This window comes from Dermacentor silvarum, chromosome 5 (genome assembly GCF_013339745.2).
Source record: "Dermacentor silvarum isolate Dsil-2018 chromosome 5, BIME_Dsil_1.4, whole genome shotgun sequence".
Taxonomy (NCBI): domain Eukaryota; kingdom Metazoa; phylum Arthropoda; class Arachnida; order Ixodida; family Ixodidae; genus Dermacentor; species Dermacentor silvarum.
Genome location: NC_051158.1, coordinates 95,105,501 through 95,177,589, shown reverse-complemented (window position 1 = coordinate 95,177,589; position 72,089 = coordinate 95,105,501). Strand labels below are relative to the sequence as shown.

The window sequence follows — 72,089 nt, the reverse complement described above, 5'->3', positions numbered from 1 at the left end:
CGCAAAGTGTCGAGAGAGCTACGGGAAGCATTTTGCATGGTTGCTGCTAATGCTGAAGCCTGCGTGAGCAAGCCATCTGTGTCACTACCTCATCAAGTTAGTCACCTTTTCGGTTGTAATTCATTTTGACTTATCATTTCTCCCGATTTTTTTTTTGCGCGTGCAACTTCCAGTTCATGATAGCGGCTAAAGGTATAAATCCTTCTAATTCATTCAACTTGGTTGGCAGTTTGCGCTTCCCTTGTCGCATTCCTTTTTTTTTCCACTAACTTCGTGTGTCGCAGTGCCTGTCACAGCACAATGAACGATGAAGCTACTAACCAGGGCCTTTTTAAGCTTTGTTCCTTACTCGCTACTTCATTCCTTGGAAGAGATTTTGAAGGTTCAAACGAGGCAGGCAAATAAAAAAAACACTAAAAAATACTATTGCGTCTGATTTTGTTGCATGCTAGTTACCGATAGGTGGGCTGCACAGATTCACCCAAATGTCTGCATATATGCTGCATCTTGTGACCACATTCGAGACAGGCTTTTTGCACACATGCTGCATCCTGTGGCTACACAGACTGAGCAGACTTTCTGCAGAATGGGTGTACCAATTGCCCGCTGGGAGGTGACAGAGGGTGACAGAAAGTCTGTCACTTGTCTTCACGTTTTCTGCATCACGGGTGACTCAAGGTCTGTAAGATTTCTGCAGAAAGACTGCAACTTTTTTTGTAAGGGGCTGCTAGCGAATCTTCCGTGGGTGGTGGGCGTCGAACTAAGATGCGTTGCTTCCGTAGCTCGACAAAACTTTGGCACAAATTGATAACGTCGGCCACGGTACGCGGATCCTTCGCTAGCAACATTTGATAGGCGTCCTCATCAATGCCTTTCATAATGTATTTTATCTTGTCCTGCTCTACCATAGACAAATTCACCCGCTTACACAGGTCAATGACATCTTCGATGTAGGTTGTGAACGTTTCACCGTGATGTTGTGCGCGCCCACGCAGGCGTTGTTCAGCGTGAAGCTTGCGCACATCGGTGTGCCAGAACAGTTCTGCAAAACTGGTCTTGAAAGCACTCCATGTGGTGAAATCGTGTTCGTGGTTTCGGAACCAGAGATTCGTGACGCCGGTTAATTAAAACAGCACGTTGTGCAACTTGGTGGCGTCATCCCACTTATTGTGCCGGCTCACCGGCTCGTACGAGGACAACCAATCCTCCACGTCACGATCATTGATGCCGCTAAAGATGGCAGGATCACGCTGGCACAACACACCAGAAACGATGACCGCGGGAGGCTGAGGTGCATCTTCCTGGGCGGTGTCGTCAGGCATGGTCGTAGCAGTGGGTAGCGCCCGGCTTCGGACTTCCAGTTTTCGAGGTTACCCAGCACTTCCACCAAATGAAAGGGGGATTTATGGAAGCTCGTTCGAGGGATTGCAAGTCGCTTTGCATGCACAGTCCTAGCTCTTCGCATCAGCAACTCGAGCTCGGGTCTCGCGCGGAAGCGATGGCAGTGCCCAAAGTGCTACATGCATATTACCCACTACAATATATATATATATATATATATATATATATATATATATATATATATATACCTGAAGAGCAAAACAACAGGGGCGGAATTCACTAAACTACGCCGTTCGTACGCAATTTCTTAGACAAAAAGTTTTTCCGCTAAGATAAGGGTGCAACGGAAGTGGCAGTGCATTTAGCTTACGGCGTCGTTTGAGAGCGAGGAGGAAGGAAAGCTAGAATTCAACGACCAGCAGTGAAGGAAGTGCGGTCAACTGATATCATGAACGCACAACATGCAGGTTGTCATGAGTCACTGGCAAGACGTATGATAACGCGAAAAAAGACGAAGACGCTGGCCGAAGAAACAGAGAAGGCACCCACAGGCGAGAAGCACATGAAGCGCGTGAAGCGCGAAAGAAAAACAAGAAATGAAGAAAAAGGGGACGCAGGCGATGATGAGCTGGCATTGCTGACGTGGTCGACAAGCAGTTGCATCTCCAGCTGTGCTCTGGAGACGGGAGGCAGCAGCTTCAGGGACCATGGACCAAACAGGGGACGTTCGCGAGTTGGCCAGCGACAACTCCAGCTCCTGAGGCCCGAGTGCGTCGCCGTGGCTGTGTTCCGCGGCCCCGGTCCAGCCCCACGCTGCCGTAACCAGTTCCTGCCCTTTGCCACGAAGGCAATCGCCAACGCCACGTCAGCGGCACAACGGCCGACTGGCCCAGACCACGTCCTGTGCCACGCGGGTCTCTGCGGAAGACCACAACCTCATCGCTCTCGACGGAGGTCGACGCCCACGCTGCGTCGGAACCACGCAGGCTAACGTCCTTTGCCACGCTGGGCCGGAGTCCAACAGCACGACTGGCGACGGTCAAAACGTTCGTTTATTCATGACTTCGCGTTGGTTAGTCGAGCGGAGGAACAATATGTAGTGGAGGGCTTGTTTGTTTTTATATGTATAGCTAGTTTTTGGAGTGTTTGTGTATGTATAGTGTTTATAGTGCGTCAGGGTAGTTTGCTGTTTCTTTTTCTTCAATATCATTGTTTTTTTCTGTTTGAGATAAATGTTCTTTTACGTATTTGCTTTCTGTCTCTGTTCGTTTCTGGAGCGCTGAAATTCGTGACCTATGTGTAGTCGATGCTATATTCTTCCGGCAAATCACTGCACACCCCTATACGACAGCTTCCTTTTCCGGGCGTCTGCTACAGCGCCGAAAAGCTCAACCGCGCTCGCCCGTTCACAGCACAGCCGTCAAAAGAATAGGTGACCCGTAAAACAGCGAGAGGTTGATCGTACTCCGCAGATTTCTCGATTACCTGATTTATGGCATGGATATTGTCACGTAGTAGTGACGCTGAAGAAAACAGTCGTAAAACTGTGTACGACGAAACTGGTTGTTTATTGGGCGAACCTGTGCCCACAAAAGCAAGGTACACTCAAAGCACAACGATAGCGGCGAACACAGTCGGCGATCGTCGAAAATCTGATCAGCGGCGAAACGCGTCGGCTTTTATACCTGAGTCATCGAAGGTTCCAGATTAATCCCTGATTCCCGCGTGTCTTCCAGAAAGTTCTAGACAATTCGCGTCGCTCATACAATCAGATTACATGGGCGTCGGTGACCACAGACGACGGATAGAAGCATCGATAACGTCCGAGAAGCTTCCAATGCAGGCGCGTCCTGCGCCGAGCGATAACGTTTAACATTTGTAAGCCAATGTTGAAAGCGGCCACCAGTGAAAGATAAACATGTGTACGTGTCAATACCCTCCCCTTAAAAAGCATCGTCCCGATGCTACAAACAAACACGAAAGCGAAAACAAAACCATGCGTAATAAACAAAATAACAAAAAACAACAACAAAATAACAAAGTACCTAAGTTTGTCAGCGGGCGTAGAAAGGCTTAAGACGCACCACGTGGATGACTTCAGGTCGTGCCCGGCGCCGCTGTGATTGCGAAATGCCGTCTGGCACGACCTCATAGTCCAGTGCGCCAATACGTCGGGTGATCTTATATGGCCCGAAATAGCGACGTAGCAGCTTCTCGCTAAGTCCTCGTCGGCGTATCGAAGTCCAGACCCAAACACGGTCACCGGGCTGGTACTCGACGTAGCGTCGTCGAAGGTTGTAGTGTCGGCTGTCGGTCCTCTGCTGGTTCTTGATGCGCAGTCGGGCGAGCTGTCGACCTTCTTCGGCACGCTGCAAATAAGTGGCAACGTCGAGATTTTCTTCGTCAGCGACGTCTGGTAGCATGGCGTCAAGCGTCGTTGCCGGGTTCCTTCCGTAGACCAGGTTGAACGGCGCCATGTGCGTCGTTTCTTGCACGGCCGTGTTGTATGCGAAGGTCACGTACGGGAGGATGGCATCCCACGTCTTGTGTTCGACGTCGACGTACATTGCCAGCATGTCGGCGATGGTCTTATTTAGGCGCTCGGTGAGGCCATTCGTCTGCGGGTGGTAGGCGGTGGTGCGGCGATGGCTTGTCTGGCTGTACCGCAGGATGGCTTGAGTTAGTTCTGCCGTAAAGGCCGTGCCTCTGTCGGTGATGAGGACTTCTGGGGCACCGTGACGCAGGAGGATGTTCTCAACGAAGAATCGGGCTACCTCGGCGGCACTGCCTTTGGGCAAGGCTTTTGTTTCGGCGTAGCGGGTGAGGTAGTCCGTAGCGACGACGATCCATTTATTTCCGGACGTCGACGTCGGAAAAGGCCCCAGTAAGTCCATCCCGATCTGCTGGAACGGTCGGCGAGCTGGCTCGATTGGCTGTAGAAGTCCGGCTGGCCTTGTCGGCGGTGTTTTGCGTCGCTGACAGTCTCGGCATGTCCTTACGTAATGGGCGACGTCGGCAGAGAGGCGAGGCCAGTAGTATTTTTCTTGTATCCTCGCGAGAGTGCGTGAAAAACCGAGATGTCCAGCCGTTGGGTCGTCATGGAGAGCTTGCAGAACCTCTGGACGCAATGCTGAGGGTACCACGAGGAGGTAGTTGGCTCGGAGAGGCGAGAAGTTCTTCTTTAGGAGAATGTCGTTTTGCAAGAAAAACGACGCCAATCCTCGCCTGAACACCTTCGGCACAATGACGGTCTTGCCTTCCAGGTAGTCTACAAGGCTCCTTAGTTCCGGGTCGGCTCGCTGTTGTTCGGCGAATTCGTCGGCACTGATTGGTCCCAAGAAAGTGTCGTCATCCTGGTCGTCCTGTGGCGGCGGTTCGACGGGGGCGCGAGACAAGCAGTCGGCGTCAGAGTGCTTTCGCCCGGACTTGTAAACGACAGTGATGTCGAATTCTTGAAGTCTCAGACTCCATCGTGCGAGGCGACCTGAAGGATCCTTCAAGTTAGCTAGCCAACACAAGGCGTGGTGGTCGCTCACAACTTTAAAGGGCCTGCCATAGAGGTAGGGACGAAACTTTGATGTAGCCCAGATGATGGCGAGGCACTCCTTTTCTGTTGTGGAATAATTTGCTTCCGCCTTCGATAGCGACCGGCTAGCGTAACTTACAACCCTTTCTAGTCCATCAGTCCTCTGCACAAGCACGGCGCCGAGTCCTACGCTGCTTGCGTCGGTGTGGACTTCGGTATCGGCGTTTTCGTCGAAATGCGCAAGTATTGGCGGCGATTGCAGGCGTCGCTTCAGTTCTTCAAATGCTTCGAGTTGCGGCGTCTCCCACTTGAACTCGACGTCGGCCTTCGTGAGATACGTCAGTGGCTCTGCGATCCGTGAAAAATCCTTGACGAAGCGCCTGTAATAGGCGCACAGTCCAAGAAATCTACGCACTGCCTTCTTGTCAGCGGGCAGAGGAAAGTTGGAGATGGCCGCAGTTTTCTGAGGGTCGGGGCGCACTCCAGACTTGTTGATGACGTGGCCCAAAAACAAGAGCTCCTCATACGCGAAGCGGCACTTTTCTGGCTTTAACGTGAGTCCGGAGGTTTTGATTGCTTGAAGAACTGTTTCAAGGCGCCGCAGGTGTTCTTCGAAGCTTGAGGCAAACACAACGACGTCGTCCAAATAGACGAGGCAAGTCTGCCACTTCAAGCCTGCCAGTACTGTATCTATGACGCGTTGGAAAGTCGCAGGTGCCGAGCAAAGACCAAACGGCATGACCTTGAACTCAAACAGTCCGTCTGGTGTTATAAAGGCCGTCTTCTCCCGATCCCTCTCGTCGACTTCGATTTGCCAGTAGCCGGTTTTGAGGTCCATCGACGAGAAATACTTTGCATTGTACAGTCGATCCAAGGCGTCGTCAATCCGTGGGAGGGGGTATACGTCCTTCTTCGTGACCTTGTTGAGGCGACGATAATCGACGCAGAAACGTAGGGTTCCATCCTTCTTCTTCACTAACACCACGGGGGACGCCCACGGACTCTTGGACGGCTGGATGATGTCGTCGCGTAGCATTTCGTCGACTTGTCGCCTTATGGCCTCGCGTTCGCGCGCCGAAACTCGGTACGGGCTCTGACGCAATGGGCGGGAGTTTTCGTCGGTTATGATGCGGTGCTTGGCGACAGGGGTTTGTCGAACTTTTGACGACGACGAGAAGCAATCCTTGTATTGCAGGAGCAGAGCTTTTAGTCGTTCTTTCTTATGCCTGGGAAGGTTCTGATTGACGTCGAAAGTTGGTTCAGGTATTATAGTCGTCGTTGCGGGTGCACTGGAATCCGTGAAGGCGAAAGCACTGCTGGCTTGTACTATTTCGTCGATGTAGGCGACCGTGGTGCCTTTGTTAATGTGCTTGTATTCGGGGCTGAAGTTCGTGAGCATCACCGTTGCTTTCCCTGCACGTAGCTCAGCTATGCCTCTAGCGACGCAAATTTCACGGTCGAGCAGTAAGTGATGATCGCCCTCAATGACGCCCTCCATGTCTGCAGGCACTTCGGTGCCGACGGAAATCCTTACGCTGGAGCGAGGCGGAACGGTGACTTGTTCTTCAAGCACATTCAAGGCATGGTAACTTATGCTTGTATGCGGTGGTATCGCGTTGTGCGTTGAAAGCGTTATCGACTTGGACCTTAAGTCGATGACTGCACCGTGTTGATTTAGAAAGTCCATGCCTAGGATGACATCCCTGGAGCAGTGCTGCAGGATTACGAAGCTCGCCGGGTAAGTGCGGTTGTTTACCGTGACTCGTGCTGTGCAGATTCCAGTCGGCGTTATTAGGTGGCCTCCCGCTGTCCGGATATCGGGTCCTTGCCAGGCTGTTTTCACCTTCTTCAACTTGGCGGCGAACGGGCCACTGAAGACGGAATAGTCGGCTCCAGTGTCGACGAGAGCGGTGACGTTATGGCCATCGATGAGCACGTCTAGATCGGTAGACCGGCGTCTGGCGTTGCGGTTAATTCGTGGCGTCGGATCACGGCTGCGTCGGCTTGCTCTGCTGCTGCTACGTCGCGTCGGAAGGTCTACTTTCGGCGGCGAAGTGTTGTCAAGGCTGTTGCTAGGCGGCGTGCTGATATCTCGTCTTGATGAATCGCGAATCGTCGTCGTCGGCGGCGTCGGAGGATCTTCGGCATTGCGTCGTACAGCAACCGCACCTCCATCGGTTGCTGCGTTTAGTTTCCCGGATAGGGGCTCACGGACCGGCCCCGGGCTGGGCCAGTGTATGGTCGGCGCTGCGGCGACAGGTAACGTCCTGGTGACGGCGAGCGTGAGAGTCGTCGTGGTTGCCACTGGGCTCCGGCGAGGTAGTCGGCGATGTCACGTGGCCGCTCGCCAAGCTGTGGACGCGGCGCGTTGACGGCGAACCCTCGTAGGCCCATCTCGCGGTATGGGCATCGGCGGTAGACATGACCAGCTTCCCCGCAGTGATAGCAGAGCGGGCGGTGGTCGGGGGCGCGCCAAATGTCCGTCTTTCTCGGGTAGCTGCGCTGGGTGACGGGCGGGCGTGCTGGCTGCGGCGGCGGCGGTGGGCGACGGAACTGCGGCGTTACTTGGCCCTGGTGCGAGCGTGAAGGAGGGCCTTGACGACGGGCAACGGCGGCGTAAGTCAGCGCTTCCGGCTGGGGTTGCGGCGATTGCGGCTGCACATCAGGAACTCCAAGTGAGCGCTGAACTTCTTCTTTGACGACGACGGCGATAGATGCCACTTGAGGCTGCGACCTGGGTAAGAGCTTCTGCAGCTCCTCGCGAACGACTGCTCTGATGGTCTCGCGCAGGTCGTCGGCGCCTAGAGCTTGAGCATCGGCGTAGTTGGTCAGGGCACGGCGGTTGTATTGCCTGGCGCGCATTTCAAGCGTCTTCTCGATCGTTGTGGCCTCGGAAAGAAATTCGGCGACAGTCTTGGGCGGGTTGCGCATCAATCCGGTGAATAGTTGCTCTTTGACACCCCGCATCAAGAACCGAACTTTCTTTTCTTCAGACATGTCGGGGTCGGCGTGGCGGAAGAGGCGAGACATCTCCTCCGTGAAGATCGCGATGTTCTCGTTCGGCAATTGCACCCTGGTTTCTAAGAGAACCTCTGCCCTCTCCTTTCGTACGACACTCGTGAAGGTCCTCACGAAGTTTTCACGAAAAAGGTCCCACGTAACCAGGGTGGTCTCTCTGTTCTCAAACCAGGTCCGAGCAGCGTCATCCAACGAAAAATAGACATGGCGTAGCTTGTCGTCGTCGCTCCATTTGTTGAACGTCGCGATCCGCTCGTATGTCTCCAGCCAGGTTTCAGGGTCTTCAGCCGATGATCCACGGAAGGTCGGGGGCTCCCGAGGTTGTTGCAGCAGGATGGGGGACGCTGGGGCTGCCATTGGGGTCGTTGACTTGGCCTTGATCGCTGTGGTCTTCTCGGGAAGAAGTCCGTACTCCGGCAGAAGTCCTTGCTGCCTACGGCTAGCTCGCTGGTCCTTGGTGACGTTGGCGTTGTCCTCCGGTTTCGGGCTTGGATCGCGGCTTTGCGGGGGCGTTCGCTGCATGAACGCACTAGCACCTCCACCAGATGTCACGGAGTAGTGACGCTGAAGAAAACAGTCGTAAAACTGTGTACGACGAAACTGGTTGTTTATTGGGCGAACCTGTGCCCACAAAAGCAAGGTACACTCAAAGCACAACGATAGCGGCGAACACAGTCGGCGATCGTCGAAAATCTGATCAGCGGCGAAACGCGTCGGCTTTTATACCTGAGTCATCGAAGGTTCCAGATTAATCCCTGATTCCCGCGTGTCTTCCAGAAAGTTCTAGACAATTCGCGTCGCTCATACAATCAGATTGTATACATGGGCGTCGGTGACCACAGACGACGGATAGAAGCATCGATAACTTCCGAGAAGCTTCCAATGCAGGCGCGCCCTGCGCCGAGCGATAACGTTTAACATTTGTAAGCCAATGTTGAAAGCGGCCACCAGTGAAAGATAAACATGTGTACGTGTCAATATGATCCATCGTAGAATATCCCTTCCTGAAGCCAGCCTGTTCTCTTGGTTGGCTGAAGTCAATTTTTGTCTGGTTCTATTGGAAATTATCTTGGTGAATATTTTATACAATACTGAAAGCAAGCTAATGGGTCTATAATGGGTAGGCCATGTAATGCGTAGGATGGATAACCGGTGGACCATTAGGGTTACAGAATGGATACCAAGAGAAGGGAAGCGCAGTCGAGGGCGGCAGAAAACCAGATGGGATGATGAAGTTGGGAAATTTGCAGGCGCAAGTTGGAATACGCTAGCGCAAGACAGGGGTAATTGGAGGTCGCAGGGAGAGGCCTTCGTCCTGCAGTGGACATAAAATATAGGCTGCTGCTGATGATGATGAAAATAGCAAGGGATTCTGGGATGTGCCATCTGCTAGTCGTTTCCGGTTCGAGTCAGTGCTACTGCCGCCGCCGCTTTTGATTGAAGTCCATTGATGCGCTTGCAGTCCGTTCTTCTTTCTGGAGTTTTACGTGCCAAAACCAGTTCTGAGCATAAGGCGCGCCGTAGTGGAGGGCTCCGGATTATTTTGACCACCTGCGGTTCTTTACCATGCACTACAATGCAAGCACACGGGCGTTTACGCATTTCGCCTCCATCGAAATGCGGCCTCCGCGGCCGGGATTCAATCCCGCGAGCTCGTGCTCAGAGGTGCAACGCCTCAGCTGACTGAGCCATTTGCGCTTGCAGTGCGGCTTTGTCCCACTCGAAGATTACCCGGTTGCAGGTGCTTATCAAAACTATCATCGGCTGTTCAGCCGTTGACTGCTCAAATTCAAGTGTTAAAGTTGAACGCATGTAACTACTACCTTTCAGCAAGCCTTGCTGAGTCAGCAGTGCACAAGCATCAAAGGAATGGCGGCCACTTCCAAAACTGTAACAAGGCAGAGACCATCCGTGAACAAAAAGAAAAGGAACGTACAGTGCCACTTATCAGGTGGCAATTAGCTGTGTAAGGCGACACGGAATGATTCCCCAAGCCATTTCTTTCTCTTTCAGTACTCGCATGCACATATAGAGGTACAATGAAACGAGGTTTTAAAACTCGAATTTAAGTGGGACACAGCGAGATACATACATAATACTCGTAACCAACTAACCCACCTTAGCTCCTTCAGCACAGATAGAGATAATGCGCAGCCGTAATATAACGGCGATGCGGCCACTGTTGACAAAAAATGTCACAGTTTCGCCCTAAGGGCGAAGCAATGAATGCGATAGCAACACAGCAATGTCATACGAAGTAAGATGAGCGGCCTTGGTAGCAATATGAATTGTAGTAAACATGAGCTGATTAAGTAAGCAGGTGTGCTGCGGCGTAAGTAGACCGACATGAAGAGAGACTCGATGACCACGAGAAGGCGCGTGTGAAACGGTGGTGTTGATGAGAAGCGCTTACCGTGGGCAGCGCGTGCGAAGGGACACACCTGTAGTGCTGCACTGCCGATCTTGGCAGCATTGCATGTGTACCGTGCGTTGGAAAATGTGGCCCGACTATTACTAACTGAATGAACAAGCGTGGTGTGAGCGCGCACAAACAAACATGAATAGATCACACTGAATGACTGCAGCCAACGACTGTCAAAACGCTGGCAGCGAGCGCATACGTCGCGCAGCGGGCGAAGGTACGTGCGGTCTATCGCTTCAACGGAAACTGAGCGGCGAATGCACGGCGCATAAAGGTCAGAGCCGTGTGGAGATAAGAGACGGTGCGGTCGAACGAACGACGAGCGCGGTTGTTGGCAGCGTAGAAGTGCGCCCCCCCCCCCCCCCCCCCGCTCTCTCCGGCGCTGGCTTCCCGCTTCCTTGCTTGCGCGTGGGAGAGATAAGAGACTGTGCGGACGAGCGACGAGCGCGGTTGTTGGCAGAGAAGTGCCCCCCCCCTGCTCCCTCCGGCGCTGGCTTTCCGCTTCCTTGCTTGCGCGTGAGAGATTGAGTGCGTTCGCTCTCCGTGATAGCGCGCGTCCCCGCACGCTTCCGCTGGGGCATACGGCGCGCGGAGAAGATTTTATGTATACGGAACCTGACGGCGACGGCGACGCCGATGGCAGAAATCCGGTTAAAGTGTCCATATAATTGCTATCGCAATAAAAAAGCGAGAACGTCTAACTACGTACCACTTCAAGTGAACCTAGAGTTTCGACCGAGAAATGCCGTTGACAGCGCGCAAAGTTATCGTTTTCAGTGTTGGCTGCGCCGTTATACCGACGATATCGGTTTTTAGCTACGATCACAGAGCAGCATGCACCGCTGTAGCCATCGCCTCAGCACCCGATTTTCTAAGTAATGCTTCTATACGCATGATAAATTGTCGGATAACGATAACTATTTCACCTGTCTGACTGACCCACAGGCAGAGCAGTCAGTGACGGTGCGTCCAAGCAACGGCCAATGTCGTACGTAGACCTAAACCTCGCAGAAACAAAAAAGGCCACCGAAACGAAAACCAGATTTCCTTTATGAATAAAAGCGTATCGTTGCCTTTCTTCGCTCCTCATCGTCGCGCCCAGAGTGAACTGAAACATAGAAATCAGCTGCATGAATGTTACGACATTTAGGGTCGACAAAGCGGCCGGAAAGCTTCGCACGACTGACATTTGAAACCGCGTAGAAAAACACGTGTGCCGGGCGTGCCGTCTATGCCCGGCGGCACGTCGAACCGGAAGCTGTTAGCAGACGGCGCGTTCCACAATTCCCTGCGATTGCTTCTTTTACGGGTCACCTACTGCGGTAAAACCGTTATCCATTCTGCTCAAATTTCTGCCCCATATGGTAGTACTGGAAGAATGGAATGATTGCACGATTTTCTTTTCAACGACAACGGTGAGCTCCCGGTCACGAATTGGTAATGGCGGCCCTATGCACTCCGTTCTATTTTCATTCTAATGTAAATTTCCGTCTTTCTTCAATAGAATCAATAACTATCTTGAGGAGAAGGAAATTTACCCGCACTCCATGCTGGGGTTCCGCTCCCAGCTATCCACACAGGACGCCACGCTGCAAATTAAACAGCAGATCCTTAGACAATAAAACAAGATCGACTAGGGCGATACTAGGATTAGACCTCAAAAAAGCCTTCGACAAAGCAGCGCATGCAGCTATATTAAATCAGATAAGCCAATTAAGCTTAGGATCGAGAGCATATAATTATGTCAAGGACTTCCTAACGGACAGAACGGCATCCCTTGTAATGGGAGAACTCAGATCTGAGGAGAGACACATGGGTAGCGCTGGCACCCCGCAGGGTTCAGTCATATCGCCCATGCTGTTCAATCTAATAATGATAGGACTCCCGCAACGGCTTAACTCTGTACATGGAATACATCACTCCTTGTAACATCGGAGCAGCATTTCGCTCACCCGATACAATCCCCTCCAAGCCGAGGAAGCGGCCATAGCCCTCGCGCTCTCCCAAACACAGGTTGAAGTCATAGTTACCGACTCCCAACAGGCGTGCCGCAACTTCGATAGCGGCAGAATTCATGCCACTACGCTCAAAATAATAAATCAAAAGCCGCCAACCAGATCAGTCATAATCATCTGGGCGCCAGCTCATCACGGCATTCCTGGCAACGAGGTCGCCAACCACGTGGCTCGAGATTTGACCCACCGAGCCTACGCCGAGGAATCTGAACCCGAGCGTATGCACCCTCTAGTCTCATACCAAGACATCACACAACACTACAAGCTAACCCGCAGAACATATGCACCCCCACACAAGTCACTACCTAGAGAGCAGGAGCGATTCCTCCGAGCTCTACAGGTTAACACATTCCCCCACCCAACCAGAAACCACCTCATAGCCCCTACACAATTCTCTCCGCAATGCCGCTTCTGCGCAGAGCCCGGGTCCCTCAGGCACATAGTAGGGGGCTGCAGAGAGGCACCACTCAATCCTCCGAACCCTTACCACACCAACGAGCTTTGGGAGAGAGCCTTGGCCAGCTCCGACCTCGAAGATCAGCAACGGCTGATTGCGAGGGCCCAGGACGCGGCCCGAGCTCAAGGCATTCTGGAATGAGGACGCCTCTCCAAAGCTGCATTTAGACATTAAAGATGTTTATTCTCTCTCTCTCTCCTTGTATGCAGATGATATCACCATCTGGGTGTCTGAAGGTAGCGACGGAGAGATAGAGCAGAGACTACAGGGGGCCGTCGACACGATCGAGGAGTATCTAGAAGGTACTGGCCTCGAGTGCTCGCCGGATAAATCCGAACTCCTCCTCTATCGACGCACGCTCAAAGGCAGACCACCCAAGGGCTACAACCGGAACCGAGCCTACGAAGAAATCCAAATTCGCACCAAATGGCAGGACTATCCCCATAGTGGAACAGATCAGAATCCTATAGGACTCATCGTCGAATCCAAGGGCACTAACGGAGAAACCGTCAAGAGGCTAGTAACTAAAGTCACCAACGCAATAAGGCTAATCAAGAGAGCCACAAACAAACACCAGGGAATCAAAGAAGCTAACGGCGTCAGACATATATTCCTTTGCCATAAGTCACATTATATACGTGGCGACATACCCCAATTGGTATTCAGCCGAAAAAGCTAAGATCAACGCACTCATACGACAGGCGTACAAGCAAGCTCTAGGCCTTCCAGATAGCACCAGCACCGAGCGCAAAACTTCAACTGGCTGTACACAACACGTTAGAGGAGCTGACAGAGGCTCAACAGATTGCTCAGTTGGAGAGACTAGCGGGTTCGCGCACGGGCAGGAGTATCCTCAGCAAATTAGGGATAACCTATCACAATCAACAAGGATGTAAAGTGCCGGTTCCCAGGGTAATCAGGCAAAAGATCCAGGTCCCCATTCTGCCTAAAAATATGTGCCCCGAACTTGATCAGGGAAGGAGGGAAAGCAGAGCTAAAGCTCTACTGAAGGCATACGGTAGAGACAAGGAAGCGTTGTTTGTGGACGCAGCGGAGTACCCGAGTCACGAATCCTACGTCGCAGTAGTAATAAACTCCAACCACGAGTGCATAAGCGCATGCTCGATATGCTCTAATAACAGTGAAATTGCAGAAGTATTAGCTATCGCTCAGGCCTTCAGCATCAGCAGCCTATATTTATGTCCACTGCAGGACGAAGGCCTCTCCCTGCGATCTCCAATTACCCCTGTCTTGCGCTAGCGTATTCCAACTTGCGCCTGCGAATTTCCTAACCTCATCATCCCACCTGACTTTCTGCCGTCCTCGACTGCGCTTCCCTTCTCTTGGTATCCATTCTGTAACCCTAATGGTCCACCGGTTATCCATCCTACGCATTACATGGCCTGCCCAGCTCCATTTCTTCCGCTTAATGTCAACTAGAATATCGTCTACCCCCGTTTGTTCTCTGATCCACACCGCTCTCTTCCTGTCTCTTAACGTTACTCCTAAGATTTTTCGTTCCATTGCTCTTTGTGCGGTCCTTAACTTGTTCTCGAGCTTCTTTGTTAACCTCCAAGTTTCTACCCCGTATGTTAGCACCGGTAGAATGCAATGATTGTACACTTTTCTTTTCAACGACAGTGGTAAGCTCCCAGTCAAGATTTGGCAATGCCTGCCGTATGCAATCCAACCTAATTTTATTCTTCTGTAAATTTCTTTCTCATGATCAGGGTCCCCTGTGAGTAATTGACCTAGATAAACATATTCCTTTACAGATTCCAGAGGCTGACTGGCGATCCTGAATTCTTGTTCCCTTGCCAGGCTATTGAACATTATCTTTGTCTTCTGCATATTCATCTTCAACCCAATTCTTGCACTTTCTCGATGAAGGTCCTCAATCATTTGTTGTAATTCCTCTCCATTGTTGCTCAATAGGACAATGTCATCTGCAAACCGAAGGTTGCTGAGATATTCGCCATCGATCCTCACTCCTAATCCTTCCCAGTCTAAGAGGCCTTAATTTCCCCCAAATGTAGATACGTCATCAGCGACTCGCAGTCAGCCATCAGAAATATGCGCGAGGAAGAATATCGCCCGAGGCCGCTAACAAACTCCACGGGAAAGCACATTTCTTATCATCAGAGGAATTCGAAGACAAATACATCATTTGGTTCCCAGCCCACACCTCCTGTGAGTCCCTCGCTCCCATCCCTAACAAGGAAGCCCACCGCGTAACGCGAAGTCTCATTTTCCGCGCTCGCGAAGAAGCTTCCCCCGAAGGAACGGGAGGGGAGACCTGAAAGGAGAAGGACATAATGGTCAGTTTCTGCGACGTCACCCGCTTCTACCAAAAGTCGAGGTGCATATTCCCACCTCCTAGCTCCAAATTAGACAGATCTCAGGCGGTTGACTGGAGGCGACTTCAAACTAGAACCTTCCCCAACCCGGTGCACCTACATCGCATCTACCCCGAACTATACCCAGATGACTTGTGCAAATTATGTAGGATAGAACACGCCACCCTAGAACACATTCTATGGGATTGCGCACATGTTCAGGATGAATATGCAGTCTCCCCAGAACAGCTTCGGGCGCGGTGGAAAGCGGCGCTGATCAGCTCAGATCTGCAAGATCAACTATGGGCCATCCAGCGAGCTCAAGAGGCGGCCGGGAGACAGGGTCTCTCTACCGCCCCTGGCGCGGCCTAGGCCCAGGCCTCAATCCGCTGGTCTAAATAAAGTTGTTTCACTCACTCACTCACTCCCATGATCAAGGTTCACTATGAGTAATTATCCAATATAATCTTACTCGTTTACATACTCTCTATCTCTGGCCTGACTTCCGATCATGGCTTCTTGTTCGCTTGGCAGGTTATTCAACATTACCTTTGTTAACCTACTCTCACACTTTGTCGCTTAAGGTCCTCAATCAATTGTTGCAATGTGTCCCCAGCGTTGCGGAACAGGACAATGTCATCGGCAAGCTGAAGGTTGTTGACATATTCACCGTCGGTCATCGCCCTCGATCCTCAGCAGTCTAATAGCTTGAATACTTCTTCTAAGCATTCAAGTAATATAACTGGAGAGATTGTGTCTCCTTGCCTGACCATTTTCTCGATAAGTATTTCACCACTTTTCTTGCGGCTAATTGAAACACGTGAAGCCACAACTATCACTGAGGCAGAGTCGAAGGCTAGGAATTTCAGAAACGTGTGCTGTGTGAAGGCAAATATGGAAGTTATACATACATGAAATAATTATTGAGTGGTCAGCCGTATGCTACAAGCACCACGGCCTTTATGTGAAGTTCGTTCAGTCCTTCAGTAGGATTTTTACCATGTGCACTTACACCGCTAATTAAATATAAATGACGTAGCTTTGTTCAAACGCACTGAATTAAGTGAACAAACTGTGCGCCGCCGGGAGAGCGCACAAGGTAGCATAATTCTAGCGACGTCAATGCTGATATTGCCTATTCGACGCATTTTAGTGACCGCGCTTAGCGTCGGGCACCCTCCACATTGTTAACTTCACGATACCGGGCCACTGTGACGGGCTTCATCGTGCCGTCATGCTGACCTGACTACTGAGCACCAGGCGCGGAGTATCGTAAGACTGTTGCCGGCTGGACGAAAATTCTTGCGCTGGATTCAGAAATGCCTACGAAGGGTTTCTTAGGTAAGAGTAAGTGAGAGGAGGAAACTATAGAAAGAACCGCGCACGAAGCGACTGAAAGACGTAAGTGACGTCATTTCGCCCAGGACTGATGTTAGTCTGGGGTTTAGAATAAGCATCGCCGGCCAGTCATAGGAAGACGATGGCTCTCGTCAGGTGGGGCTTTTCTCATTTTTTTGGCGTCTGCTTTTACCGTTGGCTGTCGCCTGTACTGGCTTTGTGTATGCAAAACAAAAACGTAGTGGTGTCTTTATGAGCGTTATGCTGCGCTCGTTCTTACCAAAACGAAGTGTCTCCAGTTATACACCTCTTTGTAGTTATAAAAATAAATGTGTTTGTGTGTGTGTGTGTGTGTATGTGTGTGCGTTTGCTTGCGTTCGCGAGTGTGTGTGTGTGTGTGTTTGGACGCATGCGAGAATTATTCGCTTCGTTCGTGAAATGCATTTTATTTCACATAATCACAATGGTAGTACGTCATTTATACGCCATTTCTTTTCTTATTTAATCGTATTGACGTCCCGCGTCATATCATAGGCAGAATTGCCATCCGTCGTACGCATACGTTGGTTCACACCGTAGGCCAGATAATGAGCAACACCGTGGGCACAGACAATGCGTCGCTTCAGCTTTGTGCTGAATTAAAACTATGAGCTATATAATAGGCACAGCATAGAAGACGACAGCGAATTGTGCAGCAGCAAGAAGTTTTGATAACTAGAAAAGTTTAGGCGTTTTTGCATTGTTTCATCTTACATGGAGAATTACAGCCTCAAACTGTTGGAAAAAATAATCACGCGTAGCCCTATGAGCAAGGGAAAGCTCAAACTATAAAAAAAAATACCATAGAACTCGGCTCGAAACACATCAATGACAAACATGACCGTTGTCAGGGACGGAGAATGCACTTATGTTTGCTAACATCTAATAGAGTGTCATGACGAGTATGAACATTCAGGGCGGCTACTGTGCGCATACAGAAACACAGCCTATCAGAGTTAAGCAGAAGTTCGCCGCACAGCATTAATGTTACTGCATTCCACAGCAGCGCACGCTCAATACAATTATGAACTGAAACAGTTTAATGCACTTTGAGATGACAAATCAGAGTGCGCCACAAAGATATAAGCACGTGCCATCTTCGGCTATCAGTTGTGACCCTGGCCAATCAGCCGCAACAGCGCGTTACAACGCTTACCTGCGTCAGCTCGAGAGGCGCAGCTAGACATAATGATGTTCGTAAGAATGCTATACCCATATCGTAGAAATTTCTTCTTAAGTCGTCATCTGCGACGGCTGTTTATGTTTTGTGAATCGACGTACGCTTACTATTGGCAGAAGTAATGAAGTTAGCACCTATGCTACACTTACATAGATGCATTTTTTTACTACAGCGCTCGTCTTTGCTGCGGCGGGGATCGCAAGCTCGCTGATCTCACAAACAGTTTAGCTTTCTGAATACGCTTTTTTCATACGATTTTTCTTACCCCAAAATTTTATCGTAACTTCGATTAGTGAATTCCGCCTCAGAAGCACTGAAGGCCATAAGCCTACAGTCTGGAAAAAAACAGGAAGACAAGTGAATCACATCTCAGGGAAAGTACGATGAGGGTTAATAAAGACTGTAAATGTTCGAAGAAGTGGTATCAACTTCAAAAAGGCAATTCTGCGTGTTTATGGATGTGCGTGTGCAGTTGTAATTTATGGTAACAGTGGAATATGTAAGATCCAAATATGGTCCCAGAATGTACCGGAGAGATGTAATCGACATCTTTTGGGTGCCGCTTTTTTTTCTCATTTGGGCGAATTCTGGTATTTGTATGCGACATACCTGGGAGATCCTGCATCTCCTCAGCAGGACATCCCAAGGACGTCCAAAAGTCGTCGATTGGTTCGTTCTTCTTTTGCTGGGAAACACCAAAAGTCGCCTGATCTCAAAGACTGCAGCCGTCCGTAAATACTGGTTCTGTATAGTATACCTGATACTCGAAATGAAATTTCCACTGAGCTAAAAATAATTTAACAAAGGAATTGCAGGAAAAAAAATGAAAGGGTCAACGATGCATCATCGTTCACTCTAAATTGAAAAGATTGACTTCTGTGGTGGTTGAAATGAATTGATGCTTAAATCTTGATTAGTTAGCGAGATGTTTGTTGTGATATGTTTATTTATTCAGTATACAGGGTGTCTCACCTAAGTCGAGCCAAATTTTAGTAAATCATCGTGGGTTTACAAAAGCGAAGCCAATATGGTTTTTTTCGCTGCCTTCTTGATAAACTAAAAGTATTTTTTACTATAAGCTTAGACACATTATTAACAATATTTATGTACCCACGTTTGAAGAATTTATATAAGCTCAACATCTTTAGCGTACAAGTTGCAGAGCCTACCAAGAAATATCCTAATGATTTGTTTTCGCTTATAGCTGCTGTGGTTTCAATTTTTCCTGGCTGCAAAGAAAGCGCGTAATATTGGAAAAGTCATCCCGAGTATATGCGTTTATGCACAGTGACGACATCAGTTCCCTCAAACTTTCTACCAACGAGGGATCCACACGGCATGTATGCCGAAGGCAGAAATAGGCCGCAAGAAAAATAATTGCTGTGGTTTCGTTTTGGTTAACCCTGGTTGATATCGAAAGCTTCACTGCCTTGGCTAGGCCCATTGTCGAGCTGTGGCCGAGGTGTGGTTTCACAATGATATACAGACATGTTTGCAATGAATACATTGTTGATTAATGTTTTTTTTTTTCATTCCTATGAAGACACTGCGGTGATCAGTAAAGTAGTGACACTTCGTTGCAACTCGCAGCCGGGCCTATTCGGGCAACGGCGGCAATGTCTCCTTTCAGGGCTCCGTAAAGGCCTGAATATAGTCCGACGTAGCGTGAATGCGGGCACACGTAATGTCACGTTGGTGAGAACAACAGCGGCTATAGTTTGACCCATGGTTTAACGTACTGGCGCCGCCAACGTAACAGGACGCGCGGCCAATGCGCTCCGACGCGCCCGGGATCTCATGACGCTCGCCCGCGTGCCGATAGACTATAAACGTGCCTTAATGTTCTCTTGTGGTTTGACCACTAGCTCTCAAGGTGAAAACTATTGAGTCGCCGATGGCTGCCCGAGGTAGCGTAATGAAGCTTTCGCTTAAATAAAATTGCGTAGCTTGCACTGGAGGCGCAATGCTAAAGAGACAGCGGAGATGATGGTCACCTAGCTAGTCCTGGCTTTTGGGCTAGGCTAAGCACTACGAACTCATTGCCAGCATTTTCCGGAACTTATTTTCCGGGCCTAAGGTAAAGGGGTGGCGGGCCGGGCCGGGCCGGGCCCGGGTCTCGCCATAAAAGTTTTGATCGGACTCGGGCGGGCAGCCCAACGTAAAAACGGGCCCGGGCCGGGCCCGGGCTGAAAAAATCGGCCCGTGCAGCGCTCTAACCAAGATATCGTAAGCGGGGCGCTCTGATCCTGATTGATAACGCTACAATGTGATGGTCCCTTCCTAGATTTTCCGGCAAGTTAGTACAGGCTGCGTCAATGTTTCTAACAAAGGCGAGATTTGGCATCGTGTCCCTCGAGACCATGGTGCCTATCCTCGTCGGAAAGCGTGGGTTCGCCACAAGGGTCAACGTGCAGTCTTCGGACGTCATGATTAAGTTCATTCTCTTCTTCGTTTGTCTATCATACCCCCCGGCCATGTGTGATATATTGAAGTCTCCTGCCACTATCACAGGGCTGTCACCCGCTATGGCGACTGCCCTGCCTAGGAGTCCGCGAAAACTCTGCCTCTTATCTGTCAGAGGGCGTACATTGAGGACGAATATGCTTTGTTTGATCCTACCCCTAGGGATTATCTCAAGCAGCTGCGCCTCCAATCTAGTGCTGGCATCGGCTCTGCCTATTGTGATCTCGTGCTCTTGGGAGCGAATGGGCTACTGAACCATCGTGATTACCTTTCTCGTATTGGCTCCTATGGTCTCCTCTTGTCGAGATGACGCGGCACCACGGGAAGGTCATCTCCTCGCATAGGGCTCCTGTAAAAGCAGTACGTGCGGTTTTTCCGCTTGTGCTTTAACAAACTGCTGTAGCGCGCCCTTGCATTGCTGGAAGCTAGATCAGTTCCACTGCAACACAAATAATCTATCCGTGCTTTCCGCCATTGTGTCTTTACTTAGCATCCCATTGAGCGCGGTGCAGTTACCCGACGCTTCGGAATTCTGCTGTGCTTTCTTAACCTTACCGACCACCTTCGGTCGACTTACGTCAACAACTTTAGCATCCATTTTCCCCATTCTGCGGTTGAGGGTAGCGATGGCCTCAGACTGTTTATTCATGATCTCAGATTACTGCTCGATAGCTCCGGACACTGCCCTGATCGCCTCCGCTGCCCCAACGAAGGGCCCTCCTTCGTGTGGATCCCCTGGATCCTGGTGTAGGCGCACGGATTCGCCTATGCGGCGTGGAAATAACTAGAATGTCCTGGATGCCATTGGGGGCACACGGTGTCATCCCGCACTTCCTCCGGCGCTAGGGCCGCCGTATTGGCCAGCGCCCTTGCGAGTTGTATCAGATCCGGCTCTTTCACGCCCAGCCCCCCTCTAGGTCGGACGATGATCTTGAATGGCTCCCTCAGTACTCTGGGGAGCCTCGAGGCGTCCATGATACGCTTCAACGCGCCCCGTGGGGCGGCCGTGCGGCGGCCGCGTTTCTCGCCTTTTTGCTTCGCTTCGGCCCCGGCATCCTCGGCTCGCCCGGCCCGCTCTTCTTCTTCTTCTTGATGCCCCGCCTGAACACTCCATGTCCTTCGGGTTAATATCCATGCCTTCAAGAATCACCACGCCTGGATCGCAGGCCATAGCGCCGCGTCTCGCCGTGACTCGAGCGAGCGTCTCGCCGAGCGGCACCCGGTCCGCCGTGAGGCTGAGCGCGTTAGGTTCGGCGGCGCCAACGTGGTCCACCAGAAAACAGCTCAGAGAGAAGTCACAAAAGCACCCACCTCTGAAACTTCATCACCTCACCTAGTTTTCTGCAGTCTTCGATTGCGCTTCCCTTCTTTTGGTATCCATTCTGTAACGCTAATGGTCCACCGGTTATCCATCCTACCCATTACATGGCCTGCCCAGCCCCATTTTGTCCTCTTAATGTCAACTAGAATATCGGTTTGCTCTCTGATCCACACCACACTCTTCCTGTCTCTTAACGTTAGGCTTAACATGTTTCATTCCATCGTTTTTTGCATGGCCCTTAACTTGTTCTCGAGGTTCTTTATTAACCTCCGAGTTTCCGCCCTATATTTTAGCACCCGTACAATGTAACGATTGTAGACTTTTCAACAAAAGTGGTAAGCTCCCAGTCAGGATTAAGTAATGTCTGCCGTATGCACTCCAACCAATTTTTCCACTTCTGTAAGTTTACTTCTCATGATCAGGGTTCCTTGTAAGTAATTAACCCAGATAAACAGTACGTCTGCACAAACTTTATAGGCCTTGACAAGTCCGACCTAAAGAAACGATTAAATTAATGTGGCGGTATGAAGGACAGAGCAGAATGTTGGAAGTTGTCGATTTTGGCATGAGATGGTGTAGTGTTCCTTTAAAACCAATTTCAAGCAGCGCATGCTACCAAGTTGGCACAATTGCTTATAAGCCCCATCAATTGTCGGTTTCATGAGGAGGCAAGCGCGCGTTGAAAATAACAACATTCATGTCAAAAATTATATTCGCTGTAAATGCATCATCATAGGAAAAACACTGCAGCTTCCATACCGCCCAATCTATGATTTGTTGCATTTTTTCGAACACACTTCCATGGTTATCATCAATTAGAAAATCATTCTTTCACGTATTTGTCCCTATATTTTTAGTCTCATTCGGCACGATGCCTTCGAGGAAAAGTTATCGTGCTTGCTTGGTAAACGTTCAGAGGTTACTCGACGATTCCTCGGCCACGTCCAGCCGGCATTCAGGCCTCCATTTCAGAGTTGCCATGCTCGCTGGGGCCACTATGGTCACCTTGACCATTCTACTTTCTTTCTTGCATATTTCACCAAACAAACATAAACCTGTCCAATGAATCATCAGACGTCACAGAGTACAGTCATGTGCCGTCTATGTCACTGAGCGAGCTTCCTCTCTTACTTAAGGAGAACCGCTGCGATGGCTTTTGGCCAGGCTGTGGAAGGCTCTGCGTCCATGGCCACAAGAAATGGAGCTAAATCACCAGTAATTTTCGAAGATTTCGCCAAGTAACAGATAACACAGTTAGAAGCGTGCTGTTTGTTGCTTTGTTTGCCCTCTGTTGATGACTTATACTCGCCTTGACATTGTCCTATTGAGCAACAAGGGAGAGGAATTACAACAAATGATTGAGGACCTTCATCGAGAAAGTGCAAGAATTGGGTTGAAGATGAATATGCAGAAGACAAAGATAATGTTCAATAGCCTGGCAAGGGAACAAGAATTCAGGATCGCCAGTCAGCCTCTAGAATCTGTAAAGGAATATGTTTATCTAGGTCAATTACTCACAGGGGACCCTGATCATGAGAAAGAAATTTACAGAAGAATAAAATTAGGTTGGAGTGCATACGGCAGGCATTGCCAAATCCTGACTGGGAGCTTACCACTGTCGTTGAAAAGAAAAGTGTACAATCATTGCATTCTACCGGTGCTAACATACGGGGCAGAAACTTGGAGATTAACAAAGAAGCTCGAGAACAAGTTAAGGACCGCACAAAGAGCAATGGAACGAAAAATCTTAGGAGTAACGTTAAGAGACAGGAAGAGAGCAGTGTGGATCAGAGAACAAACGGGGGTAGACGATATTCTAGTTGACATTAAGCGGAAGAAATGGAGCTGGGCAGGCCATGTAATGCGTAGGATGGATAACCGGTGGACCATTAGGGTTACAGAATGGATACCAAGAGAAGGGAAGCGCAGTCGAGGACGGCAGAAAGTCAGGTGGGATGATGAGGTTAGGAAATTCGCAGGCGCAAGTTGGAATACGCTAGCGCAAGACAGGGGTAATTGGAGATCGCAGGGAGAGGCCTTCGTCCTGCAGTGGACATAAATATAGGCTGATGATGATTACTCGCCTTGGGGTATTGGTCGAGATTCAGGTGGAATTAGAAGAAAGCGTTGAGCACGAACTAGTAAACAAGTGAAATATTTGGGTAAGGATTAAGAAAAGATTATGGTTGATCCCTCTTTCATAGGAATTGGTAGAACACGAAAATGAAACGTGTCTTCACAGAAGCTGTTGCTTCGTGAACTCACGCACCGCTGCAGCGAAAGGCGTGCGATTTGCGGGACGGCGACCGTGTTGCATGCGTGCTTCGCGCGCGGGGTCTTGTGGGCGAGTGGCGTTGAAACGCGCCAGGCGTCTCAAGGCGCTTACTTACCCGCGAGAGATCGATAAGGCCGTTTTAAGCCACGTGTTGGCGCATGTGTCATTGGCGTAATTGTTTCGATGTCGGTACTTCTGCACTATACGGAAGTTAGTTGGGCCGCACCAGACATGCGGCATTCGGGGTAGGAAAATATTTAGAAATATTCATTTATCTATAGGCATTTTAGAATATTGTGATAGCGCTCTCCACAAAGTAGCGATGCTCGAAATAGATCTAGCTAAGGCTTTTGACATGGCACCACATAGTGTTCTCTTTTTGTCAATTAATTACGTTGGACTCGGGTTCCATCATATCGTTACAGAGCAATCCATACATGGATCAACGCGATGCTTGGCAGCGCGACGAAGACGACGAGGAAGACGCTAGCTCTTGGCCCGGATCGGACATCCGTTGCCCTAGCCTCCTCTGTATATATTTTGTAAATACATCCTTCGCCTCCATCTCGCTTCCGTCAGACCTTGGTGGAGGTGCGGGGTACGTCTCGCCTCACAACTTCGCAGCGGCCGTCGTTTCGGACATCTGTCTGCAATGGCGGAAGACACAGCGTCTACATCAGCGCCCGCCACTTCAATGGTCGTGCTTGTGCAACCCCGGGATCCTGGCACGTTCTCCGGTTCCGGTGACGCGGACGTTGAAGACTGGCTGGTGCAGTATGAATGCGTGAGTAAAAACAACCGATGGGACCCTACCATGATGTTGGCAAATATAATCTTCTACCTGACAGGCACTGCGAAGGTATGGTTTGATAATCACGAAGCTGAGATTGGGAGCTGGGACACCTGCAAAGAAAAACTCCGAGAATTGTTTGGGAAGCCCCTTGGCCGGAAGATCGCCGCGACAACGACGCTCGCGTCACGTGCGCAGACGGCTACTGAATCTTACGTCGCGTACATAGAAGACGTATTAGCGCTATGCCGAAAGGCCGACGCCGAGATCCCGGAGGACGACAAGGTTGGGCATATCTTGAAAGGGATCGCCGACGACGCCTTCAACCTTTTAATGTGTAGAAATTGTTCTACAGTCGACGCCATTATAAAAGAGTGCCGGCGCTTTGAGCAGGCTAAAAGCCGGCGCATTGGCCACTCGTTTGCCCGGCTTCCCAACACGGCAGCAACGTCCTCTTGCGAAGACCGCACGGCTGCACAACCGTCGGTTCCACCAGATCAGCTGACCCGTATTGTACGCCGCGAACTTGAGGCCATGACCCCTGCTCCAGTTCACGCCTGTGACTCGAGCTCGATTACGGCTCCATTCGTTCAAGCCATTGTCCGGCAGGAGCTCGCCAACATGGGCATTCACTCTGTGTGCACCGTTACCAGCCCAACACAAACTTCGTGGCGTCCGCCCTCTTCTTATCCAGAGCAGCGATACGCTACTCGATATCGCGACCCTGCTCGTGGCGAACCCCTGACGATGGACGGATATGTTTTACTCGTCACCGTATCGGCCACGTCGCCCGTTATTGCGCCACCCGCTGGTCCTCGGCGCCTCGAACGCTGTCTACCCCTTACCGCCGTTCCGAGAGCACCCGCATTCCGCCTTCAACCCAGACCTATTTCCCCAACGACGGTGTTTCCCCCAGGATAAGTAGCCGCTCCCCGTCGCCGCGCGGTCACCAGTCACGCTCGCCTGCAGGCCGTCGCCTGTCGTCCCCCTTCAACCCTGCTCGTGCCTATCAGGAAAACTAAACAATGCAGCGCCCGGAGGTGACGCTGCATTGACGACTGCCACCACAAATCCTCTTCTGACGCTGCCGACAAGACGAAGCTTGTTAGACGTTGATGTTGATGGCGTAACTATTTCTTCACTCATCGATACTGGCGCGCACATCTCTGTAATGAGTGCAGATTTTTGTCGATGCCTTCATAAAGTGTTCACGCCTGCCGCCTCCCGCATCCTCCGCGTCGCTGATGGAGGGACTCCTGCCGTTCTTGGGATGTGCACCACCCGCGTCTGCATTGCTGGTCATCCCACTTCCGTCGAATTTGCCGTCATCGAGAAGTGCCCCCATGACCTTATTCTCGGCTTAGATTTTTTGTCCACTCATTCTGCCCTCATTGATTGTGCGACCGGTGCTCTTCAGCTTGAGCTGCCCCATCCTCCCGACAGTCCAGCTGACATAACGCCACGCTTATGCTCTCGCCACCACGTTCGTTTGCCGCCTCAAGCTGCTACATACGTTACTTTGACGTCTTCACATGACATTCCCGATGGTGACTACGTCTTGTCTCCGATTATCGACGTCCTGTTAGCCCGCGATGTCGCCCTGGCTCACACCATTGTTTCCGTTGCTGACAATACGGTGGTCGTGCCACTTCTCAACGTCAGCCTGTTGACTCAGGTTATCCCGCAAGGCATGTCGCTGGCCACCATTTCCGCGCTTGACCCCTGCAAGATTGCCACTTTGGATGCCGATGTTTCGCCGCCTTCTTGCTCGACTAACTTCGCGCCTTCGTCTCTCGACGACAGATGATTGCTCCCGATCTGACCCAGGCGCAAGCCCAAGATCTCTACCGGGTCCTGGCGTCCTATCGTGACATCTTTGATTTTGACGGCCATCCTCTAGGCCAAACATCTGTCGTGGCTCATCGAATCAACACTGGTGACGCCACTCCTATACGCCGACATCCATATCGCGTATCGCATCACGAACGTCAAGTCATCCAGAACGAGGTCGACAAAATGATTACAAAAGACCTCATAGAACCTTCATCTAGCCCGTGGGCCTCCCCTGTCGTTCTCGTGAAAAAGAAGGACGGCAGCTGGCGTTTCTGCGTTGATTATCGGAATTTGAACAAAGTCACTCATAAAGACGTCTACCCTTTGCCTTGTATCGATGACGCCCTCGAATACCTTCATGGAGCCCAGTACTTTTCTTCCATCGACCTTCGGTCTGGCTATTGGCAGATTTCAGTCGACCCTATGGACCGCGAAAAAACTGCCTTTATTACGCCCGATGGCCTATACCAATTCAAGGTCATGCCGTTCGGACTGTGTAATGCCCCAGCAACTTTCGAATGTATGATGGACTCGCTGCTGCGGGGATATAAGTGGTCCATCTGTCTATGCTATTTAGACGATGTGATTGTCTACTCGCCGACGTTTGAGAGCCACCTCACCCGTTTATCGGTCGTTCTTGCCGTCTTCCGAGGAGCCACCCTTCAGCTGAACTCCGCTAAGTGCCGTTTCGGGCGGCGCGAGATAACTATGCTCGGTCACCTTGTCAGTGCTGTCGGTGTTCAACCAGACCCCGACAAGGTGCGAGCAGTGCAACAATTTCCCGTGCCGCGTTCAGCCAAAGACGCCGCAGTTTTGTAGGATTATGTTCCTACTTTCGTCGCTTTGTCCGGAACTTCGCGGACATCGCCCGCGCTCTTACGGAACTCTTGAAGAAGGACGTTCCTTTCGTGTGGGGACCCGAACAAGCAGCTTCGTTTTCTGCCCTCGTCCACCTACTCACTACACCAATACTGGCCTATTTCGACCCCTTGTCACCTACGGAACTTCGCACTGATGCCAGTGGTCATGGAATTGGGGCTGTCCTTGGCCAAACACAGCACGGCAAGGAACGTGTCATCGCCTACGCCAGTCGCCTTTTGTCCTCGTCTGAATGAAACTTTTCCATCACTGAACGCGAGTGCCTGGCTTTAGTGTGGGCTGTCACCAAATTCAGACCTTACTTGTTTGGCCGAACTTTTTCTGTAATTACAGACCATCATGCTCTATGCTGGCTATCGTCGCTGAAGGATCCGTCTGGACGTCTCGGCCGCTGGGTATTACGGCTTCAAGAATACTCGTTTGATGTGCACTACAAGTCTGGACGATTGCACCAGGACGCTGATTGCTTGTCCCGTCACCCTGTCGATGCTCCCGACCTTATTGAACCTGACTCCGACGCCTGTGTACTGTCCATCCTTGCTTTGGATTATATCCCCACCGAACAGCGACGAGACGCGTCCTTACGGCTTATCATCGACCGTCTTACCTCTCTATCACCAGACCATTCTGTTCGCCTGTTTGAGCTACACGACAACGTTCTGTATCGTCGTAATCTCAGCTCAGATGGCCCAGAGTTCCTGCTTGTCCTACCTCGCCATCTTCGCTCCAGTGTTCTTCATCAGCTTCACGACGTACCAACTGCCGGTCACCTAGGTGTCTCGCGTACTTAGACCCGCATCCGACGCCGGTTTTTCTGGCCTGGCATGTACCGTTCTGTGCTCCGCTACGTCGCTGCTTTTGAACGCTGCCAACGCCGCAAGCGCCCTTCAGCGCTGCCTGCAGGCCAGCTACAACCTATTGATATCCCTGCAGAGCCATTCTTCCGCGTCGGCCTTGACCTTCTAGGCCCTTTCCCTACGTCCATCTCGGGAAACAAATGGGTTGCGGTCACGACAGACTACGCCACGCGCTTCGCAATCACCAGGGCTTTCCCGACAAGCTATTCTACAGACGTCGCTGACTTTCTCCTACAATTCTACATTACGGCGCCCCTCGGCAGCTCCTCACCGATCGCGGGAGGTACTTCCTATCAAGAGTAGTAGATGGCATTCTTCGTGCTTGCTCCACTGAACATAAGCTCACGACCGCTTATCATCCGCAGACGAATGGATTGACCGAGCGCCTGAACCGAACGCTAATCGAGATGCTGGCCATGTATGTTTCACCAGATCACCGTGACTGGGACTGCACGTTACCCTTTGTTACCTTTGCGTACAATTCCTCGCGGCATGACACCGCCGGATATTCACCGTTTTATCTGCTGTTTGGCCGACATCCTGCGTTGCCCTTCGAGACTCTCCTTCCTTCGGCTCCTCACTCGCCTACTGAATACGCCAGTGACGTCGCAGCTAGAGCCCGTGCAGCTCGTCAACTTGCCCACGATCGACTTTCTGCTTCGCAAGCAGCCCAGAAGTCCCGTTACGATAGCCGACACAGAAGCGTGCACTTCACGCCTGGCTCTCTGGTGCTCCTATGGTCGCCATGCCGCCGCATTGGCCTATCAGAGAAGCTCCTCTCACGTTACACCGGGCCCTAAAAGGTCCTTCGTCAACTCGGTGACGTAAATTACGAAATTGTACTCCTGGATCCTGATTCTTCGACCTCATCGCTGCCAACTCAAGTTGTTTATGTTTCCCGGTTGAAGCCATACTGCTCTTCTAGCTCCTCGCCTTCATAGCAAGCGCCAGGACGGCGCTTCAGCCGCCGGAGAGTGATGTTACAGAGCAATCCATACATGGATCAACGCGATGCTTGGCAGCGCGACAAAGACGACGAGGAAGACGCTAGCTCTTGGCCCGGATCGGACGTCCCTTGCCCTAGCCTCCTCTGTATATATTTTGTAAATACATCCTTCGCCTCCATCTCGCTTCCGTCACAATATGTAAAGGCATCAAAATGACATATCAAAGCTCGTGTACCAATTTAATTGTGAATGATGAACTTTCACAATGCATACAAGTACTCTCTTCCGTTCGACAGTGTTGTCTGTTAAGTCCTTTACTTTTTGCTTTATTCTCGGACCCGCTGTGTAGAAAAGTACTTAATAGTACAGGAATCAGGGGATTTAAGATACAATCGTGTGAAGTCCGTGTTTTAGCTTATGCCGATGACGTTGCCCTATTTGCTGCAGATAGGGAGAGTGTCCATTAATTATCAAAAATTACTGGCATGTTTTGCGAGAAAAGCGGCATTGAAATTAATAAGCAAAGTAGTATTGGGCTGTGGCATGGCCATTGGAATGCCACGCCCGGTGTTTTTGCAAATATTCAGTGGCTCACAACACCTAGCACTTATCTGGGGATACCTTTGGATAGGTATCCTGAGAACGAGTCACTCTGGCTCGATAAAGCAGATGAAATGCGTGCGATGGCCGAAGCATGGGGCGGCCGTGAATTGTCCATTTTTGCACGTATCACTATTTGTAACGTTTTTCTCGCTGCGAAAATTGTGTATCTTCTGCAGGCACTGTATTGCACACGTAAGCACATTCAAAAATTTCACCGCATCTTTGCCACGTTTATCTGGTGCTCTACGTGGGAGCGAGCATCAAGGACAAATTTGTTTCGTCGAGTAAAGAAAGGTGGTCTATCTTTTTGTCACTTGCTTCTTGAGCAAGTTGTATCGCATTTCATATTGCTAAGAGGCGAAAGAAACCCGTTTCTGTGTTGCTTTTCTTTTGCAAACCATGTTAGCAGGTGTTATACCTGATTGTTTTGTATCTTCGGCCATTGGCCCTCGGTACACAATGTCACGGCTCTTGCGCGTAGTTGTTACGTCCTATCGGCTCCTCAGGGCAAGATTTTCACTTGAGTACCTCTCCAACGCAAAAAGAAAGCGTTTAAATGAAGGATCTTGTGGAGAGTGTGTTCCCTGTACCATTGTATCGTTTAATGTTTCAAGAAGGGCGTAGGCAAGACGTACTCAAGAGGGTTAAAAATGTGCATATACCAGCCAACGTTAAACCTTTTTTCTTCAAGCTTCACACGGGAACCTTGCCTGTTAAAACGTAGTTAAAAGAAAGAAGCACTTATGTGCCGTGCGGTAGCAGATGCTTTCTGTGGAACAAAGCGGAATCTATTGAACCTGTTTTTATTGACTTTAATAATGCTATATTCGTTTGGGATATATTACAGAGAACTTTAAGGATAGGCCTACCCCTCAATCCACATGGTATTCTTTTTTTATTACTGCCTGAGCGCGATTTTTGAACAGATGGACGTTATATTCTTACTCGGGTTGCACGCAGTCTGGCGTAGTCTGTTGGCATATAGACACTGTGATGTTAAAGGGCGATCTGTACGTGATTATTTTGTGGAAATGGTTGTGAAAGAAAGTGATGTGTACAAAACGACTGACTGTGATAAAGATGTGATATCAATGTTGAATGCTTTAGCACAAATAAAACGAGTGTGATCTGACAAACACATGTTCAGCCTTGTAGCCAAGCTGGAAATAAAAAAAAAGCGTCCTTGGCGTAATTGTTTCGATGTCAGTACTTCTGTACTAGATGTGCTCGGTTCGAATCCTGCCGTCAGACACTTTTTTAATGTTTCTTTTATTATTGATTACACAGTACTTCGTTGACAATGATGAGTTTACAAAGTCACGAAGTCGTTTACTCTTGGTTCATTATTATGTGGCTACACTGCGTTGGAGCCTCTGCTGCGCTGTGACTACCGAAGCGCTCCGTGTTGGCGCTCGTTATTGTCAGAATGCAGCACTTCGTTTCACCGCTCCTAGATGGCGGCACGTCACATCCGTTGCAGGAAGTTATATATATATATATATATATATATTGCTACGAGAGACAGTCAGCCTGAGGCAGACGACGAAGGTGGTTCTCTCTGGTGCCGGTGGCTGTCCACCATCTTGGCTACTGTGTCTCTCACATACTGTAAATACAGTGCAAATAGTCCCGCCTTGTGTCGTTTTATGTAACATCTTTGTGGTGAAAGTGTTGGGCAGTTCCCTGTTTCAATCACGGAGCGCCGCAACGGCCGCCTCATCACGCTTGCGACCATGTCAGTCGGTGCAGGCACATCGTCTTCACCCCCTGCCCCTCCAGTGGCTCCCACCTACATCGTTCTGCCTCCGGCTCGTGATCCTGGCGTATTTTCCGGCCAGGGTGGGGTTGAGGTCGACAAATGGCTCAACCTGTATGAACGGATCAGCGCCGGCTACACGTGGGACCCGACCCTTATGCTCGCCAACGTGGTTTTCTACCTCGATGGCCCACCGCGGGTGTGGTTCGAGACGCACGAGGCGGACATTACCAGCTGGGACTCTTTCAAAGAGAAGATCCGCGACCTTTTCGGTGACAGCACTGGTCGGCAGCTTGCTGCGCAGAATAAACTTGCGACTTGTGCACAGACATCCTCCGAGTCATACGTGTGTTACATTCAGGACGTTATCGCTCTTTGCCGCCAGGTTGACGAGCACATGCCTGAGTCCGAGAGGGTTTCTCATGTGCTCAAAGGTATCACCGACGATGCTTTTAACCTGCTCGTCTATACAAACGTCGATACCATCGACACAATCATCAAAGAATGCCGGCGGTTTGAAAACGCGAAAAGCCGCCGTATTACCCAGAGATTCACCCGGCTGCCCAATACGGCTGCAACTTCATCGTGTGATGCCGTTCGCCTGCCGCCCACCTGTGACCACGTTACGCGCATTGTTAGTCGTGAGATTGAAGCTGCCTGTCCTGCACCTATTCAGCCCCCCGTGTTTACAACGCACGCCAGTGACCCATCGCAGCCATCGGTGCCCCTCATTCAAGCTGTCGTCAGGCAGGAGTTCGCCAATTTTTACCTTCCATCAGCGTGCCCACTGACTCGTCGTGACGCTGGGCCTTATTCCTCTGGACCCGCTCGACGATCCTATACCTCTCCCGTCTCCTTCCGCAATCCTGCGGAATAAAGAACGCCCAACGATCAGCCCATCTGCTTCTCCTGTCATCAGGCCGGGCACATTGCTCGTTATTTCCGTCGCCGTTGGACCTACGCATCTCGCCAGACCTCCATGCACCCTACTCCATTTAGAGGTCCAGCCACTGGTTCCCCTACTTACTACTCGTCGTCTTCTCACGAGCCTCTTCCCTCTGACGCCACTGCTCGTGTTCGCCGCTTCTCCCCCTCCCTGTCGCCGCAACGCCGCCAATCCCGCTCTCCGCAGCCTCGCCGCTTTTCCTCGCCGTCCTTCTCTGGACGATCGCCGCAGGAAAACTAGATAGTGCAGCTTATGGACGTGAAGCTGCAGTGCCATCGTCCCCTGCAAATCCTCTACTGACGCTCCCCACTCACCATAGCCTCCTAGAAGTCAAAGTCGACAATGTTCCTGTGACCGCCCTCATCGACACTGGCGCACATTTGCATATCATGAGCGCCCCTTTACGCGGCCGCCTGCAGAAGATTATGACGCCGTCTACGACACAGACAATACGTGTTGCCGATGGTGGTGCTGTTCAAGTGATAGGAATGTGCACCGCCCTTGTCAGCATTGCCGGTCGTCACACTGTTGTCCTTTTTGCCGTCCTTGCCCATTGGTCCCATGACCTTATCCTTGGTCTTGACTTTCTTTCGGCACACTCGGCCTTAATTAATTGTTATTCTGAAACACTCTGCCTCGATCTTCCTCTTGTATCAGATGCGTGCGAAACGCCCGTCAGCCGCTTAAGCCCCACCACTTTTGTTTTATTACCGCCTCGAGCCGTCACCTACGTGAGTTTGTCATCGACCCCTCCCGTTCCTTACGGCGACTATATCGTCTCTCCGATTACAGACGTACACCTGATGCGCAATGTTACTGTGCCACATACCGTCGCCACATTAGCTGACAACTGTTGTTGTCCTCCCACTACTAAATTTTGGTCTGACCCCCCAAATGTTGCCCCACAAGATGTCGCTTGCCCACCTCACCGCTATAACAGACTGTGACGTCGAGGTTGTCGCCATAACTGAACGTGAAGCTGAAGTGTCCCCGTCACCAAGTTCTGACGACAGCATTTTTAGCAACATGATTGGATCAGACTTTTCGCCTGACCATGCCGACGCTATCTGCCGGGTTTTGGCCTCATACAGCGACATTTTCGACATTCGTGATCGACTCCTGGGTCAGACAAAGATTCTCGCCCACCGAATCAACACTGGCGATTCTTTGCCCATTCGCCGTCGACCTTACCGTGTGTTCACATCACAGCGCGAAGTGTTTAAAAAAGAAGTGGCTAAAATGCTTGCGAAGGACATCATCGAACCATCACGTAGTCCTTGGGCCTCTGCCGTTAAATTAGTAGAGAAGAAAGACGACTCCTGGCGTTTCTGCATTGATTATCGGCACCTCAAAAAAATCACCAAGAAAGACGTGTACCCTCTTCCACGTATTGACGACGCCCTCGACTGCCTCCATGGTGCCACCTTTTTTCATCCCTGGACCTTCGATTCTTCTTCTTTCTGGGGTTTTATGTGCCAAAACCACTTCTGATTATGAGGCACGCCGTAGTGGAGGGCTACGGATTAATTTTTACCATCTGGGGTTTTTTAACGTGCATTACAACGCAAGCACACGGGCGTTTTTCCATTTCGCCTCCATCGAAATGCGGCCGCCGAGGCCGGGATTCGATTCCGCGACCCCGTGCACAGCAGCGCAACGCCTTAGCTGACTGAGCCACCTCGGCGGGTCTTCGATCTGGCTACTGGCAAATCGCTGTGGACGACCTGGATCGCGAGAAGACCGCCTTCGTGACCCCTGACGCCCTTTACCAATTCAAAGTCATGCTTTTCGGCCTCTGCAACGCACCACCCACCTTTGAAAGAATGATGGACACTCTGCTTCAAGGATTTAAATGGTCGACGTGTTTATGTTACCTGGACGACGTGATAATTTTCTCCCCCACTTTCCCAACACACCTTGAGCGGCTTTGGACCATTCTAGGAATTTTCCGACGAGCTGGCCTCCAGCTAAATTCCTCGAAGTGCCACTTCGCTCTTCGTCAAATTACTTTGCTGGGCCACCTCGTTGACGCTTCCGGTGTCCAAGCAGACCCCGCGAAGATACGCGCTGTCACGAATTTCCCCGTTCCACGGTCTGTCCATGACGATCGTAGTTTCGTGGGGCTGTGCACCTACTTTCGCCGTTTTGTGAAAAACTTTGCGGCACTCGCATGTCCACTCACTGACCTTCTCAAACAAGACGTCCCGCTTTGTTGGGGTCCTCTACAAGCTGACGCCTTCTCTAAGATCATCGCCGCCCTAACGACTCCACCTATTCTTGCCCATTTTGACCCTGCTGCTCCCACGGAAGTGCGCACAGACGCTAGTGGTCACGGCATCGGTGCAGGTTTAGCCCAAAACCAACGATGCATTGATCGTTTTATTGCGTACGCCAGTCGTCTCCTATCGAAATCTGAAGGCAATTACTCTATTACGGAACGGGAATGTCTTTCCCTTGTCTGGGCGGTTTCGAAATCCCGTCCTTACTTGTATAGCCACCCTTTCCGTGTTCTCACTGATCATCACGCTCTCTGTTGGCTTTCTTCACTGAAGGACCCTACGGGACGATTTGGTCGTTGGGCACTGCGCCTTCAGGAGTACTCTTACTCCGTTACCTAAAAGTCTGGCCGCCTCCATCTGGACGCGGACTGCTTGTCCCGCTATCCTGTTGACCAACCAGACGGATAAGATATCGAACATAACCCCTGCGTTATGTCTATGTCTCAGTTTCTCCAGATTGGTGACAAACAACGTCGTGATGCTTCTTTGCGATCGCTCATTGACCGGCTGGAATCCGCACCTAACGACGCCTCACTGCGCATGTTCGTCCTCGTGAATGGCACACTTTACCGTCGTAATGTCCAATCAGATGGTCCTAAACTGCTTCTCGTTGTGCCTAAACATCTGCGTTCAACGGTCCTGCATAAGCTTCACGACGAACCAACTGCTGGTCACCTTGGCGTATCCCGCACCTATGACCGTGTCCGGCGCCGCTTCTTTTGGCGCGGCCTAGCCTGGTCTGTTTGACGTTACGTGACCTCCTGCGACAAATGCCAACGTCAGAAACGTCCTGCCGCACCCTCGGCCGGAATGCTATAGCCGCTCTCCATCCCGACCGAACCATTCCTCCGTGTTGGTTTAGACCTTCGCGGTCTTTTTCCTGAGTCACGATCCAGCAACACGTTGGTCGTCGTTGCTATCGATTATGCGACCAGGTATGCAATCACTCGAGCGCTCCCCGCCAGCACTGCTACTCGTGTTGCCGATTTTTTGCTCCACGATGTTATTCTACACAATGGCGCCCCTAGCCAACTGCTCACAGATCGAGGCCGCGCATTTTTATCAAGAGTAATTTGCGCTCCTCCTCAACGCAGCACAAGTTGACTACTGCCTACCATCCCCAAACAAGTGGCCTCCCCGAGCGACAAAATCGCACCCTCACGGACATGCTCTCAATGTATGTTTCATCTGACCACCGTGACTGGGACCTGGTGCTACGTTACGTGACCTTCGCCTACAATTGATCGCGTCACGATACCGCCGGTTATTAACCCTTTTTTATGATCTTTGGCCGTGAACCGACGTTACCAATGGACACTCTTCTTCCGGCTGCTGCCGCGCCGCCTAGCGAATATGCACGTGATGCCATCGCTCGTGCCGATCACGCGCGTCAGATCGCCCGCTCTAAGCTGTTGGCCTCGCAAGCGTCCCAGAAGCGCCTCTATGACAGCCGGCATCACGACGTTCGCTTCTCACCCGGTGTCTTAGTTCTCCTGTGGTGCCCATTCTGTCGTGTTGGCTTGTCTGAGAAGTTGTTATCTCGATGCACGAGTCCTTACCGAATCGTCCGCCAGGTCACTGACGTCACCTACGAGATTGTTCCCGTCTCTCCGACTTTACCGCCTGCGATCGCTCCCAGTGATATAGCTCACGTCAGTAGACTGAAAGCCTACCGCCCTCCTTCTAACGACAATGTGTGAAGTGCGCCGAGACGGCGCTTCCACCGCCGGGGGTAATGCTACGGAGACATTCAGCCTGAGGCAGACGACGGAGAAGATGGTTCTCTCTGGTGCTGGTGGCTGTCCACCATCTTGGCTACTGTGTCTCTCACATGCTGTAAATACGGTGTAAATAGTCCCGCCTTGTGTCGTCTTACGTAACAATATATATATATAATGCGTGTCTGTGCTAGACATTGGCTTTCGTTATTTTACTGTCCATTCCCTTTCATTTTTTTTATTTCTATTGATCGCCCATTGTATATTCTTGTATAATTATTCATTGCTTTTGATGTGTGCATAATTGATTATGTTTTCCCCTCCCCAACTGCCTGATCTTAAATGGCCACAGTATTTCCTAAATAAATCAATAAAATTTGTGAAAGCTGGTATAAAACACTTTCGTGTTAAAAAAAGACCAAGCGGTAGGAATCAAAGATGTAAGTTGCTTTGAAACAGTGATAAATTATTCAATAACATGGCAAGCACTGCTGTCACACTGTGTAAGAGAGGATGCTCCAAGAGAAAGAAAAAAAAAGGAGATTAAAATTCACTCGAATTAGAGTGAACACCACTTCTAAATTGTTTTAACAGCGTAGCTGTTTAAGTTGTAGGTTCAGCTACAAATTCTTCGCAGAAACTCGGCCGAGCTATGACGTCACTGCATTGCCTAGTAATCACTTCGCACAGATGCGCCAGGCTTCGCGGAGCTTCGCACAGGTGTCGTGACGTCCACACTCCGACTGCCGCATCGCTTCTCCTAGCTGCGCCTAGCTCTGACATCAAAGATGTAAGTTGCTTTGAAACAGTGATAAATTATTCAATAACATGGCAAGCACTGCTGTCACACTGTGTAAGAGAGGATGCTCCAAGAGAAAGAAAAAAAAAGGAGATTAAAATTCACTCGAATTAGAGTGAACACCACTTCTAAATTGTTTTAACAGCGTAGCTGTTTAAGTTGTAGGTTCAGCTACAAATTCTTCGCAGAAACTCGGCCGAGCTATGACGTCACTGCATTGCCTAGTAATCACTTCGCACAGATGCGCCAGGCTTCGCGGAGCTTCGCACAGGTGTCGTGACGTCCACACTCCGACTGCCGCATCGCTTCTCCTAGCTGCGCCTAGCTCTGACATCATTATGCGTCGCCTAGCAACCACCTGGCATATCTGCGCCCCGCCGCGCCACGCTGGACCGCCGCTTCCCGTTCTTCGTCAAGCTTCCACAGCCGTGCAGGCGGAGAAAAAAAAGCCATGACGTCACTGCGCGCCGCTTCATTCGCGGTGTTCGTATAAAGCTTCGTGACGCCGCAGCGGCGGCATATTGCCTTGTGTCTCTGCGCCGAGCACATCGTTTGCGCCGCCTAAAAAAACGTGAGGACAGCATGCATTAGTGGTGCAAGACTGGAGAAACAGCGTAGCTGGGGGTTTACCAAGCTTCTCCACCAGCCTTGCACCTCCCTAATTAGAACCGTGGTTAGTGTTGGGGACCCACCGAAACGGCCATGTAGGCTTGGCAATACATAGCTATGCTTAGTAAGAAATCTTGGCATAACATAGCATTACACTGCAAAACTTCGTTAAAATCTACGCATAACATAGCAATACATAACAAAAACTCGGGTAAAATGTTAGCATAATATAGCACTAAATAGTTAAAGTCGGTAAAATCTTGGCATAACATAGCAATACATAGCAAAAATTTAGCAAGCTTTGTAAACCTTGGTCGACCCCCAGCAACGCTGTTTCTTCAGCCTTGCACCACTAGTGCAAGCTGCCCTAATTTTAATTTTCTTTGTATAATCGAATCCACAACTGAAACATAAAAAAATATCAGCTGTCCTATCAAGGGATAATCGTCGAGCCTCCTGACCCGTGGACAGGATGCCGCCCGCTTTGAGCGAAGACGTCACCTGATGGCTACCCCCCCACCCCCTCTTGATCAATAAAGTGTATTACTATTACGGTCACATGTTCTGAACAGAATGTGAAAAGCATAGCCAGATCCAAGAAAGCACTTCTTTTGGAATGCATGTAGACTCCTTATCGAGTATGCCGACCTGGGGCGCATGTGTCAAAATTTTCGAAGCGCGTTCATTTCTGGCAGCTTTATCTACACAGCCCAGATATCCGACTCGTAAACCGAATGCACTTACCTTGTCACACAGAAGCGTGTTTCTTCCAGCAGGTCTCATGCATGCCACAAGGTGGCCCTTGTCTAGCAACGCTTCGAATTTGAAGGATTTACCATCGTTAAACTCGCAGCAGACTTCCCAGTGCATAAAGGAATGGCTTGTTTCTGTTGTAAAGATGTTCGAAAAAAAGACTGACTTGCTCAGAAAGCAGCGGTCTCCGACAGGTTTAAACACCAGCATGATTTTACAGGCTTCATAATGACAGCAGTTCGGTGCGCCGTGCATCCACGAGTACAGGAATCTGTCACTTCGTTAGCCAAGTGCACCTTTCGGGGTTCTGCCGAGAAATAGAAGAACAAGCAAATGTACACAACTGCTGATCAATATTACTTATTCACTTCCACCAGTGTCTATTAGGTATTTTGAAATTTTCTATAAAATGGAAACATAATGTTCTGCAAACATTGCTTTGCTCATACGCGGATGAAAAACCGTTAAATATAGTTGTTCTTCCTTAACATAGGCACAACATTGTACTATGCGCACAACGCATCTTTTGTTTATTTTCAATTATGTTCTGCAAAATTGATTTTAAAACGCAGTTTTCTATGGCTATTGGATGCTGGATGCTGCTGGTGGGTCGCTATTCGGCGGATATATTTGAACACATATACAGAGTTGATATGTAAGTACCAGCAAGGCTGCTTATATTGTCGTGTTGTTGTCACGGTGAACACTAACAAACGGCTAGATGCTGGACTTAAGAACATCACTTATTTTTTTTTTTATTTGGCGAACTTGTGCCCAGCAAAACACCTAACACTAAGAGCACAACGATCGGGCGAGCGCAGTTGCCCCCATCCGAGCACAAACTTTCAAGGGCTTTTCGATAGCGAGCGGGCGCGTCGCGGCATCTCGCAGCGGCCCCGGAATCTACGGAGCGCATGGATTTCAATTCCTAAACTTGATGGGTATAAAGTTCTTGGCGCTCTTTGGCCACATTTGGCCCTTGCGCCACGAAACACCAAATATCATCATCATCATCATCATAAAGTTCTCATAAACCTTTGACGCGAAAGGTGCACTGACATTTCCAAAGGCGTGCTTCGGATTTTTAATTCTGGAACTTTGTGGGTTTAATGTTTTTATAAACTTGGGCTAACATGCACGCACTCGAACGCGCGTGTCCAAGCCATTCCAGAAATGGAAGCACGCGCTCGCAATCAAAAAAACACACACGAAAATATTAAATACCACCGTGACTGTCAGCTGGCATCTCACAATTTTCTCCAAACATTTTAAGGAAGCGCGCCCAATGTGATCGATCAGCTGGACCAGGGCAGGCAAAGTAAAATAAGAGAAAACAGAAGAAAGTTAACGGCCTATTAAATTTGAGACAGTTCTTTTTTGCAGGCGGCAAGGTCTGGCTCTCCGTGGCCTTACGGACAGTGGTCCTATCGATTTAAGCAAAGCCCCCGCTGAAAATACTGGTATTTTCAGAGCGCCTTCTTCGCATGCGAGCTGATTGTGGAGATACATATCTGAAGAACCATTTGGAAAGTTGCCCCACTTATGCCTCGTATTTAAACCAGATTTACAAAACAAAATTATACAAATTTGTGGTGAAATCAAAAAAAGCCTAGGTGCAAAAGTGAACACTGTAGGCTGCTTCTCCGTACCTGATGACGAAACGACGGATATTGCTGGAATCGAACAGCTTACTGTTTGTGCAAGGTACCTAAACAAGGATGTCAACGATATCGAAGGAAGGAAGGAAGGAAGGAAAATAAGAGGTGAAAGGCAGAGAGGTTAACCAGGTTGAGTGTCCGGTTGGCTACTTTGCACAGGGGGATGGGGTAAGGGCTGAAAAGATTTGAAAACAAGAGAAGATTAAAAGAAAAGAAAAAGAAAAGTATCAGTCCGCACATTCTATAGTTTTTCACTCAGTCCTGTTTCTTTTAAAAAGCGTACTAGCGCTTTTAAATCAATTTGTTCCGACTTCGGCTGGGACCAGGGACCAAGAATTATGGCTTCCGTAAGAGGACGGCTGTCTCTTTTCGAGCGTGGTGCTGAGGAAGCGATATCGAAGAAGTGTCTTTAGGTTTTAGCACAGGAATAGATGCCATCTCTCATGAAGACTGCAGGTTATACGTACATGTGTACAAACGCCTGCAGATTCTAGTCGCCCTTCCAGTGCCACCGCCAGCCCAGAGAGATTTCCAAACATGAGATTACTAAAAAAAACCACTTGCGCTCTACAATGTCTGAGGAACGCATGGTTATGCTGGCGCTTCTACACTCCCACAGAGGCGTCGCCATCAACGTGTCCGAAGTTATCGAACGCTTCGCTAAACTTCCCCGCCGAGTGAAGTTTATCGTTCAGATAGCGAAGCAGCAAAAATCAGTGCATGTAAAAATATCTGTTCCTTCACGTTCTTATATAAGCTCGTAATTATGAAAACGTATGACTGTTCATTAGCATTTAAAACCACAGAAATTTTCACCGTTTATTGTAACAGTTAGCATGATGATCAAAATTATCTTGCGAATACAAAAATTACAGGGACATGAATAACCAATTTTCACTGACCTTGCTCACTGAAAGCCCGTCACACGCGACGTTTCCCAAAAACGCACTCGGTTGTTGGGTAAATCAACTGGCCGCATCACCTGTGGCTTTCGTTTGTGCTTTTCTTTCCTTTTTAGATCCATGTTTTTCTTCTTTTTTGAAACGAAGGAATACCCTTCTTTAATTTGGGGTGCAGAATATTTGTTGCCGCTGTGCAGGCAGTTAAAATACACATTTTCGTATTGATTTCTGCATTTATTTTCTATTCAAGCCACATGGTGCTGTCGCGACCACAGCATGGCCTAAATGCATATCACGATTTCTGAGATCATAGTTTTGTTCTTGCCTGGATCGTCTGTCTTTATACTCGTATGCGTGAAGTTTACTATCTGTAACTGTGCAACATCTTTATTTGTCTTGTTTGGCGCATTATATACAGTGACGTTTGCTTAGATACGTAGATTTATTGCAGACTTATTCGTATAGTACTTAAATATCTTTTTGCGATGTTTTGTGTAGACAAGCAGTGAACATGGTTTCCAGCGACACCTTCTTGCCCTTTATCAAGTTGTATCTTCGCATTTGTATATTTCATTATATCTTCGCATTTCTAATGTACATTTTGCGGAACTTCTGCTTTTTATATGTACTCACTGTTGCGACTATAATTTCAGTGCAATAACAATATACGGCCGGTAACATCTGCTCCTGCGCAATTCATTGCAACGAAGGACAGCGTCATTTAGGTTTTTCCCTGGCCGTTGCGTATGTACAAAAATGTAAACAAGGTTGTTGAATGACAAAGATTCATCAAAATATTTGTCCTCAACTTGTTCATTTCATGGCCTTTACCTTTTTCATATCAGCTGCACGCACTGCTTTGCTGGTTTCGAACTGATATAGTTCTCAAATTCGCGAGATATTTTCTTTATTTATTAGATAGACAAAAAAAACGCGGAAGCATTCATATCAGCTATGTCTGAAACAATTTTTGGGACATACGAAGATATTCGTTTATGAAAAAAATACATAATTTACTTGTCTTGACAGTTCGTAGCGTTAAATAATTCGTTTGCATCATCTAATATAAAGTGGCATTGGCAATGGCAATGCAGTTATTATTCGTGTATTTGATCGCTCGACAAATTGTATAAGGAGGAGGCCGCGTTGCAACTTGAGCCCCCCAGCCCCCCTAGCAAAATTTCTTTCTACGCCACTGGTGCTCGGAGACTTCGTTACACGTGTCTCACACCCGTGGCGGCGCGGGCATGTGGTGGATGTCGCGTTTTAACTCGCTGAAAGTGCGGCATGTGGTAACCACGTAGTTTCGCCACATTAGAACTCACCATCGCGTCTTAAATATCTTGACGCCTGCTAACTTCTGGAGTGCTCATTAAGCGCTTCACCATTGGCCTCGTGTGAAGCTGTCGTTGCTTCGACCTTCGAGCCAAACTGTTAATAACACAGTGTGCACATTCATGGACTGGTTTTTGTGAGGGTGCAACGAAGCTGTGGCTGCTTCTTAAAAACCACGTCTCACGTTCGTTTTATGACCAATTTCTCTGAAAGAGGGAGAAATAAGCTTTTGCAGCCCATTGTGTATGCAGGCATGCAGGCCACGACAAAGCACCAATACGATGCACAGATTAGCGTGCCTTAGCGGCGCTCTTCAGTGACTGGGAAAACATACCAGTAATTACCAGCACCCACTAACCGCGTGCTTTTAAATGCGATTAGTGTTCTTTCCATACTTCATCTATCTATCTATCTATCTATCTATCTATCATCTATCTATCTATCTATGAATTCTCTTACCCTTGTGATCCAAGTTCTCTACGAACTTGAGCGACTACATGTGTCCTCGAGGGTGTGACGCTGTCGTCTTCTTTCCATTGTCCTCACGCAGTCATAGTCATCCGGTTGTAGTCATGTCGTTGTCGCAATACTGTCGTGCATCGTCATCATTTCAGACACGTCATCAAATGTTCGTCATGCCGTCATCGCAACACCGCCTTCACCGTTCCAGCGACGTCATTCCATCATAATTATGCTGTCATCAGTGAATCTTGATTATCATGCCTTCGGCTTCATTGCATCGTCTAGATACTGTCAGTGACGGTGACAAGAACTTTTATTGGGCCTGAGAAACTGGCCAGGGGGAGCCGAAGGCTCCCTCAGGTCAAGTCGGTGGCTCCGCCCACGATGGCACCGGGAGGCGAAATCCCGTTGCGATGTCGTGGGCCCTCTGGACTGCCTGGAGTCGGGTGTGGTGGTGGTCGCTCTTAGGAACTCCTCCCACTCTTCCTTTGTTGAAAGTATGGAGTTTTCTATGGCTGGGCACAGCCAGAGCATATGATCGAAAAAGCATGAATCGGCTCCGCATTTGGGGCACGACTGCGGGAAGTGTGGGTCTATCCAGGTAAGGGACCGCGGAGTGGGTTACATGCGGGTTTGTAACATTCTGAGCGTGCTAGCTTGTGGTTTATTTAGTTTTGGGTACCCGCCGGGGTGGCTCAGTCAGCTAAGGCGTTGCGCTGCTGAGCACGAGATCGCGGGATCGAATCCCGGCCGCGGCGGCCGCATTTCGATGGAGGCGAAATGCAAAAACGCCCTTGTGCTTGCGTTGTAGTGCACGTTAAAGAACCCCAGGTGGTCAAAATTAATCCGGAGCCCTCCACTACGGCGTGCCTGATAATCAGAACTGGTTTTGGCACGTAAAACCCCAGAAAGAAGAAGTATTTAGTTTTGGGTGAGAAGGAGAGAACCACCTCCTTTCCAAGCGGTAGTGTGAAACGATTTCGTGAAAGGTGCGCAATAGGTCTTTCTGGATGCAAGCCTCGTTACGAGGAGGGCCGTTGACGGCTGCGCGGGTCGTGAAATCGCGCGCCAGCCGGTGAGCCCGTTCGTTGGGGTTGCAGCCGTGCGGTTGCATAGTCTCTCCCAGGTGGGCCGGGAACCATGAAATGTGGAAATATGCTTCCGTACCGATTTGACCGAAATTATTGTGCTTGTTGGTCGCAATTCTATTCGCCCGTTTCGATACGCGCGCCGCCGAAAAGGACCTAACGGCTGTGCGGGAGTCCGAGAAGACTAAGAGGGGAGAATGTGCCCTGTGTATGGCCACGGCGATAGCCGCCTCCTCCGCCTCGTGAGTAGAATTGGTGCGCACAGAGACCGCATTCACCAGATTGCCTTTCGCATCCACTAACGATAGGGAGAACGCGTCTTCGCTGTCGTATCTAGCGGCGTCTACGAATAGAGCGTGTAGTCCCTGTCGAGTGATCTGTTTGAGGATTGCCTGAGCTCTCGCGCGTCTCCTAGCCTCATTGTGTACTGGGTGAATGTTGCGCGGAATCGGGTCTACCTTGATTAGGGAACTAACGTTTTTAGGTAGACAGACGTTATCCTCCGGGTTGTGCCTGGACCGAATGGCTGGCTCGTTTAGTATTCTAACTCGTGCCTTGCTGGACGATAGTCTGTCATGTATTTATTTTTACACCTTTGTCACAGTGCCGTCGTGGTCGTTTCATCGTCGTCATTCCAGCTTCGTCATCCGATTATCGTCATTCCGTAGTAGTCATACAGTCGTCGTCACGCTGTTGTCGGCGTACATTTGTCGTCATCCTATTGTCGTCATGCTATCGACATCCCGCTGTCCTCGTTATATATCGTCATAGACTTCAGACTCTGCCCAGGCGGCGCTGCGGAAAAACCCGCCACCAGCGCCCCCATCGCAGCCTTGGCGCAAACTGAGTAGTGCAAAGGGAGCTGTCCGCAAGCGAAGCTGCATAGGCCACAATGGAGCCACCGCTTTCGGTTGTGTTGAGGCGCGGTTTCTTAAATATCAAGGACCTGGAAAGCTTCTTCCGCCCATCCACGCTTCGGAAAGGGAGCAGAGCGAAGCACGTGTACAATGTAAAAGAAGTTTCAGGTGTTATTTCGGCGCGCTGCAACTCGCAAGTACAGCGAGCATCGTACGACGTCGACGTCAAGCACTCCGACGTCCGTTCTCTAGCGCCTAAATGTGTTAAATTTGGGTACGTACATAATGTGAAAGCGATGAAGTATATATATGATTAAGTCAGTTAGCTATGTAGCTTACGGTCAGTGGAACAAAGCTCGCTTTATCAGGGGCGAATGGCCCTGGCGACCTTCGCCTTTTCAGTTGCGTTCTCGCTTCAGCTCTCGCTTCCTGGGCGTTCGAGCGTGTTATCGCGCATCTTCGAATGTTTTCTTCACGGTTGTCTTCCGTTTGTATTTACTGCAAATGGAGATACGTGCGTGTCCGCTTTCGCGGGATACAACCGAAGGCAAAACAAACCAACAGACGCTTAAAACAACACACGCGCACAAATTAATGTAAATAAACGCGACATTTTTTTTTTCTAAACACGTGCGTTACTTCGCGATTACTCATCCAGTGCTCCCACAGCAACTTTATTGCTCAGATTACAAAAAAAGAAAAGAAACGCTGTCAAGAGGACTCAGTGCATTGCGAAACGCGCTCGTTGTATCGAAAAAGCCGAAACTAGAAATAAGCTCGCGATGCCACAATGCCCTGGAACATGATTTTGAATTCATAAATGAACCAAAATGTTTGGTTAAACTGACCTGCCACATCTCTCCGTTCCACTTGCTGAGTAAAGTGGAGGCGGACGTGTGTAAACAGGTAGAAACATCGATGGCACATACGCAGGATGGTTCAGAACTTTGTTTATTCTGTTGCCAACGAAGAGGCGGCTGCAGATTCCTCAGTTTTCGCTTGGTTGCCATAGTCCCCCGTCAGGGCTACGCAACACAATTACAGCAGAACAACATTATCACACTTTCTCATGTGAGCGGCTGTGTTGTGGAGAATGCGAGTAATTCGCTTACCCAACACGCGAACGGCCCGTATCCAGCGCTCTCTCCTTTCTCCTTCATACGACCGCGATGGAAATCGGTAAAACTGAACGTTGTTATTCAGTCCTTCACGCTCATGGCAATTTACAACGCAACAGTAACGTCGATTGCGGCGTTTCTTCGTCGCAATCGACGAAATCGACGCAATCGCTGTCGCGGTTGCCGTCGTTCACGCCATCGCCATAGAAGGAGTGAGCCAACAAGAACTTCACGGCAGTTCGGCGGCACGTCCGACTAGCGGAGAAATTCATAGCTCTCATTCTGGCTGTTAAATGCGCAAAACATTCGCAATATGAACCAAAATTAAGTTAAATCGTTGTTTCGCACTCGCTAGCTGCTTAGGCAACTTAGCAAGGGAGTCGGACTTTGCACTACTCAATTATTACCTCTTCGCACCGACAGGTGGCGCTACGCGTCTTGCAAAACTCCAGAGTCTGACGTCTATCAATTCAGGATCGTCATTACAATGTCGTCATACCACCTTGCTCTTTCGACGTCATTCATTCTTCGCAATTCTAGCGCCGTCGGCATACCGTAGTCGTCCTGCCGTCATGGTCATGAACGGCCTTGGGGAGCGAGGCTCATAGCAAAACGGGCCAATCAGAGACAGTACGTGTCGTATATAGCCGAACCACTTGAAATCTTAGAAGGACCAAGGCAGATTAAAATTAAAGGTGTCTTAGATAATACGGTGTTTCGCTACGTGGTCGCCACATTGCTTGAATGCTAACCGGATTAACGCCGATAGTCATCTTAAGAGGAAGCTTTAGCTCGGGGGCTCCTGTCTAATTACATGAAAAAGGAGATAGAGAGAGAGAGAGAGAGAGATTCAACTTCTATTGGTGCCAGCAATCACGAGGGCGGACGCAGCCTCCGTCCGCCAAGCTGACGGCCGAGATCCCCTGGGTCTCAGCGGCTGCGTGGGCTAGCTGGTCAGCCCAGGCCTGGTCTTGGTCTGAACTGAGCAGGGTCTCCCACTCCTGCCGGTTTTCAATTTCGCGGCCTTCGAAAAGAGCTGCCTTCGAGCATGCCCATAAAATATGTGGCAGATCCGCCCTACCTTTACATAATTTGAATTGATTATTGTATTGCCCTGGATAGAATCTGCTGCAGGCCACCGGGTCAGGATACATGTTGGTTTGCAGGAGGCGGCAGCCCACCGCCTATGTACTGGTTAGCGCGGGATGAGCTGGTGGGCACCGGGCCCTTCCCAGCCGGTAGTAACCGGTTATTTCTTTGTAGCTGACCATGCGGTCTCCTCTCGTTCCCGGCTGGGCCGGCTCACTTGCTCGGCGAGTGAGTCATTGAGCTACGTTGTGAGCCGCCTCGTTGACAAGAGAGTGGAGTGCGCGGGTGCCCAAATAATTTGGATCGTCCCGCGGTGACGGTCGCTGGTATTGTTTAATATATTGAGCGCCTCTGGCGTGCCGCTTCCTTTCGCGAAATTATGAACTGCAATTTTTGAGTCGCTTATGATAATGCTCGCTTTGGTGGAGGCCACCGCTAATGCTATGGCGGCTTCCTCCGCAACTTCAGGGTTATTCGTTCTCACGGTGCCGCTCGCGAGGGGTTCTCCGTCCACGTTTACTGCTGCTACGGACATCACTTTGCGTTCTCTGTATTGCATGGCGTCTACGTAGGCCACGGCCTCTACGTCATGGTATTTGCGCTCAATGTGGCTCGCCTTTGTCTCTCGTCGCTCCTTGTGGTGCTTCTGGTGCATGTTCTTGTGCAGTGGAGGAATCTAAAATCCCTCCTCGTGCTAGTGGGGTGCTTAGTTAAGTGCCGTGATGCGCTTCATATCGAATTTTGAGCTTGCGTAGAATATGTCGCCCCGTTGGGGTTTGTGTGAGTCTTTTGTATTACGTGGTAGTGTGCGCCTGGATTAGCTCGTCAAGCGTGTTTTGTAGCCCCAACTCTAAGATTTTGTCGTTGGATATTGTGACTGGGACGCAAATTGTCTGTTTGAAAGGGTGTCTGATGATGCATTCCATCTTGTTTTGTTTTTTTCTGCCAGTCCAAATGTTAGGTACACTCTAAAAACTAGGGAGAGGATCGCAGGAGTGAAGGGGCCGATTTACTCTTCAAGGCATTGTTTTACTGTCTCAAAATGTCGGGGAGAGTGAAAGGCATTGTTCACTCTATCCGCATGGAGAGAGTGAAATGTTATTTCTACTCCGCCCATCTGAGAGAGAGTAGAATGCCCGTTCCACTCTCGCGGCAACAGAGAGCAAAACGTAGCATATACTGCTGCTTAGGCTGCATGAGGCTGGTCGGGAACATGGCGATGTCTCGCTCACGCAGGCAGAGCAAAGAGCGCATCGTTTTTCTTGTAAGAGAAGAGGCATCCAGCGCGCAAACTGGTGCGGAGATCAGCGCACTACTTTTTGTTGCGGAATCGCCCCACCGCGCGCCCGCACAACATTGCGGAACAGCACAGCGCCGGAGAAAGGCGATCCGTTCAGCGAGCAGGCCCGGGCAGGCGGCGCGCGCCAAGGCCATCCTAGAAAACTCGTGTGTCAGCCACGTTTCACCGCCGCGAAAAGAGGACAGTCGTTCATCGTTCGTTGGATTGAACAACAAATACTCCACGGTAAGTGATTTCTAACTTACGTGGCACATTCTGCGTATATGACATGTTATCGCCAGGCAGTGATCACTAAGTTAAGCCTGTTAAGCCGCCGCGATTGCCAACGGACTAGGTATGCGTGCTGCGTCATTCGATGCTGCGCTTCGACTACATGTGGTTTTATCACTTGCCGTAATCCGTAAGAGCTTTCAAAATCGCAAACGCTCCGTGAAGCACGGTGTGTTCAATAGTAACTAAGGCGCGGCGTCGAATAAGAAGGCTTCTTCACCAGCCCATGATTCCGTGCCAATGCCGAGCGTGCTTAGCGTGTGTTTTATGTGTTTGAATTTATTCAGGTTCGCAGTCTACGGTGTGCGGAGCGCTGTATAACTAAGGAGGTACACAACAAAAGGCGTCAGCTTGTTGGCGGCATGCTTTCGTTATATTAAGGAGCGCGCTTGACAGTGTGTTTCGCCCATGGGTAATCTGCGGCAAGGGAAGTTACGTGCAGCGCTATCGCCTGTTAGAAAGTTACCGCAGGCATACAGCTGCACTCTGCGTGAGGTCAGTTTGGCGCGTAATGTTAAACTGCCTGAATACGCATTGGGAATTGTTGTTTTGGACTGAATAAGACACCTTTTTTGCCAATGTATTAAATTGGTGTGAATTTATGTCTGATTTTGTGTCTCGTGTTGTGTTTTCCGAGCACGGTGCGAATGTGAACAGGCGCGTTGCGTATAGACTCGGTGACTGGTCAAGCAGCGACTTATGCACTGGAATCGAATACAATGGCTACTGTTAAATGACTGCAGATTTGAGCACTTCATATCGTAATCAACTTCAAGTGCAGCATAAGCAAAGCGTACAGAATTCGGTCTCATAAGTTTGACGGGTTTCTTTAACGGTGGTTTACCTTCTTTTCACGTCATGTCGCGTCATTCTTCTAGCACCACATTTGCGTTATTGTTGGCCACTTGTGTAAGCCGAGTGTAGTCTTTATACTTTTCTTAACTCCACTAGCTATGTTGCCTTTACTTTGGCGGCTGATTTCTTTTGTTTTAGATAAGCCAAAGAGCCCAAATTCTCTTCAGGAATTATATTTGTTCATAACGTCAGAAATGAGATGCAGACAATACCGCCACTGCTCTCTCGCCTAGAGGAGGGGATGCGTTTACAAAGTGTGCCAACAGTGACCAATATTTTATTTTTCAGAATTTTTGTAACACTGGTGCTGGACTGAGGCCTCACGGCCAGTTTTCTTTTTTCTTTCCATAAGTCGAAAAATTGAAATTGATTTGGAAGTTGACTATTACAGTCATTTACATGTCTCACTTGCATTACAGTACAAATACTTAGTGCTGAGGCTTCTTAGTGCCATGACCTTTTTCCTTGACTGTTGTTAGATGGTTTCACAATATTACCTCGTGTTCATTTGCTCGCGCAATGTTTTTCAGGCACCCGTTTTATAAAACTCAAGAAGGCAGCTGCAAGGAGAAAATGGTGTCAAGGAGGCAGCTCAGCACGACTCCACATGGTGCAGACGAGCGCACTCCAAAGCATCAAAATGTGTTGCCATGCAATGTGGACGAGAAAACTAAAATGTGGGTATACTGGATGTACCATGTAACTAAATGGCATGAAAACTTTCGAAAGACAGTATGTCACACAAAGATGAAAGTTTCGAATCTTTTTTACATGCGCATGTGACTGTACCATAAGGTATTTTAACAAGTGCCGCAATGAACACCAATGAGTCATTAGGGCAGCCATGTACTCGAATTTGACAGTGCACTAATGTAGCAGGAGATGATGCATACGCTTTAGCCTGCATCACGACCAAGTAGCACACCGAATTATGGAAGCATTCAGCAGAAAAAAATCGCAAAGCAAGATGTACCAGTCAGCCTCCATTGTCATCATTGATACCAAAATGGCACTGGTAGAATGAAGATAAATGTGTGAAGTGGTGTTCTTTGCTGGTGTGGCCTTTTCCTTTTCTTTGCTTCCTTGCATTGCTCCTTTGTGTTTCACTACGAACCTGTGCCATGAACCTGTGCCAAAACGGAAAAGATTATACAATAGACAACAAGAATACCACAGCAGTTGTAAAATGCGTGAGTGCGCTGTGGCAGTAGCTGTCTACGAAATACAGTGCGTGAGAAAGCGCGATGGCACAATCCCGACAGCACCAGGAAATTACTTGCATGAGGACGCCAAGAGTGAAGTCGAGCTTTCTGCCAAAAGACTACCAGCTTTTGATCCAACCGAATGGGAGCTATGATACGCCACTGTACTGCCTTGACACCGAGCGAATATAGTGTTGGACAACCACGGCAAGATGCGCGTTTAGAAAAAAGGGGGTGCAGCCCATGCATGAATAACTATCTGAACAATAACCAAAACTAGACGGTGCGCCTTTACACGAAAATATACAACACATTTCTAAATATACTGTAGACTCTCAGTCAGGAGCATCCATACGCTACATAGGATGTTATCAAACGAGCTGCTGTCTTGAAAGTAATTCGCGCATGAAAAAACTTTTCCTGCGCAAATTACTTTACCAGCCTCGTGCTTAGCAGCTCATCTGATAACCTACGGTATATAAGTACACTACACTGTAAACAAAAATAACGCGAAATGGGAGTAAACCGCTCGTCCCGTATCGCATTCCCGTTTCTGGGTTTTTTTTACTACGTACCAGTCGAAGGTAAAAATTTACTCCCATGCTGACTGAGTTTTTGTATGTAGAAACGAGAGTAATTTTTTAATCTGTGTGAAGGTTTTTAGGGACGATAGTAGGACTATATTTTTACTTCTATCACGAGGTTCTTGCGGCTATTCCTGAGAGTTATTTTTCAAGCCCATTCGCGAGTTTCTTGGGTCTGATGTGAGAGTATTTTTTTACCTCTTTCATTAACTTTTCTCAGCTTTTTCCCAGAGTAATTTTTCAAGCCCATTCTGGAGTTTGTTGGAGGTGATGTGGGATTACTTTTTTACGTCATTTATCCAGTTTTCTAGGCTATTCCTGGGAGTTATTTTTAAGCCTATTCTCGGGTTTTTTGGAACTGATGTGGGGGTACTTTTTTACCTCGTTATCAAGGTTTCTTAGCTCTACCTGACAATAATTTTTCAAGCCCATTCTGTAGTTTGTTGGAGCTGATCTCGGAGTATTTTTTTACCTCGTTCATCAAGTTTTCTCGGTTCCTTACGAGAGTAATTTTTCAAGCCCGTTCTGGAGTTTGTTGGGGCTGATATGGAAGTCTTTTTTTACATCCGCCAGCCACTTTTTGTGGTGTTTCTTGGGTGAATTCTTACTTTGTTTTGAGAGGTTATAGAGAAAAATGTGGGAGTACTTTTACTCCTGTGAGGAGGTATATTCTACAACATATTACTCTCACGATCACTTTTAATATAGCTCATAGCAGGGAACTCACTTTGCACAACACATTCAACTAAAAATTCGAAGACAATTGAAAGACTCCAAGGATGATTACAAGGGTCCCAAGCATGAGTGATTATTTATTAGTTCTGACATGTTTCTCATAAAAAAAGTCAGGCATGAGTTAATCATCACAAAACTATGGCCTTAAAAAATGCTGTGATGAGCATAATAAATATTTGTACTAATACACAGACTGGGGTGGGTAACTCCCCACTAGATCTCTCATAGCAAAATAAAATATATCACAACACGTTCAATGTGCAATCCCACTAAAGTACAGTGAAAACGAACAACTAACACACAATATAAAATCTAATTCGTAAATACACAGTCAGTACTAGATGCGTTCAAATTAGACCCACTGAATATCATGTCGATCATTACTTCAAACAGGCAGTTGTCCAGAACATGGGCGTGAATTGCATTCAATGGATCATTATGAACAAAACTATGCAACATTAAAATATTGCACTTAAGGCCAAATGGCGTCTGCTGCTAACGGCCATTACTGTCCCAGACGAAATGAAACAATAGCATTCGTAGTATCACATTAGTGCCGGCAACTGCCTACATCTCTCACGGCAAAATAAAAGCTATCACAACACATTCAAGATGTAGTGAAACTAAAGCATAGTGAAAACAAACAAGTGACGCGCAATACGAAATCCAACTCTTAAATACACAGTCAGTAGTAGAGATGTTCACATTACACCCACTGAATACACAGATCCTTCCTTCAAACAGGCAGTTGTCCAGAACACAGGTGTGCAGTGCATTCAATGGATCATTATGAACAATACTATGCAACATAAAAATATTGCACTTAAGGTCAAATGGTGTCTGCTGCTAACAGCCATTACTGCCCCAGACGAAATGAAACAGTCGTGTGATAAATACAGCAAGCATTCGTACTATCACATTAGTGCCGGCAACTGCCTATATCTCTCACGGCAAAATAAAAACTATCACAACACATTCAAGATGTAGTGAAACTAAAGCATAGTGAAAACAAACAAGTGACACGCAATACAAAATCCAACTCTTAAATACACAGTCAGTAGTAGAGATGTTCACATTACACCCACTGAATACACAGATCATTCCTTCAAACAGGCAGTTGTCCAGAACATGGGCGTGAATTGCATTCAATGGATCATTATGAACAAAACTATGCAACATTAAAATATTGCACTTAAGGCCAAATGGCGTCTGCTGCTAACGGCCATTACTGTCCCAGACGAAATGAAACAATAGCATTCGTAGTATCACATTAGTGCCGGCAACTGCCTACATCTCTCACGGCAAAATAAAAACTATCACAACACATTCAAGATGTAGTGAAACTAAAGCATAGTGAAAACAAACAAGTGACGCGCAATACGAAATCCAACTCTTAAATACACAGTCAGTAGTAGAGATGTTCACATTACACCCACTGAATACACAGATCATTCCTTCAAACAGGCAGTTGTCCAGAACATGGGTGTGCAGTGCATTCAATGGATCATTATGAACAATACTATGCAACATAAAAATATTGCACGTAAGGACAAATGGCATCTGCTGCTAATGACCATTACTGTCCCAGCGAAATGAAACACTCGTGATAAATACAGCAAGCATTTATACTATCACATCCCAATGCCGGCAACTGCCCACCAAATCTTTCAATTCAAAAGAAAAACTATCACAACGCATTCAAAATGCAGTGAAACTAAAGTACAGTGAAAACAAACAAATGACACAATATACAAAATCTAACTCTTAAGTATTGCAACAAGCAAATGAGGCAGTTAGCACTAGAGATGATCATTAGACCCATTGATAGCATACTGACCTTCAAACAGCTAGTTGCCCAAGACATGGGGGCACAGTGCAATGAATGGATAGTTAGGAAGAAAACTGCAACAACCAAGAGCAACATGTTCTATCAACTTTCAAACTTTCTAAAGAAGGCGCTCACTCAGATGAGGAAAGTGGTGATTGCTAATACACACGACTGAAAATATATATGTGAAAACAGCCATTAACTGATACTACTCCCCCTGGTGCACAAAGAAAACGAATGCAGCCCTTTTTCCACAGAAGAGGAACACGTTGCACAACTGTACTGCAGTATTCATGGGTATAAGCCAGATTTCAATTTCGTTGCCGAAATATTGTAGTGCTTCTTAGATAGTCTAAAAGGTAATTGTGCGTGTTGCCCTTGTCTGTTTCTAGGCATGCGGTTGTGATGGATGTCATATGCTTGTCTCACAGATTGAACATAGTGCTATCTAAGTGCGACTACAAGGATGTATATTTGTAGCTGCCCTCAATCCCCTTCATGTTGCCAGTCAGCATCTATGGTGTCTCTTTCTTTGTATTGTTCATCTAGCACTGTTTACACACAGCAGGCATGTTTGAATACCAAACAACCTTACTCTCCACAGTTACTCTAAAGTGAATGCGTTATGACAAAGTGTAATGTGAGAAGTCCATGATAAAGAAAAAAAAAGAAAGAAAAATGGATAATTCAACTCCCCCCTGAATTACCCATTCTGGGCCATTAAGTTTTGTATATTACAGTTGCGGTGATTAACACAGAGCCACGTTGGCCTAACCCTAGTGGCAAAGTAAATCCTTCAAATTATCAGTTGGTACAGAACTATTGAGCATGCCGCTGGTGCTTTTGCCCCCACTGAGAATACTAGTGGCATACTAAAACACGTTTTGTTGCTAAAGGTCCATTACAGTGACACTAAAGAGAAACAGTAAATCATTTTAGACTGATAAAACAACCTTTCAGAACTTTATATTCATGAACATGAATGAACATGAATGAAGATTTAACTTTCATTTTTCAAATTTTACACAGCACCAGCACGTCAGTGTGGAGTCATACACTTCAACTAAATTTATTCTTTGACTCTTAAAACAGAATTGATCAATACTGGCCAATAGAACATTAACTAGACTCGAACAGACACCCTCAAATTCCATATCACAGCGAGCTGGTGCAGGAATTATAAGGTGGTGGTGGCGACACCAGTTTTCGTTTTTGCTTGTCTGGCTTATCAAGCCGATTCTCACAGTAAGAGTTGTTTTTTCGATGTTGTAGAAGAATTATTTAAAAAAGCTCGAATAAATTTTCTCTTTCGTGTCCCTCTAAAGCAAGCACTGTGCTACCATGGCTTGGGCAACCTGCCGGCCACAGAAGCCACGGCTGCTTTTGTTAGGCAAAATAATTTTTACAGAAACTTTTCCGAAGAAATGTACCTGAAAATCTTTTTGCCTAGCAAAAGTTCTTGTAAAATTGACTAACTCCAATGCTTTCACCCGTGGCTTTGTGTAGCTCAAATCCAGAAAACAGTGCTCAATAAATGTCAAAATCCTGTGGGCCTTTTTTGGGTAGACCACATGGAAGACCCAGAACGAAGCGAAAAGGCAGGCCAGGCCTGCCAGCAGTGACGATGTCACAAACAATCGCTGCGCATCGATGTGTAGCGCGAGGGAGCCATCAGATGCCCTCTGGAGGCATGGAGTTAGTGGGACCGCAGCTGTCTGTGGAACAAAACAAAAATAAAAACAATATGTATTACACAAACCTAAGGTGACTCCACAACAAGCCCCTAATTTGATGGTCACGAAAAAGCAAAGCCTTGGTTTTCTATTCATTCATAAAGTGTGTGTTATATTTCGACTTTCCTAAAAGGGGGTATATTAAGATATGGAAATAACTTTATCTTAATGGAAGTCACAGCCTATGTGCGCAAAGCACACTATTCAGAAATGCAATAATGAAGACCTAAACAAAAGCTAAGTAATACACTGGGACTGCACAAAACATGTTCATTAAATTTTCGCTAAGCATTAGGAGTAGTTTTAAGCAACAGATGTCAGATGAAATCCGTGCATTTAGGTTCTCTTGAGCAAAAGGGTCAGCAGCTCCCATATAGCGAGGGAAGAGCAGACCCGCAGTGCCCCCAGAAAGTTGTGATAGGCAGAAACAGGCCCCACATGCAGTCCCAAAAATAGATTAACACAACTGTGCTTCAGTCCCCCAGCTATTGTATATGTTAATATCTCCTCTGTCTTGAAGCACTTACCTCTGTCAAGATAGCATCAAGTGATTCATTGCAGCGGCCTGCAATGAAGTTGAGGACGCCAAGCACACCATCCTCTGCAAACAGTGAGGGAATGCACTTCAGTACTATTTTACTACCAAGACTGACTTATGAACTATACATACATTTTATGTAAAGAAAGAAATTAGAGCTATGCATGGATCAAGGTAATGTTACTTCATGCATAGGGCTATAAGGGACTGGGCACACATCTTGCCGTTTCTGTAGCGCTGGTGTGTGCTGGGCGTGTTGGTATGCAAACTTCAATAATATTTTTGCGCAAGCACACAAGCACAAAATGTAGATGCAAGCACCTCGTCTACGTCTCCATTTTATCTCGGTCTGCTTATGCCAGGATGTTATCCATGTTGTAGTTTGTGCAATAAACTTTTAACGTAACAGTTGTTTGCAATGCTGTTACATTATTGCAAAGCTGTTTCATATTCATCCGGTAGTCAATATGCCTGGCCATCTCAAGTACACTTTAGACAGCACACTACAAAGAACCGTGTATCATTGCGCGCAAAACGACATGGACACAAGAGGGAACACGTATAACACACACGAAGCACAAACTATCAACAGATTTATTGCGAGAAGACATGACCTTTTTATACCTTGCCACAGGCAGCACAGCGCATGACACCAAGGGCGGAACCACACCGACACAAAAAATCAACACGCGCGTGACGTGCTATTCAAATACGCTATTTCCTTAGCTGATAGGGTGATAGAGGCCATGCTAATACATTTATCTTTTAAAGTTGTGATGCAGTGGGCCTCAATAATGAGTCGTGTCATCTCATTGTTCGACTTTTCAATGATCATGCACTCTTTGAAGATTGGTCTACAGCCGCATTCATCACAATGAAGTGCCAGCCACCCTCCCGTCTTGTTATTTACGTTGTTAGCATGCTCGCGGAGCCGGTCGTTGATGCAACGGCCCGTTTGTCCGACATAAAAACGCTTACATGATAAAGGTATCTTATATACTACGCCGACACTGCATTTCACCCATTCGTTTTGGTGATTCTTGCCACATGCTTTCTTTTCTTTCTTGTTCGGGTTAGTAATTTTGCAAATTTTTCCAAGCTTATTCGGCGCGGAAAACACGACTCGAACGTTAGCTTTTTGGCCGATCTTCTTGATGTTGTGCGACACTTTATGGATGTATGGGATTACAGTGAACTTTCTTTTTTCTTTCTCCATCTCTTGGGAGGTGGGGACCACAGTGGAGCCAGATGCCCTGATATTCTTAAGTTGCTTCTCCGCTACGGACACTAACAGGTGCCTCGGGTAACCTGCTTCTAAAAGGCGTGAAGTTTGCTGGCCCAAACTTCGGCTCGTCATGTGTGGGCAAGACTTTTCCAGGGCGTTTTTTAGGCAGAGATTGGCGATTGCCCTTTTTATTAGTTTTGAATGGGCTGATTTGAACGGGAGGAGGGGTTTGTTTGCTCGTGGTTCATAGCTCCAGCACACGTGGTTTTCTTTAAAAGCGAACCTGACATCAAGAAAACGAATGTTGTCTTCAGTTGGAAGTTCATGGGTGATTTGCAATGGATACAGGCATTTCTCTGCGATACCAAGAACTTTTGCGGATTCTCGGCTAAAATCTGTCGGGTCACACCCTAAAAGAAATAAAAAATCGTCTACGAATCGGAACCCTTTAACCACCTTAGTGGGTCGAAGTTCAGTGACTAACGACTTGTCAAGCTGTGATAAAAATAAATTGCTTAGGACTGGTGCTATGCAAGAACCTATGCAGATGCCTTTTGTCTGTAGGTAGTATCTGTCCTCCCATTTGATGAAGGTGGATTTGAGATAAAACTGGAGAAGTTCCAGAAATTGTTCATTTGAAATACCGGACTCATTCTGAAAAGCAACCCCTCCAAATGCGTCAATAGCGTGGTCCACGCATCTTAACAAACCTTTATGTGGTAAACTGTAGTATAGGTCGGTGATGTCAACAGAAAAACCTTTAAGATTTTTCGCTGGGTGTGAGTTAATGAACCGTAACACCTCGTTGGAGTTCTTAATGAGCAACGGGTCGTCAACTGGTAAAAGTTCCAGTTTTTTCTGCAAGAACCTGGCCATTGCCTTCTGCCATGTGTCGTGCTCAGACACAATGACCCTAAGAGGGGCGTCTACTTTGTGGGTTTTAACTGTGAAGAAAACTTCAAGATGGATCTTGCAACTCCTATCTATGCTTTTCTTTAGCTGTGCAAGGTTAAGCCGCGAACATATTTTCTTAGCTTCGCTTTTTTGTTTCTGCATGGAAATTCCTTCGTGACTCTTAAAGACTTTTCGATGGCTTGTCTGGCCTTTTCACTGAAGGTGCCGGAGGTTAAAACTGCGAATCCCCCTTCTTTATCGGCCTGCAGCACACATAATTCATTATCTACTAAGTACCGCACCACGCGTTTTACAGGAAGCGAAGGGGCTGTCTGCTTACATTGGTTTAGAATGTCCACACCTTGGGAAATGCAGTTCCGGGCTTCGTCATCGGGAGCAAAATGGGAAACCTGCCGGACGTAGGAAAGCAGATCCGGTGGTGTTGTTTTGTCTTGTACGGCGAATTTTGGTCCGAGGCCTAGCACTCGACGCACGTCATTCGGCAGATGCACTTTTTCAGGAAGATGGACAGGGCAACTTGGTGTAGGTCGTTCCTTTCGAACATGGTTCCGGAGCTGTCTCAGTTGCAGCTGCCACAAAAATTCCGTGGTACGGTCTGCGATGAGCTGAAATTCCCTCAGGATGCTGTTTGCCCTGGGTATAGGCGCTGTCTGGTGTATTTGTACAGACAGGTATTGTCTGTAGAGCCGGGCTTGCCGCAGCGTCATAAGGAACCGCATACTACCAGAAGATGTCGTAGCTCTTTTCGGAAGATTCTCCCCGTCGGCAGGACACGGTGGCAGAGTGTGCAAGATCCTTAGGTCCGAGACGCTGCGGCAAGCCCGGCTCTACAGACAATACCTGTCTGTACAAATACACCAGACAGCGCCTATACCCAGGGCAAACAGCATCCTGAGGGAATTTCAGCTCATCGCAGACCGTACCACGGAATTTTTGTGGCAGCTGCAACTGAGACAGCTCCGGAACCATGTTCGAAAGGAACGACCTACACCAAGTTGCCCTGTCCATCTTCCTGAAAAAGTGTATCTGCCGAATGACGTGCGTCGAGTGCTAGGCCTCGGACCAAAATTCGCCGTACAAGACAAAACAACACCACCGGATCTGCTTTCCTACGTCCGGCAGGTTTCCCATTTTGCTCCCGATGACGAAGCCCGGAACTGCATTTCCCAAGGTGTGGACATTCTAAACCAATGTAAGCAGACAGCCCCTTCGCTTCCTGTAAAACGCGTGGTGCGGTACTTAGTAGATAATGAATTATGTGTGCTGCAGGCCGATAAAGAAGGGGGATTCGCAGTTTTAACCTCCGGCACCTTCAGTGAAAAGGCCAGACAAGCCATCGAAAAGTCTTTTAAGAGTCACGAAGAAATTTCCATGCAGAAACAAAAAAGCGAAGCTAAGAAAATATGTTCGCGGCTTAACCTTGCACAGCTAAAGAAAAGCATAGATAGGAGTTGCAAGATCCATCTTGAAGTTTTCTTCACAGTTAAAACCCACAAAGTAGACGCCCCTCTTAGGGTCATTGTGTCTGAGCACGACACATGGCAGAAGGCAATGGCCAGGTTCTTGCAGAAAAAACTGGAACTTTTACCAGTTGACGACCCGTTGCTCATTAAGAACTCCAACGAGGTGTTACGGTTCATTAACTCACACCCAGTGAAAAATCTTAAAGGTTTTTCTGTTGACATCACCGACCTATACTACAGTTTACCACATAAAGGTTTGTTAAGATGCGTGGACCAGGCTATTGACGCATTTGGAGGGGTTGCTTTTCAGAATGAGTCCGGTATTTCAAATGAACAATTTCTGGAACTTCTCCAGTTTTATCTCAAATCCACCTTCATCAAATGGGAGGACAGATACTACCTACAGACAAAAGGCATCTGCATAGGTTCTTGCATAGCACCAGTCCTAAGCAATTTATTTTTATCACAGCTTGACAAGTCGTTAGTCACTGAACTTCGACCCACTAAGGTGGTTAAAGGGTTCCGATTCGTAGACGATTTTTTATTTCTTTTAGAGTGTGACCCGACAGATTTTAGCCGAGAATCCGCAAAAGTTCTTGGTATCGCAGAGAGATGCCTGTATCCATTGCAAATCACCCATGAACTTCCAACTGAAGACAACATTCGTTTTCTTGATGTCAGGTTCGCTTTTAAAGAAAACCACGTGTGCTGGAGCTATGAACCACGAGCAAACAAACCCCTCCTCCCGTTCAAATCAGCCCATTCAAAACTAATAAAAAGGGCAATCGCCAATCTCTGCCTAAAAAACGCCCTGGAAAAGTCTTGCCCACACATGACGAGCCGAAGTTTGGGCCAGCAAACTTCACGCCTTTTAGAAGCAGGTTACCCGAGGCACCTGTTAGTGTCCGTAGCGGAGAAGCAACTTAAGAATATCAGGGCATCTGGCTCCACTGTGGTCCCCACCTCCCAAGAGATGGAGAAAGAAAAAAGAAAGTTCACTGTAATCCCATACATCCATAAAGTGTCGCACAACATCAAGAAGATCGGCCAAAAAGCTAACGTTCGAGTCGTGTTTTCCGCGCCGAATAAGCTTGGAAAAATTTGCAAAATTACTAACCCGAACAAGAAAGAAAAGAAAGCATGTGGCAAGAATCACCAAAACGAATGGGTGAAATGCAGTGTCGGCGTAGTATATAAGATACCTTTATCATGTAAGCGTTTTATGTCGGACAAACGGGCCGTTGCATCAACGACCGGCTCCGCGAGCATGCTAACAACGTAAATAACAAGACGGGAGGGTGGCTGGCACTTCATTGTGATGAATGCGGCTGTAGACCAATCTTCAAAGAGTGCATGATCATTGAAAAGTCGAACATGAGATGACACGACTCATTATTGAGGCCCACTGCATCACAACTTTAAAAGATAAATGTATTAGCATGGCCTCTATCACCCCATCAGCTAAGGAAATAGCGTATTTGAATAGCACGTCACGCGCGTGTTGATTTTTGTGTCGGTGTGGTTCCGCCCTTGGTGTCATGCGCTGTGCTGCCTGTGGCAAGGTATAAAAAGGTCATGTCTTCTCGCAATAAATCTGTTGATAGTTTGTGCTTCGTGTGTGTTATACGTGTTCCCTCTTGTGTCCATGTCGTTTTGCGCACAATGATACACGGTCTTAATGGAAAACCAACAAGCCCAAGTGAAAACCCTACTACAAAGAAAACAACTCATTCTTAGTGTTCAGGAATCCAATCCGGATATTAGTAACCTTGTGCAGATTTCTAATTTTGAATTAGAAAATGCAGTGTGGTGCCAGAACTACATCTTTAGAAGACAGTTACCAATCAGAATCATCACATGAAGTTGCATTAAGCAGGCTCCTACAAACTCGGCATGCTCTCTCATAGTGGTTAATCCTCTACAGCTTGAAAAAAACCTGTTGTAGCCTGCATGTGAAATAGTAAAGAAGTTACTTGCTCTGGGTATTTTTAGCTTAAGTTAATAAAATAATTATGCAAAAGATTTAGTATATTGCAACTCATGTACATAGAAAAATGGTTGATCCCTGAAAGGAGTAGCAGTAGTTTTGTCAACACTGAAAATCTATAAAAAATAGCAACACATAAAATTACCAGAAGCCATGGCAGAGAATCTTACAACCTCGTCCTGCTCCCCGTGCTCCAGAATGATGCTGCACAGACGGCTGCAGCCGTGCTGAATGTTGTCCACTATTGTTCGTTTGAACAATATATTGAACTCCATCAGCAGCTGAAAACAGAGACCATCATGATTAGCATGACTGGCATGAAAATGTTGAATATAAGCATACCGAGTGTTCTGTTGCGAGGAAGGGATAGTGCAGAAGTGCCTCCGACAACGTGATTTGCCGAAGACACTCGTGTCGTTCCTTGGCCGTCGCGAGCAGACGTGGCCGCAAATCTTCTGCGTCAGCTGTTAAAAAATTGTCCTGCAGCCACTCATTATGTTTCTGTCGCGACTCCAGGGTCTCCCCGTAAACAATTAGGTCATTGTTGTCCTGCAATATGTAAAACCAGCACCTCAGTGACGAAACATTGATACTTAAAAGAAAAATATCAGTGAAACAACAAACAGCCAAAACATGTGCACCACTGACAACACTTTACCGGCATTTTTCAGAGTTGCATGCAAAACAAAACAAAAATAATAAACAAATACTAACAGAGAGGCGGCACAGCTTCTTGTTCGCCACCTCTACCACTGGCTCCCTGGGACTCTTGCGGTAGCTTTGGGCCCGAACGGCCTGCATTTCTGTAGACACGTTCACTGCCTTCTTCCTGTTGTTTTTGAACTTATTCTTCAAGGCTACTTTCCATGATTCCTATAGATTATTTGAACAAAGATGCATAAAAGACATAACTTTCGTTACTTTAGTGCATAAAACAGCACACATGAATTCCAGTTGGCTAAAGAAATATGTATGAATACCTAAAACAAAAGCCCGTTACCTGTTACCGCGCATCACAATTTTTTTAAAGGTACTCGTTCTATTTATACCATTTCATTCTGTTGGATCTTGGTTCTTTTACTTGTGTAAGTGTAAAGATTGCCATCTTTACGGACTCTCGCGCTGCCCTTAGCAGATTACAACGCAGGCAGATTGACTGTCCAGTTGTGCACAGCATTACTGACTCTGCCAACAAAATTGTCTCATATGACATCTCTCATTGCCCAATGGATACCTTCACACAGAGATCGCCAGAAATAACGAGGCTGTTCGGCTGGCTTTACTTGCGCCCATAACCGCAGTGCCTGTCCTGAAATGTTGTGCTAGATTGATGACGCTCATCTGCTGATTTGTCAAAACCTACTCAAGGAGCATCCAGACCAATGTTTCACAAATGTAATGTTTCCACCCCGTGATCAAGGCTTGCCTCGTCGCATTAGAGCACAACTACTCAAGCCAAGGGTTGGCTGTGTGAACGGGTGCAAACAATTATACTGACAAGGACATGTGGCCAGTCCATCGTGTACGTTGATATTGGAGTGTCCTGCTTCCATTGCGCAGCGCACGTCGCTTGTGAGAGACTGTCACCTTCTTGACCTGCAGTGTATGACACTCAACAAGTATTTGTTCCCCAGTGGTTGTGCGTTTCGACGCGATCAGGTGCATCACACTCTCGTTTTTCTAAAGGAATCTATCTTAGGTTCACGTTTGTAGCCTATTTCTGTTTTCAGGTGACATGAACCCAGACACTATTTTTTCATTTCGATATTATTTAGTGGCGTGACCTGCAGTGACCGGCCCTACTATGTGTGACCTGTATTGTGTGTGTTCTACCTAATTCTTTGAGATGCGTCATCTTTCTCTTTCTTTTCTCGTCCATCCCCTTCTTCCTATCTTCCAATTCTATGTTGCTGTCTCCTGCTTTCCGAAGAGTAGGCAGGTGTTGTGCCCCTTCCGGTGACAGTTGCCAGTCTGATTTACGCATCCCTTTCCTGTCTAGTGTATATACAGGGTGTTTCTGCAAACACTTTCAAAATTTTTTAAAGGTTGCCTGTGGCAGATAGCACAATTCTAGATCATGAGCTGGTCTATTCAAAGAGGCATACATTACTTGCACAAAAACCTGAAATGCATAATCGACTAATTAACTTAAATTAACTAATTACGTTTTTGAACTAATTACCTTGTGGCCCGTATTGCCATTAACAAATTTAGCCGCATTTCGTAAGGCGGATCCACTTGGAACGAATTCTCAGGATGATACCAGTTTCAAGATATTATTCCCCGAACGTTGCGGAGAAATGTATTGGCGTTCCAATTACTCTCCTCACAAAACGTCGTTGTATGCATTATAGCATGAAAGTAACTCGAATGCCAATGCATTTCTCTGCAAAGTTCGGGAATTAGCATCTTGAAAGGAGTGTCATGCAGAGAATTCGTTGTAAGTGATTTCATCTTGCAAGCTCCACGGCTAGAGTTTGTAAACTGCAATATGGGCCATAAGGTAATTAGTTGAAAACTTATTTAGTTAATTTTTAATTAGTCGATTAAGCATTACAATTTTTTGTGCAAGTAATATCCGCATCTTTAAATAGACCAGCTCATGAACTAGAATTGTGCTATATGCCACAGGCAACCTTTAAAATTTTTTGAAAGTGTTTGCTGAAACACCCGGTATGTTTTCAAAACAAATAATAATAATGTTACTGTGCATAAAAAAAATTTTAAGTACTAGTTATGTTTCTACCATTTCAATCTGTTGGATCTTCCTTCTCTTACTTGTGTAAGTGCACACAGGATACATAACACTGAGAACTCCATGAAGCTTTTACTGCTGTATGGTATCAGAACACCACCAGAGATTTGAACTTTGTAACATGAGTTTCCCGGATTTCGATATATTCTATTCATTTCCTGGATATAATCTCAGCTTGTTGCATATTACATAAAAAGACTCAGCTATTTCAGGTGCCTGAGTGAAGTTACACAATATTCAAGGTTCCTGAATTAGGCTTCCTAGTTTCATAAACACCGAATCATTAATGCCTATCGTTATCTCATCATTGCATTTTTAAAAACTGCACATCTTCCTTCTTGTTGCCCTTATAAAACCCTGCAATGAGCTCTGCCACACCACATCAATCCAGCTGTGAGAACCACTGCATAACGCCTCAATGAGGCACCTATGTACTAAAATGGGAAGGGAAAGATGGGAAAAGTTTTACACTCACCATGCCACTGCCTTTCTTCACATTGTCACGCAAGTGTGGATATTTTTGAATTAGTTGCTCCACAGCAGTGCAATAAAGCTCCTTAGAAGGATACCTATACACAAGAGATGTATCAATATGTATTATCAGTACAGCCAGAAAACATCTCAGGAAAGCACTAAAAGCTGTAAAGATTCTTCAGAAAACCAATTAATGCAATGATTATTTCTTATGTACATTATAAATGGTTGAAAGAAATGATAACTGATTATCAGCCCCTCACTCAACTTAGGCCAACCTGCAAACCACTCTATTTCCAAGCCAAAAAAAAAAGATTCATGTAGGACAAAAGGTTGTATTTTAAAGGAACTCACGAAATACACCACGCAACTTCAGTTTCCTACATCCATGAATGCAAGCATTTAAACATACACACATAGACAGGCAATGCAGTAAGCTGTTTATGAAACGCAGGATGCAGGTGCACTACACCTCTGTTAAGGGCATGCAACATATCCCCTTCAGTCACGGTCTACACATTTGTAGACACGACTTATTTTTGCCATATTTGTGCAGTTGTGGCAAGGAATAGATCACAAAAATTAAGCTTAAGATAAATTGAACGTTCTTCTTACCTCAAGTACCTCTGTTATACTTCTGAAGAAAATCTATCGCTACCAAAAATCGCTTTGGAAAAGGCACTACAATGTTTGATGGGAAGTGCAATAGGGGACGTTTCTGTAGCATGCAATTGCGAACTTTTTTTTTCTTTCTAGTAATGCGTGCAACCAATAATTGCGCAAGTAATTCATGCTAGTCATTCAATTATATTTATTAAGAAACACATTAATGAGTGCACTATAAATAAATACTTAATCACTGTAATTATGGCAACTCATAATAAAATGTAGTCATTCTACCACCTTGACTTGTTCTTAATGGTGTCTGCAGCACCTTGGCATGAAATCATGTAAATTTCATACATTTATCGACAGCTGATCATAATTCGTGACTAAAGGGGCTATCTGGCTTGTTCAATTACTACTCTTTGGCATTTACATTAAAACGTTTTAAGGTAGACTATTCTGCCTGCAAGTCACCTTGCAGAAGCAGAACTTGTGTGTGACATTGCATTGTGGTGTAAGAATACGGGGACAAATGTACGTGGAACCAAAAGATGCCACCCTCCAATTTATTTTATTCACAACAGTATAGCCACATTATTATGCAGCTGCCTGCAGTAGCATAACACATACCTATAAAAACTACGCCCACATAGCAGCACTTGGACAAGGCAATGCACACAATAGCCACCCAAATATACATCTAGCGACTAAATTTCTTCATTAGCAAGAGCCAAAGAAGCTAGGCTGGCATATTTGTAATGACTACGCCGGATGTCTTTCACGTTTTTTTAATGCGGTGAAAGGCATCAGTAATCATATCAGTGACACTTTATATGTTCCTTATTGTGTGGATTTTTTGTGTAGTTGTTTTGCTCTTTAGTAATGAACCAGCTAGCTTGAGAATAAGTGCTTCTGTTTATCTGGGCTCAGCACTTTTTTCTTGGTATTGGAATGTTACTGCAGGCAGTATACAGCGTGTTTCAGCGTACACTTAGAAACATCTTTAAAGGTTGCCTGTGGCAGATCGCACAATTCTAGTTTATGAGCTGGTCTACTCGAAGAGGCGGGCATGCAAAAAAAATAGAAATGCCTAATCGACTAAGTAACAAAAGTGCCCTTATTAAGTTTAACTAGTTACTGTATGGCCCATATTGCAATTTACAAATTCTAGCCGTGGCATTCGAAAGGCGGATTCACTTGGAACGAATTCTCAGGATGACACCAGTTTCAAGATATTGATTCCCGAAATTTGCGGAGAAATGCATTGGCATTCCAGGTACTTTTGTGCTTGAATACATAAAACAATGTTTGTTAAGAAAGTAGTTAATTAGTCGATTATGCCTTTCAATTTTTTGTGCAAGCAATGTCCGCCTCTGAGTAGACCAGCTCATGAACTAGAATTGTGCTATGTGCCCCAGGCAACCTTTAAAAAATTTTTAAAGTGTTCACTGGAACACCCAGTAATGAAAACAGTTGTACCCTCCTGAATAGTTGGCCTGTTGCATTCTGTCCCAAAATGTGCGCTTCAGTTCACCCTTCGGGTTACATAAATTTGCAATGGATTTCCTGATAGTCTAGTACACAACAAAATTGTCAGCATAGCACTGTGTTCAAAAGCCTCTTATTCATTTGTGCTGTGGACTGCCTTGTGTTCATTGCAATGTCAAAGAATATTTTCACTGTAGTTGCCTAGAGCTTGTTCGGCTATGCGATAACTGCACTTTGCAACGAGCCTTGAGACGGTTGGTATTGCAATATGAGTTGGGCACTCAGATTTAAATTGCTTACCAGTTCAACTGGTTCTTTAGGCAATTCCCTGCACTAAATAAGCAGTTCCACCTGGTTCACTAGTTGTTGCAGCTGGGAATCCGCTAATAAACCACTGCACCTAGTAAGAACTAGTTGAGTATTTTCACTATTGCACAGCATATACAAAGAAGTTTAGTAGTTTTTCTGACTATAGAAAAAGCATTTATATATTCTTTGTTTACCGCATATCTTAAAACTAAAAAAAGCAAGAAGAACTTGAAGGAAGCTATGGGAAGTGTTAGTACAACCAAAACCACTAGAAGATAGTGGAGAAATGTGTGAAAACTACCCGAGGCTAAATGTGAAAGCTATAGCTGTCATAACTTCGCCTTATAGGGAGTATACGTGTCTGCAATATCATGCTATACTAAGGTCAACAGCTGCCCCAGTTTTATAAACATTAGTTTTCATATCTCGATTCACCACTAAAACACTGCATGAGAAGTTAAATTTTTTGCTGTAATATACCACTTACGCAAAAGAAAAAAAAAAAGAAAAAGTTGACACTGGAAGAAAGAAAAATAGACATGAGGCGTTAGTGCTATGATTCACACTGCCTGCCTTGACAAGGAAGATAAATGCTCTAACGACTGTTATGATGGGAGCCTGTTTTCTCTTGTTTGATGAAAAAAAGAAGGCAGCAGTACCGCGACAGCAGCCTCAGCAGCACTGTGAGAGGCTTACTACAAAAGGTTTACCACCAGAAATAGCTGTGCTTTCTATCAGCATTAATCTAGTGAAATTATTTTTTTATTTAGTGGTACAACTGGTTTATTGCCAAATTCAGTCGCCCCAGACGGATACCAGTAAGACCTATAAAAATATTATTTGGCACCAGGTGCTTCGAACTAATAATTCTACAATAAAAAAGTCCACCAGTAATCAACATTAGGGACCAGTGTGATTGCAATCACTGCGGTCCTTAACAGGTGGGGCTGGAGGCCAAATTCTATGTCAGTTGACATAACATGGGACCAGACATTAGGTTAATGCAAAAGCACTGCTTACCATGCTATCTCGAAACACGCTTGAAAAAGGCGGTTAATGATTGCCCGCCTCACCGGACCCCCCACGGGCTCTTTCCGCTGTAAGACCTCTTCGTATGGGCCGAATGATGGCAATTTGAAGTCCAAATAGTCAAACTGCTTGTGAAGTGGCACATGCACCTCCATGATAGAGGAGCCATCACTGAAAAGCATTGTTATTGTTAAGTTCACAAAATAGTAACTGCTTTTAGCTGCAGTGAATTACAAAGGGTCTTTCAGTGCTTTTTCTATGAAGTACCAGCTCTTACCTGAGACCAACAAGCTCATCAGTGGGACCAGCATTGTCAGATGCATTTGAGCAGCTGGTGTCGGGGCTCGTGCACTGCATAGCAATCATGCTTTCCTGTAGAAACTGTTTCTGATTTGTACACTAACAGAGGTCCTCCAATGAAAGAATCAATGTCCACTTCACCCCCTAAGCTGTACTTTAAATAACTTCAAGCATATTGCAACAAAGCCATTTGTGGTGCTGGTAATAATAATTACAGCCCTTCGAGAGAGAGAGAGAGAGAAAGAGAAAGAAAGACAAGGAGGTTAGCCCAGTGTGAATACCGGCTTGCTACCCTGTACTGGGGAAAGGGCAAAGGGAATAAAGATGATAGAAGGGAAAAAAAAACATTGAAGTAAGAAATTTGCGCAATAACGCGACCTACGCGCTACAACGTTCAAAGCCGGTCGCACAATTCACAAGCCTTTAAAAACTTCAGCAGAGCCCTTAAGGCCTTGAGTGCCGAAGTCCGTCTACACCAGTGTCCTAAAACTTTTTCTTCTGTGAGGGGGCGATTGTCCAGTTTTTCAAGCGCAGTCGCGAGCACTTTTCTTGCCACATTGTAGCGGGGACAGTCACAGAGTAGGTGCTTGATTGTCTCCTCGCGGCCACAGTTGTCGCAAGCAGGGCTGTCAGCCATTCCAATGCGGAAGGAATAGGCGTTCGTGAATGCGACGCCGAGCCACCCTTCGAAATTATAGTTAGACATGTGAGCTGTAGCAGCAAGGTATTTGAAATTGCTTGAAAACCTGACTTGGCCTAAAAGAATATTATCCCTTTTAAATGCAAGATGCACCAGCTAATACCAGCACAATAGCAAACACTACTGATACCAAGTAGCATGACAAGCTAGCAAGTCTGCAGAGTCAGCCAAATTCTATGTAGTATAGCAAAGAGGAACAAACTATGGATTACTTGAACCTGACACCTAAATCTGAATCTGCACCTGCATCAGGTGCAGATTGAAGGGAATTAACAGCTCCACATCCTGACTCCCTTGAATCTGAATGCCTCTACAAAATGTACATTCCTTCTCTGTCTCCTCTGACAACTAAGTCGAGGAGATGTCACGTTTCCATTACAAGTATCGCATCCTTTATTATTTTTTCTCGTCCATTATTGCAGTGCACCGCAGTTACAATTACATTTTTTCCACGTTCTGCATTAAATGATTTACCGAAGTCACATGTCATAGTCGGCAACATTACATGCAATGCCTCTGATGTAGAGATGTTTAAGCCTGTGATTTTCATTCTCTGGCAAAAAGTGCTTGAAAGGAAGGCGCACAAGCTTTAAATTCAAGTTTTAACTGTTTTTTGCAGCATGTAGTGGTTTGATACTTCACAAACACATTAAGTGTGTGATCTACACACCAGGATTGTGCATTTGCATTGCCCTGACCTGATGAAGGGCCTTTTAACTTTTTTCCTTACCGGGTCGTAGGATATGGGTGAATTGGATCAATAGCTTTTTGACACGTAGTTAAAGGTTGCTGTCTGAACTCTTCCACAAACAATGCCATGCACCGTATGAAATGAAGGCTGTGCGCTTTTAACTGTTTGTCAATTTTGCAATTTTTGGCACACTGAGGAGACTCGAACAATTAAACGGTCGCATGCTTTAAAGACACTTCCCTGGTGGCTGCTTGCCTTCTATTTCAGTAGAATACACTCACATCTGTATGAGGCACTGTTTTTCTTGCCACCTTTATCTTCGCCTTGGAGGAAATTATGACATCTGCCTCCAGGTCAATAAAGTCATCCAGATCGTCGTCGTGGACCTGGAGCTGAACAAGGGATTTTAATTATAAATATCAGTGTTTCTTGGGTGCGCAAATACTATTACAGCTCTTCCAGTGCCTATTGGTGCAGCCTGCTCACAGCCCAAAGGAGCAGATGAGCAAGAAGAAACATATTACATACGGTATAGACTCACATTGTTACGTTACAACCTCCTATCACTTTTTCCTGAGCTGATGGTGCAGTTTCCTATTGATATTTTTATCCATGTAATAGCTAAACTCAAAAATTATCCAAGACCTACAAAACAGTGTAGCTACTTACAACATGCGACTGAGTGGCACGTGATTTATTGATCGGGGATGAATAAGGGCATGCAAAGAGTGTCACATCATGTTGCATGCTATTAATATTAGTTTTAGTGTGGTCATGTGTCATGCACCAGAGGCTCAGGAGAGCACCTTGATAAAGCAGAAAATCCAGAGCACTGAAGTAGCAATTATATTAGAATTATATATCTATATATATATATAATAAGAAGCCAACAAAGATATATATAAAAACAACTGTTGTAGCTGTTTCTTCATCATTTTTATTTTCATTAATTTATCATTTCTTTGACTCAATAAGGGCAAGTAATTTCCCCCATGCTGTCTTGTTGGCTTATGATATGACTAATAAAGGTCGGGCCCCTCAGTTTCCTTTCTTCTCGTTCACAACACACACACACACACACACACACACACAACACACACAACACACACACCCACACACACACACACACACACACCACAACACACACACACACACCCACAATAAGGTGTGTCACGTAGCTGGAGCAAATAAGAATATGCAAATGCCACGTCGCTGGGAGATACTGAGATCTTTTGCATCTGCGTAATTAGGTAATGCCTTCATATGCTTATCAATTATTATAATTAGATGAAAGGTCTAAACGAAAAAAATGTAGAGCAACATGAAAAACTCCCGATACAGCTTTCTGTTGCTCAATACGGGCTACATAAAGGTATTTTTCCGAGCGTGAAAGAAGCCAGCGAATGCACGCAAAATTGCCGCGCGACTGGCCGCTCGAGGCACTTTGCGTGTATTCGCGGGCATCTTTCACACTCGGAAAAGCACTTTTATGTACTACCACGTATTGAGCAACAGAAAGCTGTATCGGGAGTTATTCATGTTGCTCTACAATTTTCTCACTTACACCTTTCATATGACTATAATTAGGAAGTTGATTAAGACCAATTATCTAATTAGTCCGAATGCATAAATAATCAATCTCCAAGAGACAGCAAACAACTTTAACTTGGTTCTGTCCAGATACGTAGCATGTGCATATTTTAATTTTTGGCTCAAATTAAGTGAACCCCCTTGCATTGCGCTGAAGCACGTGTCAATTCTGGGTAGTACTAAATTTTTTTCACGTTCGGAAAATTACGCTTACGCATGTAAATATACTACGTGTAGACAAACCTCATAACGCGAAGGATGTACATGCTCTTCGTTTCAACTAGTGGGTTAGTGCAGCGATGGTCATAAGTATATTGTGGTGCGAAAAAGAAACTAAGACGAAGAAACACACATCGAAAGTACCGTATCGAAAGTACGGGCGCCTTCGTTTTTTCAGTCCATAATAGTTGTACTAAAAGTACCGAAAGTTCCGAGTTGGCATGCATTCATGCTTGGGAAGTTACAAGCAGCGAGAAAAAATGCGCGCACATGCATAGAAAAAG

At 47.2% G+C, this 72,089-nt stretch overlaps 1 protein-coding gene across 1 annotated transcript; it reads right to left on the bottom strand.

Annotated features, from left to right (window-relative positions):
* Positions 1–53,802: 53,802 nt before the first annotated feature.
* LOC119454244 (uncharacterized) lies at positions 53,803–65,026 on the bottom strand. The gene is made up of 5 exons (XM_049668002.1): positions 64,875–65,026; positions 61,790–62,517; positions 56,044–56,117; positions 55,260–55,498; positions 53,803–53,857 (listed from the first exon to the last, which is right to left on the bottom strand). Exons 2-5 carry the CDS (start codon positions 61,917–61,919, stop codon positions 53,803–53,805), a joined length of 498 nt encoding a protein of 165 aa, XP_049523959.1. The 5' UTR covers positions 61,920–62,517; positions 64,875–65,026.
* Positions 65,027–72,089: the final 7,063 nt, after the last annotated feature.

What these genes read in the sequence shown, in the direction of transcription:
- LOC119454244 (XM_049668002.1), bottom strand. Translation starts at nt 61,919, where the DNA reads ATGGAGTTCAATATATTGTTCAAACGAACAATAGTGGACAACATTCAG. An exon ending in TTGATGCTATCTTGACAGAG is followed by an intron (nt 55,499 to 56,043) that starts GTAAGTGCTTCA and finishes TTTGTTCCACAG; the next exon opens with ACAGCTGCGGTCCCACTAAC. An exon ending in CCACGGGTGAAAGCATTGGA is followed by an intron (nt 53,858 to 55,259) that starts GTTAGTCAATTT and finishes TGGTTGTTGCAG; the next exon opens with TTTTCTTCCTAACTATCCAT.